Source organism: Neovison vison, chromosome 1, assembly GCF_020171115.1.
Source record: "Neovison vison isolate M4711 chromosome 1, ASM_NN_V1, whole genome shotgun sequence".
Taxonomy (NCBI): domain Eukaryota; kingdom Metazoa; phylum Chordata; class Mammalia; order Carnivora; family Mustelidae; genus Neogale; species Neogale vison.
This window is the reverse complement of record NC_058091.1, coordinates 252323366-252381681: the sequence shown is the minus strand read 5'-3', so window position 1 is coordinate 252381681 and position 58316 is coordinate 252323366. Positions and strand designations below refer to the sequence as shown.

Here is a 58316-nt window from a genome sequence, read left to right as displayed (position 1 = left end):
AAGCCAAAAACATGGCAGGTTTTCAGTTAATTCAATCATTAGGAAAACTATTCTCAGAAGATGAAGACAGACAAATGTTTGCACAGCAGTACATTTTATACCAGAACAAAGCCTAATGTACAGTTGATGTCTAGTTGGTTAAATGTCAGTTCCCTGCTGCCCTTCTTGCTCCATCATCAGAGACTTGTAGTACTTATCCTGGTGGAGGTGGGAAGCCACTAAGGAATTTTAACCTGAAAATGACATTGCCAGGTTTTCTTTTGTAAAGACGGCTGTGTAGCAATATGGAAGTTGGACTGTATAAGTAAAGTTGGCAATAGTTATTTTCACAGTTTAATCTTTTTATTTTTTTATAAGATTTTATTTATTTATTTGATAGAGAGAGACACAGCGAGAGAGGGAACACAAGCAAGGGGAGTGGGAGAGGGAGAAGCAGGCTTCCTGCCAAACCCAATGTGGGGCCCAATCCCAGGACCCTGGGATCTCAGTCATTACAGAAGCTTAACGACTGAGCCACACAGGCACCCCATTTAATCTTTTTTAAAAAATATATATTTATTTATTTGACAGAGAGAGAAACCGTAAGAAGGGGGAGCAGCAGGCAGAGGGAGAGGGAGAGCACATGGAGCTCGATCCCAGGACCCTGGGATCATAATCTGAGCTGAAGGCAGATGCTTAACCAACTGAGCCATTCAGGCGCCTCTATAATTTAATCTTTAATTGTAGAATATCCAGATGGGGTCATGACTGAAGAGGAATTAGCATCACCCAGAGATGGATATATTGACAGATGGGACTTTGTCTTCTCTTTTTTCAGAAAGTAAAGAGTGACTATTTTTCTAATGGATATTGCATCATGGAATGTGGAAACACAAAGTTAAAAATGGATATAAGAGTAAAACTGGATGCAAAGGAGTCGACTGTGCTGTCCATATGCCTGTTTAATCACAGCTCCATTCCTCACCCTTCACCTGCTCTGCTCTGCATGACAGGGGGCTAAGTCCTGACAATTCCATTTCCAGAGTTTCCTTGCCAAATGGTCCAGTTAGTTTCAGCTAATGGCAGCCAATGCCAGGCAAAAGGAGATTGAAAGGGATTGGTTAGAGAGGAGGGAAAAGATTCAAGAAAAGAATGTGTCATAGAGGCCAAGGGAGGAGAACGTGCAATTGATTCAATTCTCCAAATATGTTAAGTGTGAACTCTGGGCCTCATTCTTATACTGAACACATCAGACCCCCAAGAAGACAAAGGCCTGGTCTGTCATCTTCAAGTGAAAGGACAGACATCTTCAGGCAAAGACTGTGACCACCCAGGGTGACTGCTAAATTCCAGCAATTCCAGCTGAGAGACAAGGGGATGATCACCCACTGTGTGTCAAGAGGCAGGAAAGGTAAGGTAAGGCCAAATTAGACCTCCAGGAGCCTTTAGCGCTCAAGGGATTAAGGTACTCTCTTTTGAAACAACATAAAACTTACCAAGACTAAATCCAAGACTAAATCCCTTAATTTTTTTTTGAATGCCAAGACTAAATCCCACAAAGTTTCGGATACTCACTAGTGCTAATTTTTCTCTTTGGGAACCTTGCATTCCTGTCTCACCAGGAAGGTGATCCCTCAAGGAATGAGCTGGCACCCTGGCCAGGTTTTGAATGGCATCTCTGCTAAGATTTAACAGTGTTAAATATTGCAAGGTCAAGCAAAATAAGAACTAAGATGTTACCAAGGGATTTAACAGGGAAGCATTTGTTAGAGACCGGGTGAGAGCAGTTTCCCTGGGTGGGCTGGGTGAAGAATAGGAAATGAACATTATCCGAAGTAGGACTGCAATGAAAAGGAAAGGTAGTACCGGTGAGGGAGGTCAGTTTCCTGAAACAAAAGAGATCTGAGCATTACCCGCAAATGACCAGAAAAGAACCCAGAGTCCCTCTTGGTCATCAAGATGGTTTGGGTTTGCTTACAATAAAAACACCTATCCATTCTGCAGTCCTTCATCTAGTCCTCCTTTGAAGTACCCCAGACTGTTTCTCCTGCTACACCTGGAAACCTTGACAGCCACTGAAGTCAAGTAGGCAACGAGATCTAAATACTGACCCCTAATCCTACCTGCTTCATTAGCATGCCCAAGATCCCAAGAGAGCAGAACTCCTGGGGTCTGAGAAGCAGCCAAGAGAGGGTAGAGTCCTAAAAGTCAGGGACCCGGGTTCCAGTTCCGTCTCTGCCACTCCATAACCTGACACCTTATCCTATAGCCGTGTGACTTGCCTCAACTTGATCCCCGAAGTCTTGAAATGCCCAGGAAACATCGCTTGGGGGTTGAGTGCCGGCTACACCCATGCACTACGGTGCGAACTGGGCCTCCGCTTTCCATTCTAGGAAACACCGTTTTACGGAGTAACCGAGAACATCGGTCAGCTAACCACTAGGTATACAGCAAGTGCTCGGGAGGTGCCAACATCACCGACTCCCGTCCTGCCCAGGTACATCCTTTAGCTCTCCGCGGCACGTAGCAATGGGAGTGGGACGTGCCAGCGCTCGGCTCAGCGCCCCCCAACTCCAGCAGCCCGGGCGCGAGCCGCCAGGCGCGACGGCAGTGGTGCATTGTGGGGCTTGTAGTGTGAGGCTGCGGTTGGGTGGGTGGGCGCGGCCGCCGCAGTCGCAGCGGGGCCATCTTCGGCAGGCCGGCTGGTTCGGCTTGTGCAGCCCGCACCCGTGCCCCTCGCCCTGTCCGATGGCTCCGCGGCCGCTCAGCCCCTTGGTGCTGGCGCTGGGTGGCGCAGCGGCCGTGCTGGGCTCCGTACTCTTCATCCTCTGGAAGGCCTACTTCGGGCGCGGACGCGAGCGGCGCTGGGACCGGGGCGAGGCCTGGTGGGGCGCGGAGACTGCCCGCCTCCCTGAGTGGGACGAGTGGGACGTGAGTGCCGGGCGAGGGTCTGGGCCTCCGCGTGTGCGGCTGAGGGGTGTGACGCCCGGCGAGGGCAGAAGCGCCTAGGTCGGAGCTCGGCGCCGCAGACCCTGGCGAAAGGGCGCGCAGTGGTAGCCGGGCCGTCGTGAGTCCCACAACCGAGTGATGGGTGGGCATTTCGGAGGGTGTGCGGCACCGCCCTGCGTGGCCTCGGGACCCGGGCCTCCTCGTGGGCGCCGGAGCCCCGAGGGCGCGGCCCCGGAGCTCAGTCGAGCCCGCGCCCGGTCCAGCCCGCGCTCGCCGGCGCCTGCGCAATGCGCACAGCCCGCGGCCCAGGGCGTGTCGGGAGAGGCCACCGCCCCCTTCCCCGGCGCGGGGCGGGGATGCGAGTTGATCCTCTTCGGTGTCCCCGGAGACCCTGGGACGTAGGGACTCTCAGTTTGAGGAGGCTGAGGCTTCGCGAGGGGAAGAGATTTCACCGAGGTCACTCGGGAGAAGCCAGAAGAACGGGGTTTGGGATTCAGGACTCCGAAGGCAGCGCTGGTCCCCCTGCACGAGGCCTTGCCTTCCTGCCAGTTGACCGGTGGAGGGCGGGGATGGGTGCTTTGGTGTCTTCGGTCTTCCCTTGGGAAGGGTCCGGCACCGTGCCGGCCGCAACCTGACCTGTGCCCACAGCCTGAAGACGAGGAGGACGAAGAGCCAGCGCTGGAGGAGTTGGAGCAGCGTGAGGTGCTGGTGCTGGGGCTGGACGGCTCGGGGAAGAGCACGTTCCTACGCGTGCTGTCCGGAAAGCCACCGCTGGAAGGCCACATCCCCACCTGGGGCTTCAACTCTGTGAGGCTGCCCACCAAGGACTTCGAGGTGGACCTGTTAGAGAGTGAGCAGACCCCCCACACACACACGCCGTCTCCCCCATCACCTCAGTTGGACCCAAGCCGGGTCTTTGCTTGGGTGTGTCTCCAGCATGTATATCTCACAGGACACATCCCTGTATGATATTCTTTCCCTGCCTCTCTGGGGCACAGGATACAGTCCACGCTCTGTATTCTGACATGATGGGCCATTCATGATTGGGCAATTCCAGCCTGGTCACTGCTGAAACTCACATGCCTAACACTGAGATTCCAAAAGCTAAAGTTTCCAAACATCTTCCAGGCATTACTTAATAAAACCCTCCCAACAACTCCACAAAAAACTGGAAACAGTTATTACCCTTGTTACATGCATGAGGAAAGGGAGGCCCAGCAAGTTAAATAAAATCCTGGCTCACCTAACTTGCCAGATGGGTAATGCAGACTAATGCAGACTCTGGCTGGAGGCTCTGGGTTTTCAGCAGCATGCTGCTACATTGCTTGTTTCTGAAAGGTACTTGCTGTTTTCTTTCTTCTGTCTGTGCTTGCACTCTTCTCTTCAAAAACTGCTATACCTCTTTTCAGGATTTAGATCAGAGGCACATGGGTGGTTCGGTTCACAGAGCATTAACTTGATCTCACGGTCATGAGTTCAAGGTCTGCATTGGGTGTGGAGCCTACTAAAAAATAAAACAATAAAGAATCTTAAAAAAAAAAATTAGATCAAACATGATATCCTTATGAAGACTTATCTGATTCCCAGGCTAGGTTAAGGGCTCTTCCTCTGAGCTGGCATTTGCCGCATACCAGCCTATGTCCCTGACGAGGCTTCAGGGGCACAGATGAGTTTGATCCAGCTTTGGTCCCGAGCGCCCAGCCTCAAGCAAGTAACTGGGAGAGCTCATTGTGAGTGAGTGATCAGAAAGGGTCTGGGCCGCCCCTGTCCTCAGTGTTAGGCTTCTTGGGATTCTAGGAGAGGTTGGCAGAGGGGCTATTCAGAAGACAGCAGTACTTAGCCACCTGTGTCCAGCTGCAGACTGGGTGTGAGAGAGTAGTGGACTTCCTGCCAGCCAAAGGACTCAGACCATAAAGACTAGGTGGGTTTTGTTAAGCAGCAGCTGGTGGGATCAGACTCTGAGGGCCTGGCTATATCTCTCCTCCCTGCTTGTGGTAAACGTTGATATTCACCTGGAATTTGGTCCTTTAAACAAGATTTTACTGGTCTCCCTTTCTTGTGCCAGGGATGCAGAAGGGTCAAGTGGTATTCTGTACTTGACTTCCACTCTGGCAGAGATAGTACCCCCCAAACCTAGGAGAAGGGGGTTGGTGTTTTCATGTTACCCAAGAGTCTAAGGTTCAATAGAGTCACTCCTGGATTCTAACCCAGATCTCCCATTCAAGCCCTGGAACTCTCCCTTCCCATGACACTTGCTTGGCTATAGTCTACAGTGCCTGGCCTGGAGGCCAGCCAAGCATGAGCCCTTTGTTGATCTTTGATGACTCTTCCCTTCCTCGCCCCACTTCCTATATCCTATCCATTTGATTAGCTAGTTCTTTCAGCTTTATTTTCCAATAGACTTTGCATCTCTCCACTTCTCCCCACTTCCACCACTGCCTGCTTGGTCCAAGCCACCATCATCTCAGTACTATAATTGCCTCCTTGCGGGTCTTCCTGCTTTCACTTTGTCCCCTACTGTCAGCCAGCAGTATATTTCAGAAACCCATGTCACTGTTACATAAAACCTTTAAGGGGTTCCCCCACAGTTTCACTGTAGCCTGACAGCCCTCATGTGGTCAAGCCCTGGCCAGCTTTGTTAGCTGTGGCTTCTTCCCCTCCCTCTGGCACTGCCTTGGCCACCCTGGCTGCCTTCTGTTTCAGACACATTGAGCTTGCTCTTCACTCTGCTTGTAATGCTTTCCTCTGCCTCTTCCCTTAGCTAGCTCCTTCTCGTTATCCCAGACTCAGCTCACATGCTGCCTCCTCAGGGAGACCTTCCCAGACCGCCCAATCCAAAGCCACCCCAAGCCATTTTCACTTTTTCTTTTTTATTTCCTTTCTGAAATGTGCTTATGTGCTATTGCTGTGTCTGTCTTGATTACAGAGGGAGCTCCTTGAGAGCAGGGCCCTGTCTGCCTTGCTCACCTCTGTATCCCCAGCACCCAGATCAGTGCTTGGCACCTAGTAAGCACTCAGTAAATATTTGTTGAGTGCCTGCTATGTGCCAGGCATTGTGCTGAGGGCTTTGGGGGGATCCAGATGTAAACAGCTCTAACTCTCAACGAGCACAGAGTCCTCAAGTGTCAGAAGTATATCCAGAAACTCTAGGATGCAATGTGGCTAATGGGGACTGTGCAGAGGGAAAAGAAGGCAACCCAGGTTGGGGGTACTATGTGGGCAGCCATGTGGTGGTAGGACTGAGTGTGCTGTTTTCAAGGAAAGAAAATGGGGTGACCAGACTGAACATGAAACACTGAATGGGGAATGGTTATGTATAGGCTGGGCATGGGGTCTTGGCTTCTGACCACGCCATTACTGTCTGGGAGAGAAAGCTAGGAACTGGCAGAAAGCAGCTCAGGAAAAAGAACCAGAGAGTACAATTTAATGGGCACCTTGTATGCTAGTCTGTAAAAGGCGCATTGCGTATGGTACCTTTGGGTTTTCCTGCAACCTGTTAGTAGGTAAGTTCAGTGAGGAGAACGCTGCTACTCGAAGGTAGTGAGTTGCCTAGGGAGCCCCAGCTATCAGAGCCAGAGCTAAACCAGATTGGCTCCAGAACCTGTGGTCTTCCTTGCCCCTGGTTGGTGGAGCCTTGGGAAGCTGTAAATGGGGTGGTATGGGGCTATATGTAGAGAGCCGGGGCCCAGGGAGGCTCTGAGCTGGCCCCTGGCCTCTCCTCAGTCGGCGGCAGCCAGAACCTGCGCTTCTACTGGAAGGAGTTTGTGAATGAAGTAGACGTGCTGGTGTTCATGGTGGACTCAGCTGACCGGTTGCGGCTGCCCTGGGCCCGGCAGGAACTGCACAAGCTGCTGGACAAGGACCCTGACCTGCCTGTCGTCGTGGTGGCCAACAAGCAGGTGAGGATCATGGGAGGGAGGCTGGCTCAGACCAGCTGGGCTTGATCCACTGATCCCTGGGCAGGGGCAGGGAGCACAGGAGAGAGATTCAGGCCCAGGCCTGTGATCTGGAGCACTCGGGTGAGATACTGTCCCCAACTCTTCTGCCTGTGCTTTTTCCTCATCCCTGATCCTCATTCTCTGTCTGCCTTCCTCCTTGCCTCCCTGTCACCCACTATCCTGAAGAAATGAGAAAAATACTTAAGCATCCACTATATATAAGGTATGGTTTTGAATGACATTTCACATTATGCTTCTAATTGATCCTACAGGATCCATTTTACAGATTGGAAATCTGAAGCTCAGAGAGGTTCTGTAATCTCCCCAAGGTTATACACCTTGAAAATAGTGGAATTGCAATGTCTAACTCCAAAACTTGTGCCTTTTCCACTCTGCCATGTCCTTGTGACTTACAGCTCTAGATCAAAGACCTAAGCTGGGAAGTGATAAGTGGAACATATTCCAATAACAATAACAAATAACATTTATAAGTGTGCTTACAGTGTGCCAGGCTAAGCACCTGATAGTCATGACCTCGCTTAAATCCTACAAAACCCCATGATAGGCCTTGTTATTGTCCTCAGTGCCCAAAGTTAAAACTGGTATGTGGCAAAGCCAGGACTTGAACTCAGATCTTCCTCAAAGATTCTGCTCTTAACCATGCTCTACTTCTCTTGGGCCTTTGGCCCAGCCACCCTCAGCATCACAGACTGAAGGTGCCACTCTCAATACATGCCAGGTAAAACTTTGCCACAGTACAGAGTTCTGTCATTTTTCCCGTGGCCTGGCCCATGTTCCTGAGAGCCGTGGCATTTGTTTCCAACCTGACTTGGAGAGAAGCTATACGTCTTTGATCCCAGTTTCCCCTGCCTATCAGGATATCCTTGAAAATCACTTATAAGCATGTAACCATATGTCCTGGTCTGCCTAGGATGGCCCTCATTTATGGCTGTTGTTCTGGTATAATTATTAATAGTGTCCACTTTAAGTCTCAGAAGTACCCTGGTTTGGATGATGAATTACAACATCATTCTACTTATAAACTATAATTATGAGGATAACTCTAAGTGCCTCTCAACAATGCCTGGCTTATAGGAAGAGCTATTTCTCACCGCAGTGGCTAATGGTAGTATGAAAAGAGGTTGGTATGAAGGAAAGTCAGAGATGAGAGAATTTAGACCAAGAGGCCCAGAGGCCACTTCTGGGAACTTAGGCCCCAGTGTTCCCCAGGATAGCCAAAGAACAGTTCTTCTCATGGATGACAGTGTGGGTGCTGGGAAACTGTGAGCTCTGTTCCAACCGGCTTCTCCGTCTCATCCCAGGACCTGAGTGAGTCCATGAGTATGGTGGAGCTACAGCAGGAGCTGGGCCTGCGGGCTATCGATAGCCAGCGGGAGGTGTTCCTCTTGGCAGCCAGCATCGCCCCTGCAAGACCTGGCTTTGAAAACCCTGGCACCGTGCATATCTGGAGACTGCTCTTGGAGCTTCTCTCCTAGGCCGGCTATCACCAGCTTGCCACCCAACCCTGAAGACCCTAGTCCTGCCACTCCTCCTGTCTACTGCCAGCGTGGGCCTGAGGCAGGAGCCATGTAGCAGGACTGCCCTTCTCCACCCACCCTCCAGAGCAGGGCCTGGGCAAGGCCAGGAACCGCACAGAAGCCTTCCAACGGTGAGGTGGCCATGAGGCTGAAGTGGGGAGGCGGGTGAGGCAGATAGTGGAAGAGCATAGTGTCTGGCTCACTCCAGGCTGGAAGTGGATCAGGCTTTCACTGCTGAAGGCACGTCCTTCTCTGATGTGTACAGTAAGGTGCTCAGTGGGCTCGGTTCTCCTCCCTGCAGGTCCCAGTGACTGAGAACCGGGACAGTGTCAGAAGTACTCCCAGTCTAAAACCGTTCCCTCCTGGTGACCTCATGCCCGTCACGCAGGCAGGTTCTGGGCAGCACACAGTCAGCCTTGGCTCTAGGGCCCACAATGTCCTGCAGCCCCAGCTCCGCCGGGCTGGCTCGAGGCCTTGTGCTATCTCTGCCTCTCTGGCCCTGGGACCATCAATTTTAAAAAGATGGCTTCCTTGGTTTTTTTCTCACTTGGAGATAGATTTTCCAGCCATGAAGATAAGAAGGGCTGGGATGAACCTGGAGACAATGAGTTCTCTGAAACCTCCCTGCTTCTGCAAGCTAAGGCCTGCCTGCCCACCACAGCATCAAGTGGTGTTCAGCCCTGAGCAGAGACACGGGGGGCTTTCCTCCCCCTCATCTGGGGACAGAAACTGCTGCTCTGTGCCAGTGCCCGTGTTTACAGAAGTCTGGGGAAGGAGCCTGTGTCCCTGGGGAGAAGACCGTCACCTGAAGCTCAGTGTTGGCCTCAGAACTGCATTCTAATTATTTATTTATTTATACAAGGAACAGACCAAAGTCTCAGGTTCTGTTTCTAGGTGCTGTTATCAAAGCCCCAGATGACTGCCATGGAAAATTTGTGTCTTTGAGGAAAACAGCTGGAATTGTGAGACGTGTGATAACCTGCACGTGTCGGTGGAAACAAAGCTCTAGCTTTCCCCCAACATTTACAGCTATGATCGGCATCCCCCTTTACGGTGGCCCACATGAACTTAAAACTCTGCCACTTGGCCCAATATGTCAGAAGGACACAACCCCCTCCCGTGTAGCTGGTAGTCACCAGCTGCAGAGAGGACATTTCAATTATGTAAATTCAAGTAAACAAAAATGGGAATTAGCAGATCAGCCAACAGGATACCTGAGGCTTTGGGTACCTCAGTCTTTCTGGACCTGCTGATTCCCCAGCCAAAAGTTGGACAGAATTTCTATTCTCTCCAGTGCACACTCACAGTTTATTTATATGCTGACACTTTAGTGCAGGCCAAGGACAGAGACTTTTGTCCTTTGGATTTTTTTTAGCAGAGATAGCCAACTCAGTTTGCTTTTTAATTGAGAATAGAGATGATGTGCCTTCATTTCACTTGACATTGACTCAGTGTGCCTCAGTTCCGTGCTGTGGCCTACACAAGAGGCAGCACAGGGAGGAAGGTGGGATGGACGCTCTAGAAGTCCAGAAGTGTGATGAGTTACATGGCCTCCTGTGCTCTTGGGCTGTGGGTGTATGACAGAATCACTGTCCTTTGAAATTCTAATTAACTTTCTGCAGAAAAAAGAAGAGATTTGTCTGCTTTTATCTTAAATATTTAAGGAATGACTTGACTTTTAGAGTACCCTTTGAACTTTTGCCGACAGCTTTTCATTTTGACATTTAAAGAATGTGAAACTTCACGTCTTTATTCTATGAACTTCACCTTGTTCTCCAGTGCTTGACATTTACCTCTGGAACCAGCATCGTTGTAGGGGACCCTTTTCTAATTAAGATCTCCCTTTGGTCTAATGAGTATCGTTATGTAATACAGTTTTCAAAGTCTGCAGTGAGGGGAGTGAACTTGAATAGTTATATCCACATGAGTGACCTCTGAAGACCACTCCCAGAACTGATGGGTCTCAGGTACACTGGAAGACGCAAACCACTGAGGGAGCCTGAAGGTCCAGAGTACCACCCTGAAGCTTGTGCAGAAAATAGATGTTCTCTTGACCCGTGGGTGTGCCTCATCACATTTGTGGCTGACTGCTACACTCCTCTGGTGGGACTGCTGGCCTGTCGTCCAGGCAGAGTGTCAACAGTGCTCAACCGCTCTGGTTTCTGCCAGGACTGGGCAAAGTGGAGAACGGGCCTCTCATGAATAGCCGAGTGCCTGGCCCGTGCTGCTCTTACCCAGTTGCTCCTGAATGTGACTTTCTGATTCACCAGTCCAGATCACCTGCTCCTGGAAACCAGCCATTATCTGTGGAGTTCATCTCAAAGTGAGTTTTCTGAGCTAGCCTGGGTGACACTGCTCCCCCAAGACTGCCCCAACATTATAGCTCCCAGCCTGCTTGAGCATGGGATATGGGTCAAATGTCAGCCCCTCTCCTTTTCTAAGGAAGGCAACTGGAAGGCAGGCTCTGGATCTGAGAGAGCAGGTGGGCATACCACATCAAAAGGAAGTTTCTGTTTCTGCCTGCCTGTTGAACCGATGCCTGATCATTCACCCTGGCACCAACGGCTTCTGATCTTAAGAATTAATGCAATGTGGCTTCTGATTTTCCATCCTCTCACCTGCTGCCAGCCCTCTGAGGAGAGGCCAACTTGGCCCAAAGCTTGGTCATATGAATGGTCTAAGCAAGAAGGCTCCAAGACCACCACCTTGACTGGCTGCTTATCCACAGGAGCCTCTTCTGGTACCTCTTGCCCTGACACACTGGTATTCAGCCTTAAGGACGGGGGTGGATGGTGAAATCAGCCTGTCACAGCACTCCCCTCCCTCCACAGAGAGGTGCTAATGAAAATCTGAGGACTCTTGCCTGTCTGTGTAGATGAAACACTAGATTGCAAAACAACGTTTCCACCTGTCTATGGAAAACATTTTGTTCTTAAACTTGCTTAATAGCAACTGCTAGCACTTTGAACTAGCTGCTGAAACTCACCTGTGGTATTCATTCTGGTGCACCTGCCCACATCTCAGGCCTGGAATAGTCTGAGCATCTTCCTGTCACATTTGTTGGCTCACACATTTTCAGTCGTTTTTAGTAGCTGTGTGAAGAAAACCAGCTTTTCCTCATTTGCTGCCTCTGCGAGGTGGGCCCACGAGGTACATAAAGAGAATTCCCATCAAAGATCTGGAAGTGAAGAGGCCTTGCTGTCCCACCCCAAGCCCTGTGAACCCAGACCCACAGGGTTGCCAAGGACGGATTGCATTAAGGGAGACCCAATGGCTGTTTGAGACACACAATAAATGCCAAAAATTCAAATATGGTTTCACTTGAATTCTGATTTTGAGGAGTATATCCTGGGTGCTTATAGTTCCAATGAGGGGCAGGGTATGGGGGATGGTCCCAGAAGTTTCAGTAACACGATCATTTGTATCTGTACCTGGCGGCCATTTCTTGGGAGTTCTAGCTGATGGGGCCAGAAGTCAGAATGGAGCGTTCCCCCTGCACCTGCCTTGGGCTCAGCTCCAGATGCCCAGGGAAGATTCATGCAAAGCCCAGTCGGCCAGGGGATGTCAAGCTGATTAAAAAGCAGTTGTAACTGGTATGTATTGCGACAGGAAGGCTGGGACATAGGGAAGAGGGGACACTTACATAGCATAAGGATGGGGGATAGTGGCAGAAAAGGCTTTCCAAAACTGGCACCTGAATTGGGTAAAGAAACAAAGGGACAGCTGTCAAAGGCCTGAATTTGGAATGCCATGGAGGACGTTATGAGGCCAAATAAAAGCCCTCATGAGTGGGATGCCTGGCTCGCTCAGTCTGTAGGTACAGCATGTAATTCTTTATCTCAAGGTCACGAGTTCAAGCCCCAAACTGGGCATGGAGCATACTTGAAATACGGAATCCCCTACCTGGAGACTAGATTCCAAAGCCTGTGTGCACACTGCTACAAGGGCCAGTTCACTGCTGGGGGCTAAGCCAGCATAGGAAGGGTTTCTGGGGCCCTGTTTCCAGCCTGCCCTGATAGCGTGGGACAGATGGGCTGCCTTCAGGGGCTCATGGAGAGGACATAGCAGGTGAAAACCCAGGCTTCAGACCTCACGCTGGCCTCTCAAGCCTGTTTCCTTAACTGTAAAATGGTGAAGCCAGACACCCTGCAGGAGTTGATGTGAAATATCTGCATAAAAACACCAAATCTTTTTAAAGAGGAATAAGGAGAACCAGATTTGAGGTGCCCTTCTAGGCGAAACATTAGGAATGAGAGGGTTGTTTGTTGTTTTTTTTTTTTTAAAGGTTTTATTTATTTATTTGATACAGAGAGATCACAAGTAAGCAGAGAGAGAGGAGGAAGCAGGCTCCCTGCTGAGCAGAGAGCCTGATGCGGGGCTCGATCCCAGGACCCTGGGACCATGACCTGAGCCAAAGGCAGAGGCCCAACCCACTGAGCCACCCAGGCACCCCAATGAGAGGGGTTTTGTACTACAATAGCTCAAGTATCAAAAGCAGAAAATGCCCAGTGCCCACCCCACAGTGCCTGTGATCCTGTTATGTGTCATCACCTCACATCGCCAAATTAGGCAGGCCTACCCCAGAGAAGGGCCACACAGTGTATACCCAGTACCTGGCGGACAGATGCTATTCAGCAGTCCACCAGTCTCAGTGGACTTGGGGGCCTCAGGTTCCTTTCAGAGCAAGCAATCTCAAGACGAGTAGTGAAGGCCAGTCATAAGGAGGCAGCAATCCAGCTACTTCCCCTCTGGCCCTTGAGCCAATCTACTGAGACATACCTCCCAAGCAGCCCAAGGTTAGCAGCAGGCTTATGTAGAAGGCTTAATGCTGTGCAGGAAACCAAGAAGAGGGATGGAACCGGAACAGGGGACAAGAGGAGGGAGGCCACACCTAAGAGGGGAGGAAGACTGTGGCACATTAAGGGCTGGATGGCCTCTCTGCCCAGCCAAGTGGGTTTTCACAGGGAGTGTCCCAGAGCTTGGTTGGGAAGGGAACACACAACCACCAGAAAAGTAAAATAGTCTTTTTATTATGTACAGGCTATACGTAAACCAACCACCCACTCTGAAAACAGTAGGTTCTGGCTTTTCTCAGGGCACTCAGAAGCTTCTTGGAGACCGTTCCTTCCCTTCAGAAAGGGGAGCATGAGTGTGTGCATGCATGTGCATGTGTATGTAACCTTCTGATTCCATGAGGTTTGACCAGCCTCATCTAGCCACATGCCCCTCCTTGCCTTAAACCCTGGCTTTGAGCTTCTCTGGTCCAGGAGGAGACCTCAGCCTAGGGCAGGCATAAGCCAATCATTCAACCTCCATCTTGTTCTTCTGCAAAGAATCAATGAAGGTTTGCCACTCCGCTGGGTAAAAACGCTTATAGACGTTGATCTTATTCCGAATCTGTTTCGGGGTATCTTGGTAGTAATTCTTCTCATCCCGGGCCATAGCCTAAGAAGGGAGAAGCCACTTGAGGAGGGCTGGACAGGCAAAGGTTCAAATCCTAGTACTGCTTGAGCTGGGCTGGGCAAGCCACTTAGTGTCCCTGAAGTCCAAGTTCCTCACCTCAAAAACAATGGTGTATGTGGGGAAATGGATGCAAATGCCCTTGGGAACCAGGCAGGAGCTGCGGCCAGATATGAGTGGCTAATGCTCCATCCATAGCTCACTGATCCCACTTGGGCACCAGAATCCAGTGCAGCCAGATCTTCCAATTTTTAAGAGAAGTCAAAAATACTAACTTTAATTCAAAAACTCTCATAATTAAAATGGCACCTAGTTCAAGTTCTTTAAAAATACCATGCAAATAAAACTACATGTCTGAGTGGAATATGAACCACAGGCCAATCAGTCTATTCTGGCTACAAGCATCTGTCCATGAGATCAACTTCCTAAAGTCTCTCTTTCCTTCGTTTGCACTCAGTCTCAGGCAAGAGATAAGATCAGACCCCAAATGGTCCAGGGCACCTTCCTAACAGACCTAAGTGGTTCTTCCTGCCAGGCCTGAACCACTCACCTTATAGTCCTCCCCATGATTCTCCACCATGTAGCGCACATAGTCAATGAGGTCTCGAGACAGGGTGTTTCCTTTCTTTTCTGGAAGGCTGGCTTCTGCCTCCAGGTCTAGGGTGAGAGAAACCAGGACACAGAAAATAACATTTTGCCTCCTGTACTTTTTGAGTTGCCCAATCACCCTTTCACCCATCCCAAACCAAGGCCATCAGATGGGTTTTGCCTCTCCCGCCCCAAATTCAGTGCTCTTCAGCCCCTGGGATTCCAGGCCCTGCCTATGACACAATCATCTATCACTATGGCAACTACCTAAAATAAAAGGTAAGTCATCTCTCTTGGGTCTCAGCTGGGTAAAGGGCAGGGACCAAATTAATAATCTCTACTTAGTACTGGGTCCTGGGGACAAAGGGGAAGACACAGTGCCTACCACAAGTCGTGCCTTCACTGTTAAAATAGCTAGGCAGGAGCATCCGGATGGCTTAATCAGTTAGACATCCGACTCTTGGTTTCAGCTCAGGTCATGATCTTATGGGTCGTGAGACTGAGCTCCATGTGGGAATCCATGCTGACGATGGAGTCTGCTTGTCCTTCTCCCTCTACTCCTCTCCCCCCTCTCACTCTCTCCCTTACTCACTGGAATAAATAAAATCTTTAAAATTAATTGATTAAATTAAATAGGTAGGCAAATACTCCCCATTTCTCAAGTAGGAGAAAAACAGCTCAGGGAAACAAGGTGGTCAAATGTTATCCAGGGGTTAAGTGCTAAATTGCTTATAGTAAAATTACCTTTGACTTGGTTGCCAGGGACTGGGTGGGAGGGAGGCAGGGAAATGTGGAATTATTTAATGGGTAGAGTTCCGTTTCTGAAGATGAAAAAGTTTTGGAGATCTAATGCATGACAACATAAACATGCTTTTTTTTTTTTTAAAGATTTTATTTATTTACCTGACAGACAGAGATCACAAGTAGGCAGAGAGGCAGACAGAGAGAGAGGAGGAAGCAGGCTCCCCGCTGAGCAGAGAGCCCGATGCGGGGCTCGATCCCAGGACCCTGAGATCATGACCCGAGCCGAAGGCAGCGGCTTAACCCACTGAGCCACCCAGGCACCCCAACATAAACATACTTAACACTACTGAGCTATATAATTAAAAATGATTAAGATGGTAAACTTGAGGGGCACCTGGGTGGCTCAGTGGGTTGAAGCCTCTGCCTTCAGCTCGGGTCATGATCTCAGGGTCCTGGGATCGAGCCCCACATTGCCTCTCTGCTCAGCCGGGAGCCTGCTTCCTCCTCTCTCTCTGCCTGCCTCTCTGCCTACTTGTGATCTCTGTCTGTCAAATAAATAAATAAAAATCTTAAAAAAAAAAAAAAAAGATGGTAAACTTGATAAGTTTTCTACCACAATTTTAAAAAATTCTTTAAAGAATGAGAAGTAAAATAAATAAATAAATAAATAAATAAGAGAAGTAAAAAGTTTAGAAATTTGACAGAAAATACACCTGATTTTATTCATGCAATCCTTTACAGTAATTCTTACGAGAATTCTTATAAGAATCACTGATAGAAACTCAAGAAATTCTCTATCAAATGCCTGGCCATTTAAAACCCTTTTAAGGAGAACCGTTAACATCTTGGACAGGTAAGAGGAAGATGAGTGGAGAATTTCAGAATATTCCTGCTTCCCTGCAGAATTTACTCTGTTTTAATATTCAGTCTCTATAGCATTAATAAATATGAAACTGATTTGTAACTGAAAAGATTAAATAAGATGGTGGAATCTATAAAAATCTGTTCATCCTTAAATTCATGACAAGCTGAATATGCGCCTGAGACACTGGTTTCTTTTCTATCCTCTCGGGCACCTGGCTGCATCCTCCCTGAACATTTCTGACCTCACTTCACATGTTTGAGATTATTAAGTAGACTAAAAATATCCCAGTCAGAGACAGTCTTAACTTTGTGAGCCCTGGACCAGCTCCCTTCTTCCCTCCGAACCTCGGTTTTTCCATCTGTAAAATGAAGACATCACCCACCGTTTAGCACATAAGGCTTCCGCACAAGCTCCTTAGGCCTCTCCTCTATGTCAACCTCCATGGCCTTCACCTGCAGAGAACAGAGCCTGTGAGACCAGTCGACAAAGGAAGAATCTTAGATGAGGGAAAATTCTAGAGGCTCCTGCCCATCCCAACACAACTGATTATCCATAAGAATCCCTACACATATTCAGGCAGGAACAGATAACGGAGAGAACCAATGCCCCGGAGGTTTCCAAAAGGGACTCAAGGAAGCAAGTCATCTTTCTGTGCCTATCTAAAAAATGGGCATAATGCCTACCTCACCTCATGTGTGCTAATCAAATGAAACAATGCCCATGAACACTCTTTATAATTTACAATGAAAAGATAGCAGATATCTTCTCTATGAAGAGGAACAACCTGACAGTGCTTGGCTATAGCTTCACATTTGATCTAGAAACAGTAGTGCCATTTTCCTCTGGCATGAAGGGATAAGAAGAAATTTATCTAAAAGCAATGGCACAGGGTGCCTAGTTGGCTCAGTCAGTTAAGCATCTGCCTTCAGCTTAGGTCATGATCTCAGGGTCCTGGGATGGAGCCCCGTGTCAGGATCCCTATGCAGCAGGGAGTCTGCCTCTTCCTCTGCCCTTCCCGTACTCCACTCTCAGCTTGCTAATAAATAAATAAAATCTTTAAAAATTATTCAAATAAATAAATAAATAAATAAATAAAAGCAATGGGACAAATCCAATCAGCAAGTCCATTCATTAGGTTAACTATTGAGCACTAGTCACATTCTAACCACCACTGGACAAAACACAAGGTCCTTGTCCCCAAGAAGATTATGTTGAGGGAAAGAGACACATGCAATAAACAAATACATATATAAAACACCATCAAGTATTTGCAAGTGCTATGAGTTAAAGCTGGAAATAAATTACTGGATAAAAGAGTTCTATTTTTTAAAGTGTGGTGCAGAAGAAGACTTATTTGGGAGAAACTAAGGAAGCCTCAGACCAAGGATAATTAGATGACTGGGGGAAGGTGTAAGTAAGAGTAAGTAAAAATCCCAAACTCTGGGGGAGTCCTTACTACGAAAGTGAAGGGCAGAAAAAGATAAATCCTGAGACATACCATTGAGATCCCAAGGGACCCAAACAGGCTCATTTCGGAGGCATAAAGAAAATGAGTGGAGAAGAAAAGTGGGGAGTTCCAACCCAGGTCCAATGTGTGCTGGGAAGTAGGAGGAGGTAGTAAAGTGCTCTTCAACCACAGTCAGTGCAAGCTGCCGGAGCTGGCTATAGGAAGGTCGCAAACCCAGGAAAGGCGTAGTAAGCGTGGCAATGCACAGGGAAGAAGTTCTTAAACTCAGCTAAGTATGGAAGCAAACAGGGATGAAGGGCGAGGACCCTGCCATGTCAGTACCTTTCTCTTACGGAGGGGAACCGCCTTGTTGGGGTCCATAGCCAACCCCATCTCGGCCAGGTTCTGCCGCACGGATTTGGCGTGGTCCCAGGCATGTCGGATGTGGGAGCTACAGGCAAAGAGAGAGAGATCGCGGAACCGTCATCTCGCCGGCCGTCCTAGCCGAGGTCCCCTGCCTTCCAAACCCCGGTCCCCTCACCATTCGATCCGTGGCGCTGCTTTCCGTCGAGCATTCCGGTTCAGCCGCTTCCGGTTAACATTGTAACCGAACTTCTGTCTCCTGGTCTTCCCCTTGGCTTTGGGCATTTCCTTGACCACCGAACGGACAACTATAACTAGATGCCTCTCACACGCAACGCCTCGTGTCTCCGACTACTTCCTGTGGATCCTCGCAAGGGTTTGCGGGATTTTTCAGGAAATGTAGTCCATCCTATAGAGACATCATGCAGATTACTATAATGACTACGACTCCCAGAATGCAACGAGCGGTTGGCGTCTGCGTACAAGCAAATCCCCCCCCTTCAATGACCTCATCAGAAGGCGGAGCTTAGCGTTCGCATTTTTTCCCAAAGCAGCTTCCCGGGACATGGCGGCTCCTGGTCCTGTGACTCCGGGGCCACCCTTTGAACCAGCACAGCCCCCAGTCATTGAGGGCTTTAGCCCCAGTATCTACCGCACTCAAGAAAGCTTCAAGGAAAAATTTATTCGCAAGACCCGCGAGAACCCAATGGTACCCATAGGTAAGCAGGTGTCATAGGAACTGTAGACGGAGAGGATAGTGATGTCTGAGGGAATTAATTAGGTGAGGACCGGGAACGCCAAGGGGGAAGGGAGTGAGAGCGGACCAGAGTTGTGGCGCCGAAGCCGGGGGGTGAGAGGTGATCCTGATTGGAGCAGGAGTTGGGCGGGATAGGGGGCCAGAGATAGGGCGAGCCCTGTAACTGGGAGGACCCTTCCTCCACCAGACCCTCCCACTAGGCCCCTCTGCCTCTCGGCTGTTACTCAGAGCTCTGGACTCCGAGTACTGGAGGCCCACGGCGGGGAGGGGCCTCCAGGGCCAGAACGTGCTACTTACTTTGTCCCCTCCTCAGGCTGCCTGGGCACGGCGGCCGCCCTCACCTACGGCCTCTACTGCTTCCACCGGGGTCAGAGCCAGCGCTCTCAGCTCATGATGCGCACCCGGATCGCTGCCCAGGGCTTCACGGTCGCAGCCATCTTGCTGGGTCTGGCTGCATCTGCTATGAAGTCTCGATCCTGAGTCCGAGACCTGGCCTTGAACGTTGCACAGAGATCATTCCCGGACCCAGGAGCAACCACCGGCCCCGCTACCTGACTTATTCCTTCGTCTCCCCTGACAAGGCCCCTATCAGCAGGGGAGGAAGTGGCCAATTGTGTAACTGACAGGTGTTTTTTCGGGAATCTCGGATTCGTTTCAGTTTGGGTGTTGCATACTTGTATTTGTGCCCCACTCTCTTCACTTCCTCCTTAATAAACTGATCCACTTGTAGTTTGGTGAATTCATTCTCAATCTAGCACCCCCAGGGTTTTCGGTCTTTGATTTTAGGATATTGTCTAAAGACTATAGGGGCCCTTAGAAATCTCGCAGTCTAATGATTACCAAACTTTTCTGGTAACAATCACCTGGGGGAACTTGTTAAAGGTAGATATTCGGTAGAGTGATGCTGTTTGAAAAACAACAACAACAACTGATCTTTCCAACAATCTTCAGACCTTCAACTGGAAACCCTTCCTTCAGATGAGGCTGGCCATCATCATTGCTTCTGCTCCTCACCCCACTCCCACCTCCTGAGAGCATCTAGACTCCACTGATGTAGACTACCCCCACTTGGTTCTTGATACATCTTAAATAACAGGAAACTGAGCCTCAGAGAAGGCAGCATGGTGGAGTGGTAAGAGTTTGGTGGACTGGTAAGCGTGTAGTCACAAAGCTTGCCATTGTTCTGTGTATCTAGTGTTTTAGGATTAAGGAAGAAAAGGGGCCGGAGACCTTGAGTGAACTCTACAAGAGGCAACCTCTGAGTTTCTCATTCATGCAAAGTCTCAAGTATTCTTGGACTGTGGTCAGATCTAAAGTGTTGATTCGGTGGGACCCAGTTTTCTTTCCATGTATGACTCCATTCAGTTTCAACACCAGCTGCAAGCTGCCAGAAAGGAAAGAGGAAATAAGGAAGACACACTTTTTGGGCCCCCTAACACCCTCTAGCTTTCTAAGTGGAGAAGTGTATGAGTAGGGCCCCACTATGTTTCTTGCTCTCATCATGGTCTCTCAGTTGCAAGGTAGAGATAATAAATGTGAAGCAGTACATTTTGGTGATGGATTCAAGACCTGGATAGGAAGGGGTGAGGACTATGGCACCTCTAAAGAGGAAGGCCATTATTTTTAGCTGTTGGTGCTATTGTGTTCCCCTAGAAAAGATATGCTGGAAGTCCTAACCCAGTATCTCAGAATGTAATCTTATTTGGAAATAGGGTCTTTACAGTGATAATTAAGTTAGAATGAGGTCATTAAGGTAGGCCTTAATCCATTCTGGCTGATTTCCTTAAAAAAAGGGGAAATTTAGGGGCGCCTGGGTGGCTTAGTGGGTTTAAGCTTCTACCTTTGGCTCGGGTCATGATCCCAGGATCCTGGGATTGAGCCCCACATCGGGCTCTCTGCTCTGCGGGGAGCCTCCTTCCCTCTCTCTCTCTCTTGCCTGCCTCTCTGCCTACTTGTGATCTCTGTCTGTCAAATAAATAAGTAAAAATCTTTTTAAAAAATAAATAAAAAGGGGAAATTTAAACACAGACTGCATAGATGATATGAAGATCAACTCGGGATTGTAGTGATGCACAAGTTGAAGAATGCCTGAGGCTACCTGTACAACAGATCATTCCCTAGTGCCTTCAGATGGAATGTGGCCCTGCTGACATTTTGATTCTGGACTTCAGACCTCCAGAATAGTGAGACAATAAATTTCTGTTGTTCTGTGCCAGACACTGTATGGCATCTCTAATAAAATAAAGTTGGCAATTACTCAAATCTTTTTAAACATTGTACAGGTCACAGTGACTTAAACACAGCCTGTTTGCAACCTCTGCTGAAGAAGGTATGATCACTGAGTATTTATCCCAGATCTACAAGGCGGGGGACAGCTATCTGAAGGAGGGAAAGCATTGAGCCTTCCACATCCAGAGGGTACTGGCCAGACCCAAGGAAAGGAGTCTGGCAGCAGCGACCTTCACCAGCCTCAACCCGGGCTTAGAGGGAGCCACCACAGGGAACCTCTGGTCTTGCCTCTTTGCTCCCACTTAAACCTTCTTACTCTCTGGGAGCCTTGGTATCCATGGCTATGTGATGACGACAACAGAGTCCCTACCTCACAGGCTTATTCAAAGATCAGAAAGGATCAAGATTGCAAAAACATTCCACTAGAGATTGTCTTTCTTCCTGGAGAGAGAGGCAGCAGACATACACAAGTTGGGACACCTACTTCCAGCTGGGACGGTTTCCAGGGGGCTAGCTTCACCTTCTCTCAAGGCCATGAAACTGGGAAAATTCTAAGCACAAACAGCCCTGACACCAGTTATGGCTTCCAGAGAAATGAGAATGATAATAAATAAGTGTAAAAAGAGTTAACAACACACCCTTTAAGCCAAGAAAAAAAAAATACATCAGGAGGGACAGTCACAATTTTGTGGACTGAGAGGAGGTGTGAGGGGCTGGGCCACAGGGCCAGGAGGGAATGGGGTGAGAGTGGGGAGGGCTCCCCTTCCCAGCCCCGGGAGATGGGGAGGAACAGATAGGCTGTGTGTAGCAGCTGCTGGAGGCGCTGTCCCCCAACCCTGGCCGAAGCAGCTGCTCCTCCTGTACCCAGGCCCAGCCCATGCTTTGTGGCCATGCTTGTGACAGGCACCTAGCGGGACAGTGGTGTCTGCTTCAGGGACATGAGCACCGAGCGCAGGCGGGACACATCTTTGCATTGCTTGCTGCTCTTGGGGTTGAAGTCACAGAGCTGAGCCACCTTCTCCCACTCTGTGCCCGGCGTCTCCTCCTTGGATTCCTTCACGAAAGCCTCCTCAGATGCCCTGCAGGTAGAGACAGGACAGAAGTTTCATTGCTGTCTGCCTTTCTCCTGAATCAGTTACGTTCTGCTCCCACTGAGGAAGGCTGCTTTGCCCGGCCTACTCTGAGGTAGTCTATCCAGAGTTCTTAGCCCTGTGCCCTGTGACCTCAGGCCCCCAGGACAGCCTTGGCATCAGAGGAAGCCTCCTCTGGTCCTGCCTCAGGGCCTTTGTACTTGCTGTCACTTCTCCCTGGAATGCTTTCTGCCAGACCTGCTCATAGCTTGTCACTTCTTTTCATTCAGGTCTGAGTGCACGCCTCACCTCAGAATGATCTTCCCTTGCCAGCCTAGCTACGGTAGCCTCTTCACGCTCCCCTACCCCTGCCCAGCCTAGCACTCTGTTCATTACCTCTCCAGCCAGAGTTCCCAACCTGGGAATCCCAACACCTAAAGACCCTTGGAGGAACTAATGCAGTACCTCAGCTATTTTAAACATTTCCAGAAACTTAGCAGAGGTAGGACATTAACTAACCACCTTACTAACTGAAGTACCTGATCCAGCGTTGCCTCGGTGTTCTGTGGACCCTGTAAGTGTTCTCCGGAAAAGGGTTGTGGTCAAATACACAATGGAAATTTCAGTTAAAGAGGATTTTCAAAGCAAAACTTCAAAGCCTCTACTGTGCCAGGGTGCACCCCGAACCTCCCAGGCAGACTGTAAGATGCAGACAGAATCCACCACACTCCAAGTTCATTTGACCATAGCGCTCTTTCTAACCCAGAATGACTTATCTCTCTGGAGCCACAGCCTGGGGAATGCTCCATGGAAGTATCTGCTTTTGGTTGGAATCAGGTTAGGCTGAAAACTGGGGGTTTCTTCATCAGTAGTTCTGGTGGACAGTTATAGAAGCCACTGATTAAGGTACAATGGAGAAATAGAACGTAGAGTGCAAACCCAAATGCGGGACTCATTAAGAGGAAAACAATTAAAATATCTTCCATGAAGAGGGCTGGTTCTGCATCCTCTGGCCAGCAAGAGTCCCTGGAAAGCCCCTTTCTCCTTATGGCTCCTTCTGTGTATCAAGCAGGATCAGCTCTGCCACATGCTAGGCAGGGAGCTCTACCAGTGATCTCCACAGGCTCTGCCAAGGATGAGCTGGTTGTGGGGTGGGGGGGTGGCCTGACCTCTGCCTAGTGATCTTCCTTTCCCTCTGAGTCCTCATTTCCTAACCTGTAGAGAGAAGAGCAGAGCCTCCGCCTTGCTGATCCGTCTCACCAGCTTGAGAATCTCACAAAGTGGCAACGTGTGTGCAGGCTTGGAAAGAGTAAAGCACTGTGTGGAGCTGGATGACCGGTGGGATGAAGGGTGATGTCTTAGGAGCCGTCCCTGCTAGATCAGCAGGAGACTGTCCTCTAAACTGCCTGTATAGTGTGTGGTACATGGACCAGTGGTATTGGCCTCACCATGGAGCTCATTGGAAATGCAGACTCAAGGCCTCGCCTCAGCCCTACTGAATCCCAATCTCCTTTGAATAAGGTCCCCTTGTGATTTTAGGACACAGAAAAGTCTGGGAAGCACTGGTCCAGGCTCTTCCCCTCTACAGGACCCCCTGGGTGCTACTTCCCCAAGTGCAGCAAGAGCACTGAACCCCCCCATATAGCATATTCCCCAGCACCGATATTCTGGTCACCCTGACTCCTCCGTCGGAAGCCTCCCGTAGATCTTCACTGCCTTCAGGATTGAGCCCCGGCTGGCAGACCTGGCCCAACAGGCATTTTGCATCTAGCCCCAAGCTGACCTGTCCTCAGCTCCCAGCCATCCGCACAGCCCCACGCCCCACTCACAGAGGCTACCCCTGCCCTCGTCCCACCATCACCACTAAGCTCATCCCTTCTCACACTGTAAGGTCCAGCTGAAGGGCCTGCCTCTCTGAAGCCTGCCCTGGCTCCCCCCGCAGACGGTGGCTCCCAGGCCTTGGTGTGCCCTTCCACATGGCCCTTAGGACAACGCTGTCCTGACCATGAGCAACTTATGGGGACAGGCCATGTCTTATTCCTGTTCCAACAGAGATTGGCACTGGGCAAGTCCCACTAAGTACTGGACAGAAGGGAGAGTGGACAGAAGGAAGGAACACAAGACTGTTTCTCTGATGGGCCCTGTGCCCTGCGAGAGAAATGCCAGCCTAGACAGCATCAGAGGCCTGCTAAGGGTGACCCCAGAGTGAGGGACACCAAATACTTGGCACGTGCACCCGTGGCGGGCATCACTCATTCATCCCTGCTTTTCCTTCCCCTTCACCATCCCAACATACCCTCAGGCTGTCAACCACCCATCAGCAGGGACCCCATCTTCCATCTCAGATCCAGATTAGACATAGTCCTGGCTAGCCCGCAAAACAGGAACATGAGAGAAGGGCCCACAGTGGTCTAGGCAGGGTCTGGTCACCAAACTTGGCCTGAGGCTTTGAGAAGGAGAAGTGCATTGGGGGCAGGAGTAGAATATGGGGGGGATATTTGGGGGAGCATCTCTTCTTTATGCCTCTGGCACTCGACGTTTTGTTCAATAGAAGATTCCTTCACCCCACTTCCCAACCCTAAGAGGCATCTCAGAAGGACGGAGCTGGGCTGTTTGCCATTTGCCCCTCCCACCTGAGATAGCCAGTGCATTCTTTTTCTTTGCTGTGCTTTGATGCAGCAAATCTGACTTCAGGAGTAATAGATCCTCAATTAACCCTTGCTGCAGAGACAGAGGTGAAGGTGGGTGCCTGTACTACCTCCTGCTCTGATCTTTGCCCCATCCCCACCCTGCTCCCCGCCTGGCCACACTCATTTATACCCCACAAGCAGGACACTCAAAGCATACACAGGGGCCCCTGCCCTCTCCCACTCCCCCTGACAGAGGAGCAAAGAAGACACGTACACATAGCCGATGATATCAGCATCTGGCTGCTGGTAGAATGCTTTGTCAGCGATCCTTGAGGGGAAAGGGTTAGGTGGGGGAAGACAGATGGCAGACAGACAGGCAGAGGGTTAAAGAGAAAGGGAGACAGCATTAGTATTTCCAGTTGGAGAGTGTTAGGAAGCATAGTCCTGTGAGTCTCAGCAGTCATCCACGACCCAGAAAGGAGAGCAGGGATCCTGGGCCAGCTTGAGCACCTTTTCTAAAACTGCCCTGACCATGTTACTTCTCCTGTTCACAAGCCTTCCAAGGCTCCAACCCCTGTCTGTCCAACGCCATTATTGGAGGCCCTCCCCACGGGACTCCTCATTCCTGCCTTCTCTCCTACCACTTCCCGGTGCCCAAGACAATAGCCTTTCACATTATGCTGTTTCCTGGTCTAGAACACCCTTGTCCAAGCCTGCCCTAATGAACCTGCAGTCATCCTGCAAAGCTCAGGTCCTAGACACAGAGGTCCCTCCCCCACCTATACCCCCTGCTTCCACAGCCTTCCTGTAGAAAGTCCTACTGGTGAATTCATGTGCACATGTGTGCTTCTCTCCTCTGAGCTCTTCAAGGATACAGACTACATCCTTCCCCGATCAGTCTCCCCAGTGCCCAACCCAGAGCCTGGCCCACAGCAGCTTCCCAGGGCCAGCCTTGCCTTCCTAAGCCAGCCACTACCTCGGAGGACACAGTTCCAAGGGCAGAGCTGCTGGCCAGGGTCTCAGAAGTGGTCTGAGACCATTTCCCTGAAATTGCTCTCTGGTGGGCATCCACTGTCTTTGCCTGCCCAGCATCCAGCCCCTTCCTCCCAGGAAGGGCAACCTCATTGCCTTTGGCAGGATCAGGCTGGCCCCACTTCAGTCCCTGTGGTTTGGGTGAGACTGACCTCACGCACAACCCAGGAAATGGGACCATTGTCCAGACGGGATCCATCAGAGAGTCCCTTGCCCGGTATAGTCTCAGGGACGGGCACAGGACCCACACCAAACCAGTGAGGATCAGGTCGATGATTCCAGTGGAGCCATTGGGAGCAAGATGCTGTTTTCACAGAGGCTGCCAAAAGAGTATAGCAGAAGCCTGGAGCTGCTGGTGACCATCCGTCCCCCCAGCCCCTGTCCCATTCCAGATAAGAGAGGAAAGCGGTGTCGAGAGACAGTGAAAGTGAGTGCCACTTGACTTCGTCTGAGCCCCCAAGTCTAGTCCTGCAGTCCCACCGCTGGCCTTTTCAGTCATACAGGCCACAAACTTCCTTTCATTCTTTAGCCTCTCTGGGTTGAAGTGTTGCCACTTCTACAAGCAGTAAAATCCTGTCCCCAGGTTAGTTCTTCACTCCCGGCCAGGCCTGTGCTTTTTGTGACACTAACTGTGGGGCCCCGGGCAGTCTGGCTCCCATGCCAGGGTCCCAGGACCCTTCTGCTGACCGCAGAACTTGCTTCTCTGTGTCGTGCTGAGATGATAGCTCAACAGTGTCCTGCCTCTGGAAGGCTCTGAACTCCACAGGCAACTGAGGAAGCAACCCTGAGGGGTTCAGCTTCTCTTGCCTCTATGTTCTTGCCCCCAAATCACCCATCCACAAGACAGTCCCCATCCCATAACTTCTCTCACTGTCCACATGGCCTCATGTCTTCATAGTCCCCTCATGTCCCCATAGCGCCCCTCACCGGTTATTGATCTTGTTCTTCTCGACTTGTTCACTCTGACGCTGGTTCCACTCCTCCAGGTCCTTCTTGGCTTTCTCCCGCCACTCCTGTTCTGTCACCTTGGAGGCAGCATCTGTGACCCCAAAAGGAGAGTAAGTGGCAGCTTTCCAGTAGGAATGTGAGGGCACAGCTGTCCTGGCTAGTCCTCCCCTCGGCCCCTGCCAGGCAGCCTCAGGGCCCATGCTCACCCAATACCCACATTAAGGCAGTGCGAGCAGGGGGCCAAGGGGGTGACTCTGTACCCTAAGGCTGCCCCAGTCCCACATGTGCCAAACAGCCAATACAGCTGGGAGCCGCTCCCAGCCTCAGACCGGCTCTTACCCAGCTCCTGCAGCCGTTTCCTCTGCTCCTCTCTCCACTTGCGGATGCTCTCGGGTTCCTGAGTCAGTCTGTCAGCCTGGGCAATCGCCGCATAGCCATCTGCTGGACCGTTGGCTTCCTAGGGCACAAACACACAGCAGTGTGCACAGCCTATGCACCGGTCCTCTTGCCACTGCTGCCTGAGCACTGGATACCCCCTACGTGTGGCTGCCTCAGCCGGCTCCAACAGCCTCCCACCTGCTGCCTCCTGGGACCGTACCCTGCCTTTATACCTGCTGTGCCCTTTGCCAACAACGCTCCCCCATGGGGGACCTGGGCGAGTGATGGGGCCTCTGTGTGCCTCACCTTCATGGTCCGGTTCTTTAGATATTTAAATTCCTTGCCTTCTTCTATCAGCGTGAAGGCTTGGTAAGAGCAGCCACCCCTTCACGCTGATAGAAGAAGGCAAGGAATTTAAATATCTAAAGAACCTTGTACACTTCTTGGCACACAGTGAGTCCCCTGTGTTACTGTTCTGACACTTACACAATCTGAAATGACCTCACTTTATGTTTGCTTGTCCACTGTCTACCTTCATGACAGCAGGGTCCTTGTCTAGCCTGCTCATCGCCATGTCCCCTTTGCCCAGCCTGGCACACAGAAGACACTCAGTGAACATCTGCTATGTGAGTGAGCAGCCCTGGGACAGGCAGGATGGCCATGGCTGAGACTGCAGGCAGATGGTCTGGGTCCACATCCCACCTCCACGGCTGACTAGATGCCCGTATACCAGGGACAAGTTGCTCCACCTTGCTGAGCCTCAGCCTTCTCATCCCCAAATGAAAATAATAATAAAACCACCTCTAAGAGCTGTTCTGAGAGTTCCACAGGACCGTCTTTGTAGGACATTTAGAAGTGGGCCCGGTGTGGAGTGATGGCTCCGTGAGTGGTAGCTAGAATTATTATTATTATTCATTCTCATCTTCTAGGGGAGGAAACTGAGGCCAGGAATGATGGCATGATGTCATGGCCGGTGTCCAGGCCTCTGATTCCCAGGCCGGGGCTCTGCCCACTTCCCTCGGCAGCCCTGCCAGAGCTAGGCACTCCCAAGAGCTGGGGACTAAGAGCTCAACCCATCAAGGCTGTGACTCCCCTCTGGTCTTGCAAAGCCACGGACCCTTTCCAGTCTAGCCCCATCTCCTGCCACCCCACGCTCCCGACACTCCACCCCTACACATTCCAGTCTGCACACACCCCACACACTCCTGCGGCCCCAAGCCTCTGGCTCCTCCTGCTTTAGCTGCAAGTGTTGCCCTCCCCTCCCTTTTGCAGCTGATGAAATCTTCTATCATCTCGAGTTGCCAGCTCTAGGATATCCACTCCCCTCGGCAGATCTCATACCCCTTCTTCTCCGTGCTTCTGTTACAGACTTCATGTTCTGCTCAAGTCTCCCGGCTGGACCAGGAGCTCCTGGTGGGCAGAGCAGGACCTCATTTATAGCCTCTGAACCCCTGCCCCGTCCTTTCACCACTCCTTGTGCTCCTCCTTCAATCCCTCATCAAAACTATCAGCAACAGGGACCGAGGGCTGGCTCGGTGGGTTAAGCATCTGCCTTTGGCTCAGGTCAGCATCTTGGGGTCCTAGGATAGAGCCCCGCATCAGGCTCCCTGCTGAAGGGGGAGTCTGCTTCTCCCTCTCCCTCTCACTTTGCCCCCTCCCCCCAACTTGTGCTCTCTCACAAATGAATAAAAAAAAAAATCTTAAAAAAAAAAGTCAGGAACATTGGTATTTAATATCCTCTCCCCACAAGACAGTGTCTGGTGCCGCCCTCCACCCAGGGATGCTCCCCATTGTCCTTGGCACACACCAGTGCTCAGTAAGCAGTGGCTTCATAGATGCATACCCCTGGAGCCAGATGTGCTGGGTCAATGCCTGTCCAATGGGGTGTGGGCAGCCCAGTGAAGGAGCACACAGCAGGAATGGGAGGACTGCTGTCTCCAGCTGTCTCTGGGCAGAGGGAAGGGTAGGCCCAGGGCAGGGCGGGTAGCCTGGCACTCCCTGGGGTTAGGCCCACCCTTGGGTGGGACAGTTGGAGCGCCACCCTATTCTTTCTGGCACAGCACTACACTTCAATTCAGACAGTCTCTCACCACACCCACGGGGCCCTTCCAGGGCTCTAATCTGGAGAACACAAGTTGGTCACTGACAATGAGTGTGCCCCACCCTGCCCCCTTCCGGGAACAACCCTGTCCTGAGGCCAGGCGCGGGTGTGTGTGTGTGTGTGTGTGTGTGTGTGTGTAATCCTATAGGATGTCCCATCTGCAGACAACTGCAATTACCTCTGTGTATATGTGTTTATTAAGGGGCTGTGTTTCATGTTCTTCATGGCACTTCTGGCTATCTGAAATGACTTGTTTACATGTTTACTCTCTGTCTCCACCGACCTCCCACCCCAGCCACAAGTAAGTGAGCCCCATAAGGACTGAGACCACCTGTCTCTGTATAGTATCTAGAATAGGGAAGGCCTGGCTGTAGGAGGATCTCTAGAACATTTCGTGAATGAATTAGCATCTGCTCAGGCTTGGGCCATGAATAAACAAGACCACCTGTCCCCCAGGAGTCTGGCAGGAGGAGTGTCTCACAAGCAAGGGCCATGGCTAGAGTACATGCTATAAAACAAGCCAGGTAAAGAGCAGGCACAAGGTCATTTTAGTCTGGGGCAGAGTAGGGCGGGAAGAGACAAGGAAAGACCATTTCAGATTAGACTGAAATCGTTAAGGCCCGTGGTGGGGGGGGGCAGTGCCTTTGGGAAACTCTTGAGTACAGTGATGTTTCCAGGTGTGGGAGGGAAAGGGGTGGGGGATGTGGGCTGGAGAAGGGTCTCTTCTGCAGAAGGGTGGGAGTGTTTGGTCACACTGGTGTCCTTCAGGCCCACCATCCCTATAAAGCCTACCCTAAAATTAAGATGCCCAGGTTATAGTGCTTTAAAGCTTGCAGAGAAATCACAGTTAAACAGTTCTCTTTGATCTTTACAGCCCTGCATGATGGGTTTTATCATCAGTGTTTTATAGGTAGAGAAAGTCTAGCTCCAGAGTCCCAAGGTCACTGGGCTGGGAACTGGCAGAGCTGAGACTCCAACTGAATTCCCGGATGTGAAACATATTGGCCACATAGCAGCAGGGACCAAAGTCACTTCTGTGTCATGTGATTTGTGACACACTCTCTGTCTCTCTGATGAGTCTATTTCCCCAAGATCAGAGAGGGTGCCTGCTCCTCCAAGTGTCCCCTGCCACATCTCCCATGTCTCACACCCACACACTACCACCCCTCAGCTCACTGAGAAGCATGTCCAGGAACTTAGAAGACGCTTCCCTGGGCATCAGAGCACTTTTCCCAGCAGCCAGTGGGGGACAGCATGGCAGGGCCTCTAATCCCCTTTTGACAAGTGAGAAATCAACTCAGAGAGCAATCTAAGAGTAGTCCTTCTGGTTGGGAAGAGCCAGAAACTGAAGCCTTCTAGTTCACTCCAAACTCTTCTGCCACAGCCCACCACAGTACCCCAGCCTGGGTGCAGGGGCAGCCTCAAGGAGCCACTTGGACCCCCAAGGGTGCTTCTCCTGGGCCCTGGAGCAGCACATCCAAGGGCACCACGTATCCCCGAGCACTGCTCAGTGTAGTTTCAAGCACACGGTGCCCAGAGGCAGCCACGCCCGAGGCCCAGCCACGCCCGAGGCCCAAGCTAGATGGGCCTCCCCTATCTGTGCATCAGCAGCAGGGCCCACTAACAGGCTCCGCATGGTAGCTGTGCCCAGTGCTGCCGGTAGGGGTGAGGGGCACTCCCCTCGCATCACATGAGCTGTAGTGCTTTGGCCTCTCTGGGATCCCCCAGCACTCCACTGGCCCCAGGCCAGGCCCACAGAGAGTGCCTGTGACCCTCTGTACCTTTGCACGTTCTTTCCTACCAGCCAAGACCACCCATGTGCCCCTGGGCAGCCTGGAAACCCACTTCCAGGAGCCCCTCCTGGTGGCACTCACTGAGTGATTGAGTGCGGCACCTGGAGCAGGATCCCGGTTCAAGTCCCAGCTCTTCCCCGCTGCAGAACGAGCGAGCTATGAAAGCTCCCTGGGCATCCTCCTCTTGGTCTGTGAAATGGGGGTAAAGACTGAACCTCCATCACGGGGATGCTGGGAGGATGAAAAGAGCTCATCCGCGGAGAGCTCCTGGGTGATGCCTGACACATTGTTAAGAACTCAGACGCCTAGCGCCTGATACCACCCAAGTATCGGAGCCGTTACCATCCTGCACTACCATCAGTTCCTTCCAGGGCTCTGCCCTCTGTCAGAAGCCAGCTCTTGGAGGACAATGGGGGATTTGCCTACATCCACCGCCCTGAACACAGTGGGCGGCACTCACGTCTTGGGAGCTGACGAAATGAAGGGGCCAGCGGCTGTCTGCAAAGCCCACGGCACAGGTCCCCTCCTGCCACTCAGTGGATATGTGACCTCCGGAAAGTCCTTTCCCCGGGCTCCTTGTGTCTCATCGCCTATTAAGTGGGAGTGAGAAGTGGGGTCCGCTGTAAGCTGCGGAGGACACGCACCGCGGCGGGTCCGCGGGCCTGTGCGGCTCACCGTTTGCCCAGGAGACCCCGCGCATGCCCGGTCGCCTGGCTGGAGTTGCAGTCGGGCTAGGAAGAACAGCCACACAGCCGTGTGGGCGGCGCCCTGAAGCTGTTTGCTGGCTCCTCTTCTTTGGCCCCACTGGACTCCTTTTCCTGCTCCAAACCCCTGCCAGTGAGCACTGAGGTCGAGGGCCACAGCAGGGCTCCTCTTGAATCACTCAGTGCCCCAGAGAGGAAAGCGGGTCAGCTACAGGCTGGCAGCCCAGGCGGGCTCCCCAGGGACTGCAGGAATGCTCTGAGCACTGTGCCCCCTCTCCCCTCAGCCCCTAAGCTCGACAGGGAAGGGGGCAGGGACCAAAAGGCTACAGTCAGGCCAGGCTTATCTTTTTTTTTTTTTTTTTTTTTAAAGATTTTATTTATTTGACAGACAGAGATCACAAGCAGGCAGAGAGGCAGGCAGAGAGAGAGGAGGAAGCAGGCTCGCTGCGGAGCAGAGAGCCCGATGCGGGGCTCGATCCCAGGAGCCTGGGATCATGACCTGAGCCGAAGGCAGCGGCTTAACCCACTGAGCCACCCAGGCGCCCCAGGCCAGGCTTATCTTGATCCAATTCCCTGGCACCCCCTCCTTGGGGACCCCTCTGCTGGACATGACCCTGAGAGCCTCCGTGGGGCAGGCTGGAGGCTCCAGAGACAGCCAGAAGGATGAGGCATCTTTGGGATTTTCCAGCTAAAGCTAAGCTGCTCTGTTGACTCCCCTAAGTAGCTCAGAGGAGGATGATGGCAATGCATGGGGGGAGAGAGAGTTTGTGCAGGGAGAGGGAGGCCTGCAGGGGCTTTCTATCCCTGTCCCTGGCAATGCCAGATGGGACTGGAATAGGTGTAGGCAGACTTACCCTTACAACTCGAGGACCAGGTTTATAGCTGAACCCCCTTGTGGCCCAGAGGTTGCCAGGATAGAATAAGAAATGTAGCAAGAGAGCTCTGCCCAGGACCCTTGAAAGTGCTGGGCATGTCTACTCAAGGCTTCCCCCTACCCACCTCCAGCAGCACAAACCAGACCCAAGTCTATGGTCAATCCTACAAAAGTCTGCGGGGGCTTTCTACGAAAGATCCGGCCGCTGTGGCAGGCCAGTTCCAGCACAAGGGGTGGGACAGAGGGCACCAGATCAGGGGCAGGTGAACTTGAGCTTGGTCACTAAGTGACTCACCTCATTCTTGACCCCTCCCCTGCCTGTAAGGATTCTAGGATGGCATGGAGTGGAATGATTTGCAAATAAGCACACATGGGTTATGAGTAGCAGTGAGAATAAGAGTTCCCACTGACACTGAAAGGAGGCATGGGGTTCCCTGTATCTACCAAATACAAAGTGAGGCTGGCAGGGGATGGTCAGGGTCAAAGAAGCCTCAAGATCCTTAGCTACAGAAAGGGGGAACTAGGTTGATCACAGTGTTCTAGATATTTTTGCGGTTCTAAGTGTATCTCCAGGTCCAGGTCCACTTTAGGATATAGACCTTCTGGGTCAAGTGAAGTCCTTCTGAGTGTGCCCAGGATAGGGGCTGCCCGGGTCTCCATGATCTACCGGATTGTAGAGGAGTAAACACAGCTTACTGGGTGTTCTCAGGCCTAAGGAGACACAAAGCCCCCGAAGTCTTGGACACTGACTTTTCTAGCTTAATGATAGTTGAGTAATTTTCCAGAAACGGGACTTGGCTAGGTTCCCTGTGTAAGGTACTAGCCTAGCCCTCTTACATAAGAAAGTATTGTTTATTCCCCACTGAGGACTTGGGAGGCCAGCTCCTCAATGGGGTGGGGCTCGGGAGATCCTGAAGCTGCAGCCCCAGGCGTCAAGGGTCTTCGACCCAGCCCAGTGGGAAGTAAGCCTCATCTAGTGAAGACTTTATGTTGCCCAAGCATGGGGGAGGGGGAGACTGTTCCGTCTGCGGGATACTGGGGATGCCATCTGTGGTCCAAGGTCTCCCAGTGTAAAGACTCTTAAATCCATTTGTGTAGGAATGTGGGGAAGGGGGAGGTGGGTACAGATAGAAGTAACTTTAACTAGAAACAGCCTTACTAGGAGTTGTGTGTGGGGGGATGGGGGTAGTATAAGATCATTATGAGGAATTTTATTTATTTATTTTTAATATTTTATTTACTTATTTGACAGAGATCACAAGTAGGCAGAGAGGCAGGCAGAGAGAGAGAGAGAAGGAAACAGGCTCCCTGCTGAGCAGCGAGCCCAATACGGGGCTCAATCCCAAGGGCCCTGTGATCATGACCTGAGCCGAAGGCAGAGGCTTTAACCCACTGAGCCACCCAGGCACCCCTCATTATGAGGAATTTTAAGACAATCCAGTGAAAGTGAAAGCCTTTTCCTTTTCTTATTTCACCCCTCCCCACCTCAATGTGGGGGCTAACCACTCTTAATCATTGTTAACAGCTGGGGCACATCCTTTCAGAGATTTTGTGCAAATGTATTTCTAAAATAAAAAACTGGCCCAATAAAAAAATAAAAATGGGATGCCTGGGTGGCTCAGTTGGTTAAGCCACTGCCTTCGGCTCAGGTCATGATCCCAGAACGAGTCCCACATGGGGCTCCTTGCTCAGCGGGGAGCCTGCTTCTCTCTCTGCCTCTGCCTGCCACTCTGCCTGCTTGTGCTCTCTCTCTCTCTCTCTCTCTTTCTCTGACAAATAAATAAATAAATCTTTAAAAAAATAAAAATAAAAAACTGGGGGCGCCTGAATGGCTCAGTGGGTTGGGCCTCTGCCTTGGAGCCTGCCTCCCCCCTTCTCTCTGCCTGCCTCTCTGCCTACTTGTGATCTCCGTCTGTCAAATAAATAAATAAAATCTTTAAAAAAAAAAACTGTGTAAGTTATTCTGCAAGAGACTTTTCCACTTGTTATATCGTGGGCATCTTTTCATATCAATACAGAAAGCTCTGATTGCTCTTTTGAATGGCAGTGCGGTTTTCCAATTTACCTGCCCAGGCCCTTGACGCTGGATACTTAAGTCATTGCAGTTTCTCTGTTTTTTTTGTTGTTGTTGTTGTTGTTGTTTTACCTTTTTATTTGAATACCATTAACATACAATGTTACATTAATTGTATGTAGGACATAATGACTCAACTCCTGTGTATGTCATGCTACGCTCACCACATTGTCAGCTATTGTAAATAATCCCACAAAAATCTGGGAGTCTTTGGCTAATTCTTTCCCTAGGGAAGATTCCAAGTGGAATCTTTGGATCAAAGACCTGCCCACTTAAAATGCTCGGACATGGCCACTCAGTCCTGCTTCCCACCAGTGGCATGCAAGCGTGCAGGGCCCAGTGTGCACTGTGCCACTCTGGGCCACTTTATCTCTCCCTGAGAGACATCACCATGGGCAACCTGAGGCCACACTCCATCAATCCCAGTCTATAGTGGTACTTATTCTTTGTGCCTTTCCCCTACATAACAGGAAAGAGAGGAAGGAAGGAAGGAAAAGGGAGAGAGAAGGAAGGAAGGAAGGAAGGAAGGAGAGAGAGAAAGAAGAGAAAAGAAAAGAAAACATGTCAAAACCCTTGCCTATGGGTGCCTGGGTGGCTCAGTGGGTTAAGCCGCTGCCTTCGGCTCAGGTCGTGATCTCAGGGTCCTGGGATCAAGTCCCGCATTGAGCTCTCTGCTCGGCGGGGAGCCTGCTTCCTCCTCTTTCTCTCTCTGCCTGCCTCTCTGCCTGCTTGTGATCTCTCTCTGTCAAATAAATAAATAAAATCTTAAAAAAAAAAAAACAACCCTTGCCTATGCTCCCATTCTAATGCAGAACAGAATAACTGGAGCCCTAATACTAATGGGGCCATAAGTTACCGAGGCCCAGCTGTCAGTCCCCACGCTGCTACGACAGAATCTTGCTTACCTGAAACACGTCTCCATTGACTGTGGTCCCCAAGTCCTCAGAACCAGCTGGAAAGAGAACAAAGAAATGGCATTACTCATTGCGCAGCTTAAAGCAAACACAGACCGTCCTACATTAGTGCCCTGAGCCAACCTCCGTCTATGTCCAGGCGTGCCATAACACCCGCTCCCCATGTAGACATACTGGATACATAAATAAGCTGGGCTCAAGCCATGACTATTGACAAAGCCTTCTCACAGCCATTGTCACATTTGATTTTCACCACTACTCTGTGATGAAGTTATCTACCCATTTTACAGATACTGGAATTGAGGCTTGAGAGGCTAGATGATTGCCAATAGCCACCCAGCCAGTAACAGCCCCTCACTTACCTGAAAGTGATTTACGCTTGGCCATGGCTAGGAATGGCCTGACTGTGTGTGGGGCCTGGGCCCAGTGAGCCAGCAGAGGGCTGTCGGCTCAGGGCGGTGTCTGCGTGCCCTACAGAGAGGGACCTAGCGCGCAGCTGCCTGTCCCTGCCGTGCCTCGAGCAATTGCTCCGCCTGGGAGAGCAGGAACGGCAGCCCCCACCAGGCAGCACCTGGCCTATTTTTCCTCCCTCTGCTCCTCCCAAAAGGATTTTCTTTTGCCTTCAACAATAACTCCTCCCGGTCCCTTTCCCTGACAGCTGATTAGTCACAAATTCCTGTGGCTTTTGCTGCAACGGTGACCTTCCAATTTGCCCTCTGCTCTCTGTCCCCTGTCCAGTCTGCCTACCCTGCTAGTGGCAGATACCTAGAAGGCCAGACCTGGGTCCTTGCTCCTCACCACAGCCCTTCCCAGACGCGTACCCAGCGCCCGCTACTCAGTAAGAGCTCGGAAATGTATGTGTTAAATAAACATGAATAAATACATCAGAAAAAGAACGGATGGCTTTTATCCACTCACAGGCCTCCCTGACACCAACTTCACCCTCTCCCAGCCCTCTTTCAAACCAACCAGCAGCACTGATATTTTGTAAAGCATACAGTTACCTATGGCACTACAGCAAGCCAGAAAGAAACCCTTCCCATGGACCACAGTGGCCTTTAGGGTCGGCTCCTGCCTTGGGGACCAGCAGGTTCTTTCCCTCAGCCTGGAAGGCCTTCCTACCCACACCATGCGGGCTGTTCCCTCACTCCCTTCTGCCTTTGCTCAAACCTTATCTCAGCAGAGGCCTCCCCGGACCCTCTGGGACACCTGCCGCTCCGGGACCCTCCCTCCCGCCCGGGGACCCTCCCTCCCACCCCTGCAGTATTTCTTTATAGTACTTACCACTGGCTGGTATGCTTATTTGTGTAGGGGCTTATTATCTATCCTCCCCACATGAATGGTCCCTCGTGAAGGTCAGGGACTTGGTTTCACTCAGTGCTAGTGCCCAGCATCGGAATCAGTGCCTGGCATATAGCTGGGCTCAATAAATACTTGTTGAACGAGTACATCAAACCTCAGACTATAGCATGTGAGAACCTCTACCCTTTGGCCCTGCCCATTTTCCTGCCTCGCTTCCCACAAGTCCCTCTCACCAGCTATCCTGGGGATGGGTTGGGGGGGGTGCAGTCGGTTGGGCATCCAACTCTTGGTTTCAGCTGGGGTCATGATCTTGGGGTCATGAGATTGAGCGCATCAAGCCCAGCATCCCGCTCTGTGCTCAGGGCAGAGTCTGCTTGAGACTCTCTCTCCCTCTGCCACTCCCTGCTAAGCGTGCATGTTCTTTCTCTTTAGTAAATAAATAAATTGTAAAAACTAAACTAAACTAAACTAAACTAATCTGGGGGGTGCCTAGGTGGCTCAGTTCGTTAAGTGTCTGCCTTCGGCTCAGGTCATGATCCCAGCATCCTAAGCTCCAGTCCCACATCGGGCTCCTCGCTCAGCAGGGAGTCAGCTTCTCCCTCTGCCTGCCGCTCCCCCTGCTTGTGGTCTCTAGCTCTCTCTCTCTCTCTGTCAAATACATAAATTCAAAAAACTCTTTAGCAACAACAACAATAACCTATTCTGGTTTCCTTCTTCCCCACACACACCAGTCTGCTCCCCATGCCTTTTGTTCTCCTTCTCTCTCAACACAATGCTCTTTTGGAGTCAGTTATTGTTCATGATTCAGTTCACAAGTCATCTCCTCTGGGAAGACCTCCATTACTTCCCCTGCTTCTCTAGGCCCTAAAGAAAGGCCTCACCTCTGGGATATCCCACAATAAGGCACAGCATTTCCCCACCCTCTTAGGCAATTATCTGTGAATTCCAAGGGTCATACACTCCCTATCAAGCCCGGTTCTATATCCTATTCAATTCCTAAGGGCTCCTGAGCAGAACGGGTGAGCAGGGCATGCTGGCTAAATGGACAATGAACAGCTCTTTGGGAGTCTACTGTGACCTGGAAAGTCTGCCTAAGGCCTCTCAGAAACTGTGATGCTTCCCAGCAAAGAGCCACAGGAAGTGACATGAGCTTCTGACAGATGGACAAGCATCCCTTTTCCAGCCAGATAGGGCTGTGAGCAGGAGTTACACTGATTCCGGCCTGGGGACTGAAGGGAGGGATCCTTAATCTAATGGAAATAATCCCCGGCTGACAGAAATTTTCAAACAGTGATTGATTCTAACCAACTATGTCTCCGGTCATCCCTGCTCACTCAGCTGGGGTTACTCCTGCACCGGTGGCCTGGTCCCTGAGTCAGGGGGCGAAAGGGAGCACCATGGGATTTTAGTGGCAACATCTGCAAAGGGGCTTCTTCTCCTGGGGCACCTCCTCAGGGCCTGAAATTATCAGTGTCCATTCACCATGATGATGTGCCAGGTGGGACGCCTGGCCTTCTTGAAGTGCAAGCTGCCCTACCCCACCCCATTCTGACTGGACCAGTCTTGGGCCCCTGGTCCACAGTCTCGGTGCCTCCCCTGGTCTTCAGAAAGTCTCTCTGCCTCGGTTTCTCAGTCCTGTAGACATTCCTCTGGAGATGAAATCTCAGCCGCTTTGAGAATCCACACCTACCCACACATAGAATCGAGTATCTGTTCTCACAATGCTTTCTGATTATTGCACATTTACAATCACATGTCCACAGTCAGAGGCCTGCAGAACAGGACCGCGGCAGATACGAGTGCCACGGAGAACCCTGTGGGCGTTGCTTCCCTCGGATTCCTGACCCCTTTTGGCAACAAGGGCAGACAGGGTCCAGAACATTCCTGGGAGCTTACTTAGGCCCAGCAGGGGAAACAGGCTTGCCAGGAACTGACTGGGCAAGTCAGAGGCAGAGCCAGGCTGGGGCTCAGAAATCTGGGTGTGAAAATATAAACCTGCTAGGCCCTCCCCAAGGCTGATGAATGGAAACAAAGTGTACATTGCTTTGACTGGCCCCAGATGCAGCCCCAGAGGAGAGACTCAATGTGGCTCAGGCTCAGATCTAGACCAGACACCTCTTCCCCGCACCCCGGGGTAGCAGGGAGCCCCATAGGGGGGCACTTGGCATGGGAGCATCATCTAGGAGAACAGACTCAGACATGCTGATGGGCGGCTGCTCTGGAAGCCAGCTTCTCCCAGCTCCCAGCAGGCCTAGGCACTGTCTCTCCACCCCATCTGAGCTTCTGGCATTCACCACTGGTCAGGGAAGATTACTTGCTCAGCACCATAGAGGCCTAGGTAGGTCAGATCAGTTCCATCCTGTCTGGCCACCTACTGAGCCACCATCTTGTAATACCTCCCTGACCCAGAACTTTGGCAGCTTCAGCAGGTATAGGTCTGGAAGACCTTCAGAAGGCCGTGTCTCTGCTTCTCCCCCGGCCCTCTGTGGTGTGGGGCCAATTCTGCCACAGAGGGAAACTCCCATCTAGACTGTCACCCCCTGGAACCCCACTGACCTGGGAGAGGCCACAATCTGCTTAAACTCCCAGATGCCTCTGGCTGCGTTCAGCCTAAGCTCTATCTGCCCACCTCTGTCAAGGGCTTCTGGTATCAGTTCTCAGTGGGGCCTCCTCGAGGCCAAGCTAGACCAAGAAAGCTGGTGGTTTCACAGAGGCGGTGTGGACTAGTGAATAATGAATAGAGGCAGGCGTTTCCTCCGAATTCCCTGGGGATGTGTGCAGATCTTGCTGAGGGTCCAGGAGCTGCTGCCACAGAAGCCCTCCACTTCTGGCTTGCTTGGGTAGCAAAGCCACCCCTCCTGTCCATCACCTCCTAGGGTGACTGCTACAGCGTTTGGAAGAGTGTGGGGCCCTGAATTGGGAAGGCTAGGCTCAAGTCCCAGATCTGTCACTCATGGCTGTGTGACTTTGAGTAAGACACTCGGGTTTTCTGGGCTTCCAATTTCTTAGATGTTACAAAAAGTTTGTTACATTTCTTTTCTTTTTTAAAGATTTTATGTATGTATTTGACACAGAGAGAAAGAGAGAGAGAGAGCAGAAGCAGGGGAGCAGCAAGCAGAGGGAGAGGGAGAAGCAGGCTCCCTGCTGAGCAGTGAACCCAACATGGGGCTTGATCGCAGGACTCCGGGATCATGACCTAAGCCAAACGCAGAAGCCTAACTGACTGAGCCACCCAGGCGCCCACACTTGTTACATTTCTTATATTGAGGGATATAAAGATATATCAAACTCCTCAAGCCACAGAAACTGTCATATTCATTTCTGTACCCCCAGGCGTCCTGGCACACAGTAGGCACTCAATAAAGGTTGAATAAATACAAATATGACTATAAGGAACCTAACTTATAAACGTTTTTTAAAAAAAAATGTAAGCTATCACTCATTCCAACAGGCCCGTAAACACCCACCAAAACAACAACATTAACAAGAAGCACAGGCTGTTTTGGTTGCACCCATGAAGGTATCTACTCTTTAACTAAATATTTTAAGAAACTGTCTTTTCAAGCCAGAACCAGAACAGGAAAATCCTTGATAAACATGCTATCACAGGGAGCAGGCCCTGAGCCCGGATCTAAAGCTAACCACAGTAGCCCTGGACCACCTTTAGACAATCATTAATGGACAGTTAGAAACCCCAGGAGGGCAGGACCACATCTAACTGAAGCCCTTGCCCACCCCCACCCCAACCTTGGTCTTAACCCAGAGCCAGGCATATGGAAGACAGTGTGGTCAAGAGGAGACTGAGTTTCTGGTCTGACAGAAACAGGTTAAATCCTCACTGCCCACTTACTAGTTGCTTCAGTAGTGTACCCTTTGAGCCTCGGTTTTGCCTTCTCTGAAATGGGTTTAATAACACATATGAAGTGACTCAATGTAAATAAAGTGCCTAGTCCAGCAGGATGCAGGTGGTCTCCCAAAGAAGGTTTGTGAGTTCTTGGAGCACCCAGTGTCCTGTCCCCTGCTTTGCCAGCTGTAGGAAAGAGCTAAAACTGAGGGGCTGGGAGGTCTGTGGCTCTGCCCATACCCAAAGGGCTTAGGTGGGGGCCTGGGACGACCAGACCAAGGGGCGGCTGGGGAGGGACTCTGAGAGCCGGACTGTGTTGGATTTCAGAGCCACGCAGCGGTGGAGCTGGCCCTGGGTTGAAATGTCATGACAAATTCCTGTGCGCAGAGCCACGGGGTTCACAGCCCCAGGCAGGGCCTCAGATGAAGCTCTCCAAGAAGATTCCTCCCCATTTCCACCAGGTCCCTCTCAAACACACGCAGCCCCAGGCCTGCACCTGACCGGCCCCACCAGGCCCTTTTCACTCCGCCGCGGGGCCCTGAGGCCGGGTCTGCGCCGCCAGGTACCCGGGTGCGAGCCCCAGGCCCTTCAGTTCCCAGGCCCGTGCACTGACTCACCCCCACTCGCGGGTCCCGGCTGCGCGAGGCCCCCATGGCTGCCGGCAGGTGCCCCGAAGCCCTCGTCATTCTCTATGCCCGCGATCTCACTCTCTTGCTGGGCCAGGAAGGCAGCCGCCGGGTCCTCCTCGGCCGCCTCGGGGGCCCCGCTCTCCGACGACGAGAAGAAGCCAAAGTCATCAGCCATTTTCCCCGCGTCTCTACCGAAGCGTCCTCCTGGCGCTCGGCTCTGCCCGGCGCGTGCCCCGCGCTGCGCCCGGCGGCCGCGACACTGTCACCCGAGCCGCCCGGGGAGCCGGCCTCGGCTGGGACGGGCTCGGCGCGGCGGCCCCACACTTCCTCTCCGCCAACGGGCCCGGCTCGCCTGTCACTGCAGCTGCAGGCGGGAGGAGCCGGGACGGGAATGCGGTGATGTCACCGGCCAAGGGAGGGGGCCCGCAGCGCGGCCGGAGGTCGCCTCGCAGCGGCCACAGGAGGGCGGCAGCAGGACGGCGGCGCAGCCCGGGGGACCCGGAGGCCGAGGCAGCTGTTTGCCAGGACACCAGGATGAGACACAGCGCCCGCTGCGTCTAGGGGGAAGCTGGCCCGGGCGAGGTGGCCGGGACACGAACAGCTCAGCCAGCCAGTTTGTATGAGCCGGCTGGGCCCCTACTGAGAGGCTGGGCACCTTAAAAGTCCCTTCAGTATGAACTGGCCTGAGAAAGACCAAATTTATTCACTGCGGGCAGGCGACCCCGGCCTGGGGAGCACCGAGGTGAGGGGGGGGGGTGTGAGGCGCTGCCTGGATCTCGCTCCTGAGTCATTCTACAAGTTTCTTTGCCTAAGCTGGGCAAATGTTATGAATCCTATTATTGTGAGCCTCCCCTCTATAGGAGGTGGAGAAGGAGGCTTAGAGAGGTGATGCTGTGTCCTACCACCTCTTGCCTCCTTCCTGCAAATCCAGGGCTGTCCCCTCTGGGCCTTGTTGCTAACACACATTTCTTATGCATTTTTCTGCATTTAGGGTGGCTTCAGCTCAGACTGCCAGAGTTTGGATGACCTGACTGGGCCTCTATCTTAGAGGCTGCGTCCCTTAAATATCCCTAAAGTATGAAACTGCTGGAGAAGGACACACCTAGTTTGTCTAGGAGCCTGCCACTCCTCCACCTAGCAGCCCTCAGAACAGTCTCTGCTTCCTCCCCGCTAGCTCCACACCAAGCACCAGGGCAACAAAATGGAGTAGTAAAGCCAGCCTGGGTCAAGGAGAGATTACAGTCTGTGGGACCAACAGATGGCAAATGGCCCATCACAGCATCCTGGGTGAGGTGCTCTGACATTAAACATTTAAACACATTAAAAAACTCTCCCTGGGAAACCCAGAGAACCACCATCAGATTTGGACTTGGGCATTTTTCTCTTTGTGATTTCGAGACTTGAAGGTCAACTATGAACTAGAAGAGAGAAGGAAACGATGTGCCCTAAACTGTGAGTAGTGGTTTTCCTAATGGGGTTGGGGTGGAGGGAATTTCCCTTTGGCTCAGTAATACTTTGATGTAGGTCTCAATCTTATGAAAATATAGTTGTTTATGAGGAGTGTAAAAAAGAAAAACACTTAAGGCCCTGCACTACCCCATCCAAGCATACTACTCCATGATCATCACACACCTCTCTCCAGCTGCAAGCCCAGGAGCTGGAAAGACCTAGAAAGTTTGCTAGTTTAATAAACCAGCCCTAAATATCAACTCCAGGTTTTGTGGAGACAGAAGGACTGTGAACACTGTGCCCATTGTGACCTCCATAGGCTGTTCTTATCTGATTCCTGGAGACTTCAGTCAGTAACTTAGGCAATCCACGAGCAAATCCACCGTAGATGCTCTTCCCACTTCCTCCTTCCTTTTCCGGGCCAACTAATTTAGCCATCAGCAGCATTGAACTCCATGCTTGAGTTATGCAAGTTACTGGTCCAAATTATTCTGCAGCTGTGCTTTTGCTCTTGTACATTACCCCAATTTTCTGCATTAATATATTAAAAGTCATTATTAAAGCTATATTTTGGACCATGTAGCATTTCTATGGGATGGAGATACCCAGCACCTTGACACCTCGGTCTTTGTAGACCTCTAAAGACAATCCTCGTTTTTTAATTCTCCATTTAATTGTGAAATTTAGGGATGGTCAAAAGATATCAATAAATAAAGTTGAGTAAAACATATGGGACAAGCTCACAAAATCTGAGTTTCAATTTATGTAGTCTGAAGTGGAGAAGTTTTTTAAAATTTTTTTTTTTTTTTACATTTTATTGGGGTGCTAGGTGGCTTAGTGGGTTAAGCCTCTGCCTTCAACTCAGGTCATGATCTCAGGGTCCTGGGATCAAGTCCCACGTGGGGCTCTCTGCTCAGCAGGGCAGCCTGCTTCTCCCCATCCCTCCTGCCTATCTGCCTACTTGTGACTTCTGTCAAATAAATAAATAAAATCTTTTTTAAAAAATATTTTATTTATTTATTTGACAGTGAGAGAAGGAACACAAGCAGAGAGTGGGAGAGGGAGTAGCAGGCTTCCTGCCAAGCAGGGAGCCTGATGTGGGGCTTGATCCCAGGACTCTGGGATCATGACCTCAGCCAAAGGCAGATGCTTAACAACTGAGCCACCCAGGCATCTCTAAAACTTTTTTAAGAGAAAATTTCAAGTATACATAAGAGTAGATTGAGAGTCACATACTCTGCCGACTAAGCTAGCCAGGCACTACTATTTTAATTTTTTGAAGAACTGCCATACTGGTTTCCATAGTGACTGTACCATTTTACATTCCCATTAATAATTTCTTTCTTGTTTTGTTTTGAATTTGTTGATTTTATTTTCAAGGGTTGGGTTTTTTTTCCTCTCACTTTTTTTCAACTTTTTATTTTGACATAATTTCAGACCTACAGAAAATTGCAAATAATCCCCATCTGCCTCTCATCCAGATTACCCAAATAATATTTTATCACACTGGCTTTATCCTTTTTTCTTCTCTCACCTTTTCTATTTTCCTCATGCTGTTGGACAGTGAATTGCAGACGTGATGCCCCTTTATTCCTATTTCACAGTTTTCCTAGAAATAAGGACATTCACTTACATAACCACTATACAATGATCGAAATCTAGATATTAATATCAATGCAAAACCATTATCTAATCAACATAACTTAGATTTCACCAAACGCCCCAACAATAGAGGAAGAGAAAATCCCAGATTACGCCTTGTATTGCTATCTACTTGCTCTCTTTTAATCTGGAGCAGTTCCTCTCTGGGTCTTTCATGACCATTGATGTCTCGAAGATTACTAGCCAGTTACTTCGTCCTTCAACTTGAGTTGTCTTATGTTCCTAATGGTTAGATTCAGGCTAAACATTTTTGGCATGATTAGTCCTGAATTATAGATTCAGGCTAAACATTTTTGGCATGATGCTGACGTCTAGTTACTGATGATGTTAACATTGAGCATTTGAGTAAGGTGGCGTCTGTCAGGTTTCTACGGTGCTAACTCACTATTTTTCCTTGTATAATTAGCAAATATCCTGTGCTATCTACTTGCTCTCTTTTAATCACAGGTGCATTAAGACTATGTAAATTTTATGTCACTCCTCCGACTCTCACCTATTCATTCCTTAGCGCATCTATTGTTTTTTGTTTTTTCCCATGATTCAGGGATCACAGTGATAGTTGCCAAATGGCAATTTTCCAGCATGGTCATTCCATATACAATTATTAATTGCCTCTCTACTACAAAGAGAACATTTATTTGTTTCAGTCTCCATGGGTTCACAGACTTTTTTTTTTATCCCCGGGGCTGCGATACTTTGCTATCATGATTTCTTTTACTGTTTAAATTGTCTGTTTAATTTGCTATCATGATTTCTTTTACTCTTTAAGATTGGGGCAGTGGGAGCCCCTTCAAGCTGACTCCTGCGTTTTTATGTCCTCATCATCTTGGAACGCTTTCTTACTTTCTGGCACCATAAAATGTTCCAGGTTTAAGAACAAGCCATTTCTACAAGGACTCCTGGTACCTTTGAGTGGAAAATGAAGCTCTGGGTGCCAGGTGGGATCATTGCTACAGTTGCAATTTCTTCTCTTCCTCTTCCATCTTCATCTTTACCTTCTTTTTTACACACCCACAGAACTATGATAACATCACAAACTTTCTCCCCCAAATTCTTCAGTGTCAGCTGAAGAATACTCAGGAATACCAGCCAATACTGCTGGCCAGTATTCAAATTTACCCAGTTGTCCCGTAAATATCTTCCTGTTGTGAGTTTGCTCAGTCAGGACCCAGAGAAGGTGAACACATTGCAAATAAGTATAGCCACATGTACAAATGTGGGGATGGTAGCAAAGTTAGTGCAACAAGGAAATTTTAATTGTAATAACAACATAATTAATGCCGGTGTGCCCATCCCCTAGCCTCAATAGTTACCAATATCTGGCCAAACTTATTTCACTGCTCTGTGCTTTAATTCTTTCAAAGCAAATCTCACGTGTTCTATCAAGTCATCTGTGAGTACTTCTCCAAAAGAGAAGGATTCTTTTTCTCTCTGGCAATATAACCACAATATAATGATCACAGATCAAAAACCATCAGCAATACCCCTACCACCAAACATCGAGTCCATATTCAGGTTTTTGTGATTGTCACAAAATTTTTTTTTCCAGTTGGCTTGTTAGAATCAGGATGCAAACAATGTCTCCACATTTCATTTATTTATGCTTCTTAAAAATCTGAAAAATCAATTTTATGAGGTAAGATTTATAATCAATACAGTGCACCGTGTTAAGTGTACAATTCCCATTTTGACAGGTATACACACCTGTGTTATTACCTGCATACTCCAGATATGAAACACATTCATTGCCCTGAAAATTTCTCTTGTGCCCCTTCTCAGTTAACTCCCGCTGCTAAACACAACCCCTAGCCCCAAGCGACGAGTGTTTCTGTTACCACAGATCACTTTCTGTTAGTTCATCCATGTTGTTGCATGTGTCAACATTTCTTTCTTTCTTTCTTTCTTTCTTTTTTTTTTTAGAGAGAGAGAGAGAGATAGAGCGAGAGCACGCACAAATAGGGGAAAAGGCAGAGGGAGAGGGAGAAGCAGTATCCCTGCTGAACAGGGAGCCCGACATGGGACTCGATCCCAGGACCCTGGGATAATGACCTGTGCCGAAGGCAGACACTTAATTGACTGAGCCACCCAGGTACCCCGCATGTGTCAACATTTCACTGCTATGTGGAACTCTGTAGTATGAATATAACCTAAATTGTGTATCTTTTCAGCTGTTGATCGACATTAGAATTATTTCCAAGTTTTTGCTATGATGCCTAAAGCAGTTTTGAAAGTTCATGTACAATCTTTGTGTGGACAGATTTTCAATTCTCTCACATAAAAATCTAGGAATGGAATTGCTGGCTGCGTGAAGGTGTATGTTTGACTTTATGAGGAACAGCCAAACTGTTTTCCAAAGTGGTTGTACCATTTTACATTATTGGATTGTTTTCTTATTGGTGAGTTATGAAGCTTGAATGGTGGACATTATATAGGAAAAAAAAGAATCTTAATTCTTATCTCACAATTATCTTGAAATGGATCATAGACCCAATTTAAAAGCTAAAACTATAAAACTGTAGCTGCATCTCACAAAGGTTGATGTATTGTATTTTAATTTTAATTTAGTGAAAATAAGTTTTAATTTCCCTCACGAGTTTTCCATTGAGTTAGTCATTGAGAAGTGTGTTATTTAATTTACAAAGATTTGGGAGTTTTACAGTGAATATATTTTACATGATTTCAGTAATTTGAAATTTTATGAGGCTTGTTTTATGACCCAACATAGAATCTATCATATGCTTTTGAAAACAAACAAACAAACAAACAAACATGTATTCTACAGTTTCGGGCAGCATCTTATATTACTTAAGTCAAGTTAGTGGGTCATATTGTTTGTCTTCTATATCCCTACTGATTTACCTTATAGTTGTTTTATTGATTCCTGACACAGAAGTATTCATGTGGGGTTTTTTTTAAGTTTATTTTTTTAAGTAATCTCTGCTACACCCAACATGGGGCTTGAACTCAGGACCTTGAGATGGAGAGTCGCAGGCTCCTCTGACTGACTGAGCCAGCCAGGCGCCCCCAAGAGAGAAGCATTCAAATCTCCCAACTGTAATTGTGGATTTGTCTTTTCCTCCTTTCAGTTCTCTTTCTCTTTTTTAAAAGATTTTATTTATTTATTTGACAGAGATCACAAGTAGGCAGAGAGGCAGGCGAGGGGCGGGGGAAGCAAGCTCCCCACCGAGCAGGGAGCCCGATGCGGGGCTCGATCCCAGGACCCTGAGATCATGACCTGATCTGAAGGCAGAGGCTTTAACCCCCTGAGCCATTCAGGAGCCCCTTCCTCCTTTCAGTTCTATTAATTTTTGCTTCTTAGTATTTTGAGACTCTGTTATTAGGTACATATACATTTTGGACTGTAAGATCTCCTGATGAATTTAACTCTTTATCATGATGATAAGATTTTTTTTTTATCCTTGGTAATACTCTTTATTCCAAAATCTCTTTGGTCTGATATTAATACGGCCATTTCAGCTTTTTTACAATTACTGTTTGCAGGGTATCTTTCCCCATGCATTAAATGTGTCTTTATATTTTAAGTGCTTTTTCCCTCTCTGGTATGCTGAAGCCACCCCAACTGTGTTTTGGTATCTGCTCTAGATCTGGTTCAGTTTTTCTTTTTTTTTTTAAAGATTTTATTTATTTATTTATTTGACAGAGAGAAATCACAAGTAGTCAGAGAGGCAAGCAGAGAGAGAGAGAGGAGGAAGAAGGCTCCCTGCTGAGTAGAGAGCCCGATATGGGACTCGATCCCAGGACCCTGAGATCATGACCTGAGCCGAAGGCAGCGGCCCAACCCACTGAGCCACCCAGGCGCCCCTGGTTCAGTTTTTCTAACTTTATCCTCTCCCCTCCCGGGAAGCAGATTGTGGACTCTGAGGTATACGATCTTGAATACTATCATTGTAAGTGGAATCATGTAGTGATGTAAGTGGAATCATGAGTATCTTCTTCTTTTTTTTTCCAATTTATTTATTTTCAGAAAAAGAGTATCTTCTTTTTTTAACATTTTATTTATTTATTTGACAGAGAGAGACAGAGATCTCAAGTAGGCAGAGAAGCAGGCAGAGAGAGGGGGAAGCAGGCTCCCCACTGAGCAGAGAGCCCAATATGGGGCTTGATCCCAGGACCCTTGAATCATGACCTGAGCTGAGGCAGAGCTTTAACCCACTGAGCCACCCAGGTGCCCCATGAAGTATCTTCTTATGACTGGCTTATTTCATTTAGCATAGTGCCCTAAAGAGTCATCCATATTGTATATACGTTGGAATTTCCACCCTTTTTAAAGCTGCATAGTATTCCATTGTGTGTAGATACCATATATGTATTTGCTTATCCATTTATCTGTTGATAGGCACTTGAGTTGTTTCCACTTCTTGGCTACTGTGAATAATGTTGCTGTGCGTATAGGTGTGCAAATATCACTTCAAGACTCTGCTTTCAATTCTTTTGAGTATATACCCAGAAGTGGAATTTCTGTGTCATCTGCAGTTCTATAACAGTGATACCATTTTACGTTCCCATCGGCAGTGTGCAAAGGTTCCAGTTTCTCCATGTCCTTGACAGTGTGTTTTGTTTTATTTCTATAGTAGCCCTCATAATGGGTGTGAAGGGGCATCTCATTGTGCTTTGATTTGCCTTTCTCTAATGTTTAGTATCTTAAGTGCTTATGAGCTATTTGTATATCTTCTTTGGAGAAATGTCTATTCAAGTTCTTCACTCGTTTTTGAACTGGGTTTTTTAACCTTTTGCTGTTGCATTTTAGGAATTCTTTCTGTGTTCTGGATATTAATCCCTTGTCAGATATATGATTTGCAAATATTTTCTCCCATTCTGTGGGTTTCCCTTTTACTCTGTTGATAGTGTCTTTTGACGCACAAAATTTTTAAAAAAGATTGTATTTATTTATTTGACAGAGATCACAAGTAGGCAGAGAGGTGGGCAGAGAGAGAGGGGGAAGGAGGCCCCTTACTGAGCAGAGAGCCCGATGTGGGGCTCGATCCCAGGACCCTGAGATCATGACCCCAGCTGAAGGCAGAAGTTCAACCCACTGAGCCACCCAGGCACCCCTGATGCACAAATTTTAAAATTTTTATGAAGTCCAATTTGTCTGCCTTTTTTGTTGTTGCTTGTGCCTTTGGGTGTCATATCCAAGAAATCATTGCCAAATCTGATGTCAGAAGGCTTTTATGCTATATTTTCCTTTAGGAGTTTTATTGTTTTAGGTCTTGGATCCATTAGATCCATTTTGAGTTAAATTTTACATATGGTGTTAGATAAGGGTCACACTTTACTCTTTTTTTAAAAAAAGATTTTATTTATTTATTTGACAGAGAGAGAGATATCACAAGTAGGCAGTGAGGCAGGCATAAAGAGGGGGAAGCAGGCTCCCCGCTGAGCAGAGAGCCCGATTCGGGGCTCAATCCCAGGACCTTCAGATCATGACCTGGGCCGAAGGCAGAGGCTTAAACCACTGAAACACCCAGGTGCCCCCACTTTATTCTTTTGTATGGGAATGTCCAGTTTTCCCAGGACCATTTGTTGAAAGATTTTTTTCCCTACTTTTTTCCCTCTTGTCACCCTTGTCAAAAATCATTTGAATATATATGCAGAAGGTTTATTTCTGGGTTGTGTATTCTATTCCATTTGTCTATATGTCTCTTTATGCTGGTATCACTCTGTTTTGATTATTTTAATTTTGCTGTAAGTTTTGAAGTCAGGAGGTGTGAGTCCTCCAGTTTCAAGATTGTTTTGGCTGTACAAGACCCCTTAGAGTCCATATCGATTTTAGAAATTTTTTTCTTGTCATGGTTCTTTTCTTTTCTTTTTTTTTTAAGATTTTATTTATTTATTTGACAGAGAGAGTTTACAAGTCGGCAGAGGGGCAGACAGAGTGTGCCCCTGGGAGCACACCTCCCAGGGGAGGAAAGCAGGCCCCCTGCTAAGCAGAGAGCCGGATGTGGGACTTGATCCCAGGACCCTGAGATCATGACCTGAGTAGAAGGTAGTGGCTTAACCCACTGAGCCACCCAGGCTCCCCTCATAGTTCTTTTCTATTTCTGCCAAAAATACCATCGGGATTTTGATAGGAACTGAATTTACGTTGAACCTGTAGATCGCTTTGGGTGGTATTGCTATTTTAACACAGTTAAGTTTTCCAATCTATGAACATTGGATGTCTTTCCACTTATGTAGGACTTCTTTAATTTCTTTCAGCAGTGTTTTGTATTTTTCATCGTAATTAGTCTGTCTCTTCCTTGGTTAAGTTAATTCCCAGGTATTTTATTCTCTCTCTCTCTCTCTCTCTTTAGGCAGTGGGGAAGAGGGAGAGAGAGAATCTTAATCAGGCTCTATGTCCAGTGTGGAGCCCAATGCAGGGCTCAATCTCACAACCCTGAGATTATGACCTAACTGAAATCAAGAATCAGACGTTTAACCAACTGAGCCACCCAGGCGCCCCTTTTAGTCTCTTTGATGCTAATATAAATGGAACTGTTTTCTTAATTTCTTTTTCAGATTGTTTGTGGTTAGTAAAAGAAATACGAATGAACTAATGTGTTGACTTTGTATCCTTCTACCTTTTGAATTCATGTATTAGTTGTAACAGTGTGTGAGCGCACACACGTGTGTGTGTGTGTGTGTGTGTGTGTGATCTTTAGCGTTTTCTACATATAAGATCACATCATTGCAAGCAGATTATTATTTAGCCAAAGATTCATGGGGACCATCCATGCATATTTCTGGATACTTGCTCTGCCTCATTCCCTCTTCCCAATACTCTGCCTTGTAAACCATATGTACTTTAACCTTCCCAAACTCTTATCTCTGTCTCCTTGACTGTTGAGACCACTGGCCTCTCTTTGAGTTCCCCTTTCTTACTCAACAGTTTAGAAATTCCTTCAGGGAGAAAGCTTGAAAAATCACAGGGCTCATCTTTGTTTCTCTTCTTGCAGGGATCACAGTTCTGGGCTATCTCTTGTGAATATCTTAAACAATTCTACACATAGTTTATCCAGTTTTCCAGTTGTTTACAGTGGGAAAGTAACTTTGAACCTTATTATTCCTTCATGGTCAGTGTGGAAAAGTAGTTGTCTCCTCTTAAGTCTTTCTTTCTTTTTTTTTTAATGGGGAAAAAACCCTGTTTGTAAAGGATTAACATCCTTGATTATGAAGAGCAGAGTTAATTCTTCTTAGAGGATGTGTGAGAGTTAGTGGAGTTGCTGCAACTGGACAGAGACTTTTTTTTTTGAACAAAATTTTCTTCTCTAAAGGAGTTCGAGGACAACTTTCTGGTTGACAATGAAACACACATCCCCAGGGATGGCAGAGAGCATTCTGAAGTCCTGGCACTTTTGGTACATCCTGGCAGGTTCTAGATGGGTCACAGGGTCCTTAGGGGGCAGGGAAGGAGGAATCCTCGACCACAGTTGTTGGTCTTGGAATTTCACAGTTTTCCTGTGACATCCTTGTTTCGGAACTGCCTGTTTCTGCCTAGAAAATTCAGGGCCACATGAAGGCTGCAGGGATATCCAACCGAAGGATCGGCCTGTGCTGAGACTCTCTCCTTATGCCTGAGCACTAAGCTGACATTTTCTCCTCCAAGATCTGCAACTGCCTTTCTTGTTCTCCTGACTTTCAGCTTCTTTACTACCCCAAAATAGATTTCCCCCACTTAAACCAAGGTTGATTTCCACTTTCTCCCCCCTCCGCTCCCCACCTCCCAGGGACCATATGGCAATATCTGGAGACTTCTCTCATTGTCACAACTTGCAGAGGTGCCACTAACATCATGAGGAGAGGCCGGGGATGCTACTAGACATCTTGAAATGCATGGATCAGCCCCCACGCAAAAAAAGAATTACCCAACTTAAAATGTCAGTAATACCCGAGTTGAAACCCTAATTTAGAGACTTGATCGGATTCCACATCATTTTTTTTTTTTTTGCAAGCCTATTTCATATTTAGTGTTGGGAAACCCAGTTGCATCATGGCACATCTAGTTACCTCCTAGTGACACTAAGATCGATCAGCAGATTTAAGTGTTGTCAGCCTGATCCATCAATAGCAAAGCTCCAGATCAGCTTTCCCCCTCAGGTTTTTGCAGCCTTTGTGATCTTCATCTAAATCAATTACTTTTTTTGAGGCTTAAAAATTGTGTGATCATGGGGCGCCTGAGTGGCTCAGTGGTTTGAAGCCTCTGCCTTCAGCTCAGGTCATGATCCCGGGGTCCAGGGAACGAGCCCCATATCAGACTCTCTGCTCGGCAGGGAGCCTGCTTCCTCTTCTCTCTCTGCCTGCCTCTCTGCCTACTTGTGATCTCTGTCTGTCAAATAAATAAATAAAATCTTTTTTAAAAAATTGTGTGATACTACTTTTGTCAGCATCTCTGCATTAGCTAGAAAATTTTTAAATGAAGTTTTAATTTTAATTCCAGTGTGGTTCACATTCAACAATTCCATACAATTCCATTCCTGCAGCTCACTGTAACAAGTGCCTTCCTTATTTCCAACCCTTTATTTCACCTATCCCCCTACCCGCCTCCCCTCTGGTAACCATCAGTTTGTTCTCTATAGTTAAAAGTCTGATTCTTAGTTTTTCTCTATCTCTTTCTCCTTTGTTCATTTGTTTTGTTTTTTAAATTTGTCTTTCTCTGCCTGACCTGTTTCGCTTAGTGCTTTACTCTGTAGTTCCATCCATGTCATTGCAAATGGCAGTATTTCTTTTTTTATGGCTGAGTAATATTCCATTGTGTGTGTGTGTGTGTGTGTGTGTGTGTACATACCAATGTACCACATCTTCTTTTTTAAAGATTTTATTTATTTATTTGACAGAGAGAGACACAGTGAGAGAAGGAACACAAGCAGGGAGAGTGTGAGAGGGAGAAGCAGGCTCCCCGCCGAGCAGGGAGCCTGATGCAAGGCTCGATACCAGGACTCTGGAATCATGACCTGAGCCCAAGGCAGACACTTAATGACTGAGCCACCCTGGTGCCCCTGTACATCTTCTTTTTTTTTTTTTTTAAGATTTTATTTATTTATCTGACAGAGAGAGATCACAAGTAGGCAGAGAGGCAGGCAGAGAGAGAGAGAGGAGGAAGCAGGCTCCCTGCTGAGCAGAGAGCCCGATGCGGGGCTCGATCCCAGGACCCTGAGACCATGACCCGAGCTGAAGGCAGCGGCTTAACCCACTGAGCCACCCAGGCACCCCCCTGTACATCTTCTTTATCCATTCATTTGTTAATGGACACTCGGACTGCTCCTATAATTTGGATATTGTAAATAATGTTGCTATAAATGTAGGGGTGCATGTGTGCCTTCAAATTAATGTTTTCCTGTTTTTTTAAAGATGTATTTATTGGGGTGCCAAGGTCGCTCAGCCAATTAAGCATATGCCTTCAGCTCAGGTCATGATCCCAGGACCCTGGGATGGAGCCCTGCATTGGGCTCCCTGCTCAGCAGGGAGTCTGCTTATCCTCCTTCTGCCCACCCCCTGCTCATGCTCTTGCTCTTTCTTTCTCACTCTCTCTCAAATAAATAAATAAATAAATAAATCTTTAACAAAATAAAGATTTATTTATTTATTTATTTATTTTAGAGGGAGAGAGCGAGAAAGTGCAGTGTGAGGGGCAGAGGGAGAAGAAGAGAGAAACTCCAAGCTACTCTGCACTGCTTATGGAGCCCCATGTGAGATTCACTCTCAAGACTCTGATATCACAACCTGAGCTGAAACCAAGAGTCGGTCGTCCCACCAACTGTGCTACCTAGGGTCCTGTGTTTTTGTATTTTGGGGGTAGATACCCAGTAGAGCAATTACTGGATTGTAGAGCAGTTCCATTTTTAACTTTTTGAGGAAACTCCATACTGTTTTTCAGAGTGGTTGCACCAGCTTGTATTCCCACCAAAAGTGTAAGAGGGTTCTTTTTTCTCCACATCCTCGCCGACACTTGTTTCCTGTATTTTTTATTTTATTCCTTCTGACAAGTGTGAGGGGATATATCTTTGTCATTGGCTAGAAATTTTTGAAGAACCTTCATTCATTATCAGTTTGGTTACCCAGAGGTAGAGTTCATAGAGGATGAGTAAAATGCTTGACTACTTCTCTTAATGCACCAGCTTTCAGAAAAAAAAAAAAATGACTTAATATGCTGACAGTCTTCAAAAGTGATTAATGAGCTATTTGTTTTGGGGTTGTTGTTGGGTTATATTTTTTGTTTGTTTGATTTTTGGTTTGGGGTTTATTGTTCTTGTTGGTGGTGGTGGTTTTTTTGGGTATCATAATGAACTCCTGTACATATTTGATGTGTTCCAACTCAAGCTGAGGTCATCTGGGCATGTCTTATTCCTGGCAACCGAGGTTGGCTGGCTGCTGGAACTTCCGCTGGGTCTGATGGCCTGAACCCCACACATAACCTCTTCCTGTGGTGGTTTCTTCTTTCTTTCTTCCTGTGGTTTCTTCTTTCTTTCTCCCTGTGGTTTCTTCAAGCACGGTGTTTGAGTTCCAAAATCAAATGTAAGTATTATACTTTTTAATACCTTTCTTTAGGTATAATTGACATGCAATAAACTTCCCCTATGTTAAGTTTCCAATTTGATACACTTCAACATAAGCATAACTGAGGAAACCCTCACTATGATAAAGATAATAATAATAATAATAAAAAGATAATAAACATATCCAGTCCTTGGACTTTTTGATGCTTAAGTTTTCCCATCTTCATCCCCTTGTAACAATTTGATAGCTTCTTTGCTTTTTGGTAATCAAGGTGTTCATGGCTCATCATGTACATTTCCTGTCCCAGACTGGAATCAGTCATTTCTTCAAAGAGTTCTACAACCTTTTAGTGGGGAAATATTTGGAAACTATTGTCAGTGCCCCTTAGTAGTTAAGTACTTCTTATAGTCCTCTTTAGTCAACAGATCTAGGAAATACTTTTTTCTTTTTTGAAAAAGAAAAATGCACTGTGTTTTTACCAATATTATTTTCTTTCTTTCTTTCTTTCTTTTTTTTTTTTTTTAAGACTGTAGTTTTGAGTAACGTCTACTCCCAACATGGGGCTCAAACCTACAACCCTGAGATCAAGAGTTGCACGCTCTACTGACTGAACCAGCCGGGTGCCTCGACTAATATTTCTTTTTCTTTTTTTTTTCAGAGATTTTATTTATTTGTTTGGCAGAGAGAGATCACAAGCGGGCAGAGAGGCAGGCAGAGAGAGAGGAGGAAGCAGGATCCCTGCCGATCAGAGAGCCCGATGTGGGGCTCAATCCCACAATCCTGAGATTATGACCTGAGCCAAAGGCAGAGGCTTTAACCCACTGAGCCACCCAGGTGCCCCTCAACTAATATTTCTAATTCAAATTTAATATTACAATGTTTTTACTTGATCTCCTTGATTTTAGATGCATTTTCCCTTCCTCTGGAAAATCTTTGTCCTAATGCATAACATACACTTTTTTGCTCTATTTACATATATGTATAGGTTTTTTTTCATTTTTTATTTTTAAAAAGATTTTATTTATTTATTTGAAAGACAGAGATCACAAGTAGGCAGAGAGGCAGGCAGAAAGAGAGAGGGAGAAGCAGGCTCCCCACTGAACAGAGAGCCCAACACGGGCTTGATCCCAAGACCCCGAGATCATGATCCGAGCCGAAGGCAGAGGCTTTAGCCCACTGAGCCACCCAGGCACCTCCATATATGTATAGTTTTAAAATAACAATATTAGGGGCACCTGGTGGCTCAATGGGTTAAAGCCTCTGCCTTCCGCTCAGGTCATGATCCCAGGATCCTGAGATTGAGCCCTGCATCTGGCTCTCTGCTCAGCGGGGAGCCTGCTTCCCTTCCTCTTTCTCTGCCTGCCTCTCTGCCTACTTGTGATCTCTGCCTATCAAATACATGAATAAAATCTATTAAAAAACCACAATATCAATATTATTATTGACACTGATTACTGAGTATCATTTAAGATTTCTTTGTTAATCTTTGTGTTCTTAGAATAAAACCTATAGGAAATATATAAGCAAATTATGTGTTTTAAATTCACCTGAAATTGTTATTTTTCCTTGTAGTTGAGCCACTAAGTTCATATATAGTGTCACAGCCCAGGTTTCATAGAAAACATAGACTGAATCAAAAGCTTTCTTATTTACTGGGGAGTGCAATCCCAGGGAATCAGGCATGACAGAACCGGCGGGGATAGGGCAGGGAAAGGGCAGGGAAAGATGGAGGGCAAGTACAAGAGGCTGACTACTGTTTGGTAGCAAGTGTGTTGCTCCATCCCAGAGAGCCCACTTGAATGACTGCATCTCAAGATCGCTCATTATGGGGCCGGAAATGGGCTCTTATTTGCTGGATCCCATTTCTTATTTGTCAGGGTTTTGCTCCCTGGGGACATTAATTCCCCTGCACTTCTGAGTTTTGCATGTACGGCCATTGTACTGGCCTGTGGTGTCTTGTGCTTTAGTCACAATAGGCAAGCTGTAGGGTAGAAGGCAGGAAGCTTGTGGTATGTGCATGCGGTGAGGTGCTGATGGGTTGTGTCTGGGTAAGCTGGTCACCAGGGTGGTGGCCAGACAGAATCTATGTAGAGTTGGTCACCATAGAAGTGGCTGAGGTAAAACAAGTGGCCAAGAGCCCCAGAGACAGGTGAGTGCAAAGATCGGAGGTAAAATCTAAGAGGTGTTAGAGAAAGTCACCCTCCTTGTACTGTTCAGTGATGCTCCTTCCCCTCACATGTCCAGTCCCATACTACAATATGGGTTCTCTCCCATGATGGGGACAAAATGCCTTCACTCCTCCCAAGAGGAACTGTGCAAGTCCAATCACTTACAGAAGTCCCTTTAATGTAGTAACCAGCCACAATCTCTGTGAAGACATAAGGCAAGTGAGTTAAGGAAATAAACTACAGTTCTCTGATGCCACAGCTGTCCCCAAGGCTGTAAATGATAATCATAGCATCTCTTTCCTCCATTACTTATTCTAGATTCCCTCATTATTGTCTTAATACTTCAGTTGGCCTGATTGCTTTCCAGTGTACTAAGCCAGGCATTCATTTCTGAAGGGTCTGAGCCTTTAGTTGCCTTTCCCTTGTCAAATTGTAGTTGTTACAATTGCTTATCTTCTGTTATCATTGGGTGTGGGAGTACCCAGAGATGTTCCAGTGAATCCCCTGGACTCCAGGCATATTCTTCATGACTCCATTGTGCATATCAGGAACACTGGCCCCTCATTGTAATCAGGGGCATTAGCTGGCCAGTATGGTAGCTCCACCATCTCCAGGTTCACAGGCATAAGGACCCCAAGGTGTCCAGATGGTAATCGGAGTACCCAGTTCAGTGAAACCCACACTCTGTCCCCTGAGAAACATGCTCCTCCTCTCTGAATCAGACAGAGTCTGATTGTAGGGACAATTTAAATGCATCTGGGTTATTTAAATCATCTGTAAATAGGTCTCCTGCTTTCCTCCCTTTTCCATTCTGCCAGCTGAGGTGTTATTTGAACTTATTCACAGTTCACAAATCATGTAACTTTTTATGGGCATGGGGGTTTTAAATGAGCAATAAATATCTTGGTTTTAAAGGTCACCTGTTATCAGCACTCTTTTCCCCCATCGCCCAAAATTGATGTGGTCCCTCTTTTGTCTTTTGATTTAAGATGCTCTAATTAAAGACCATCCCTCTATACCCTACAGACAGTCACTTAATTTTCACATTTAGTTCCCATGACTTTAATCCCATAAGCGCCCCACCCCACCCCCACCATCCGTGAGGCCCTGCTCTAAGGATCTGGCCTGTGCCAAATATTTACAGATCTTGTACTCCATGCCAACCGCAATTCTCAGCACTACAGACTTAGTGGTGGCTCAAGTCAACCTGGCCTCTGTCACCCTCATGGAATGCAGAGCTGGGAAATAAAAAATAAACAGGTAAACAAGATAAGAGCATCTAGTGATAAGTGCTTCAGAGGAAACACAATATATTTAGGTCTTCACTGAGGATACAGCACACATGTGCTGAGATTGGAACGTCAAAAGGGGCCAGCCATGTGAGGACTCAAGG

The 58316-nt window shown here is 48.6% G+C and overlaps 4 protein-coding genes across 7 annotated transcripts; 2 read left to right on the top strand and 2 right to left on the bottom strand.

The window, feature by feature from the left end:
* Positions 1-2673: 2673 nt before the first annotated feature.
* ARL10 (ADP ribosylation factor like GTPase 10) lies at positions 2674-11708 on the top strand. 3 transcript variants are annotated; one of them, XR_006381417.1, is made up of 5 exons: positions 2674-2910; positions 3577-3778; positions 6652-6827; positions 8189-8535; positions 8962-11708. XR_006381417.1 is itself a non-coding variant. In XM_044229168.1 (4 exons), exons 1-4 carry the CDS (start codon positions 2728-2730, stop codon positions 8360-8362), a joined length of 735 nt encoding a protein of 244 aa, XP_044085103.1. In that variant the 5' UTR covers positions 2674-2727; the 3' UTR covers positions 8363-11708. The 3 variants fall into 3 exon arrangements, 1 of the variants encoding a protein (XP_044085103.1); XR_006381414.1 differs by having other exon boundaries at positions 8706-11708; XM_044229168.1 differs by having other exon boundaries at positions 8189-11708.
* A 1705-nt stretch (positions 11709-13413) lies between these two features.
* On the bottom strand, positions 13414-18307 carry NOP16 (NOP16 nucleolar protein). The gene is made up of 5 exons (XM_044229146.1): positions 18050-18307; positions 17851-17959; positions 16444-16513; positions 14415-14521; positions 13414-13849 (listed from the first exon to the last, which is right to left on the bottom strand). Exons 1-5 carry the CDS (start codon positions 18154-18156, stop codon positions 13706-13708), a joined length of 537 nt encoding a protein of 178 aa, XP_044085081.1. The 5' UTR covers positions 18157-18307; the 3' UTR covers positions 13414-13705.
* Positions 18308-18381: 74 nt separating this feature from the next.
* On the top strand, positions 18382-19357 carry HIGD2A (HIG1 hypoxia inducible domain family member 2A). Its single transcript, XM_044229158.1, has 2 exons — positions 18382-18590; positions 18942-19357. The coding sequence occupies exons 1-2, from the start codon at positions 18437-18439 to the stop codon at positions 19106-19108; spliced, it is 321 nt and encodes a 106-aa protein (XP_044085093.1). The 5' UTR covers positions 18382-18436; the 3' UTR covers positions 19109-19357.
* A 2126-nt stretch (positions 19358-21483) lies between these two features.
* CLTB (clathrin light chain B) lies at positions 21484-41474 on the bottom strand. 2 transcript variants are annotated; one of them, XM_044229123.1, is made up of 6 exons: positions 41139-41474; positions 35367-35413; positions 26877-26994; positions 26517-26628; positions 24832-24885; positions 21484-21936 (listed from the first exon to the last, which is right to left on the bottom strand). In XM_044229123.1, exons 1-6 carry the CDS (start codon positions 41323-41325, stop codon positions 21765-21767), a joined length of 690 nt encoding a protein of 229 aa, XP_044085058.1. In that variant the 5' UTR covers positions 41326-41474; the 3' UTR covers positions 21484-21764. The 2 variants fall into 2 exon arrangements, with proteins under 2 accessions (XP_044085058.1, XP_044085067.1); XM_044229132.1 differs by lacking the exon at positions 24832-24885 and having other exon boundaries at positions 41139-41472.
* Between the last annotated feature and the right edge of the window lie 16842 nt (positions 41475-58316).

What these genes read in the sequence shown, in the direction of transcription:
- ARL10 (XM_044229168.1), top strand. Translation starts at nt 2,728, where the DNA reads ATGGCTCCGCGGCCGCTCAGCCCCTTGGTGCTGGCGCTGGGTGGCGCA. An exon ending in CGAGGTGGACCTGTTAGAGA is followed by an intron (nt 3,779 to 6,651) that starts GTGAGCAGACCC and finishes GCCTCTCCTCAG; the next exon opens with TCGGCGGCAGCCAGAACCTG. An exon ending in TCGTGGTGGCCAACAAGCAG is followed by an intron (nt 6,828 to 8,188) that starts GTGAGGATCATG and finishes GTCTCATCCCAG; the next exon opens with GACCTGAGTGAGTCCATGAG.
- NOP16 (XM_044229146.1), bottom strand. Translation starts at nt 18,156, where the DNA reads ATGCCCAAAGCCAAGGGGAAGACCAGGAGACAGAAGTTCGGTTACAAT. An exon ending in GCAGCGCCACGGATCGAATG is followed by an intron (nt 17,960 to 18,049) that starts GTGAGGGGACCG and finishes CTTTGCCTGTAG; the next exon opens with CTCCCACATCCGACATGCCT. An exon ending in TTCCCCTCCGTAAGAGAAAG is followed by an intron (nt 16,514 to 17,850) that starts GTACTGACATGG and finishes TGTTCTCTGCAG; the next exon opens with GTGAAGGCCATGGAGGTTGA.
- HIGD2A (XM_044229158.1), top strand. Translation starts at nt 18,437, where the DNA reads ATGGCGGCTCCTGGTCCTGTGACTCCGGGGCCACCCTTTGAACCAGCA. An exon ending in GAACCCAATGGTACCCATAG is followed by an intron (nt 18,591 to 18,941) that starts GTAAGCAGGTGT and finishes TCCCCTCCTCAG; the next exon opens with GCTGCCTGGGCACGGCGGCC.
- CLTB (XM_044229123.1), bottom strand. Translation starts at nt 41,325, where the DNA reads ATGGCTGATGACTTTGGCTTCTTCTCGTCGTCGGAGAGCGGGGCCCCC. An exon ending in GCCGGGACCCGCGAGTGGGG is followed by an intron (nt 35,414 to 41,138) that starts GTGAGTCAGTGC and finishes TTCTCTTTCCAG; the next exon opens with CTGGTTCTGAGGACTTGGGG. An exon ending in TCAATGGAGACGTGTTTCAG is followed by an intron (nt 26,995 to 35,366) that starts GTAAGCAAGATT and finishes TTTGTGCCCTAG; the next exon opens with GAAGCCAACGGTCCAGCAGA.